Raw genomic sequence first — 72,089 nt, 5'->3', positions numbered from 1 at the left:
ATCTGATAGTCCTAAGAAATTTTTTTTTTTATTAAGAAATATTCGTTTACAAATTATATTTTCCAATTTTGTATATACATTATAATATCTATAATAATATAAAGAACTACAATTTTATTATTTTTCTAAATATTTTTTCAATTAAAAACATACTAATCTGTGAAAATATTTTTACCATGATTCTTATATCCAATAATATTTACATTAACTGTATTTAACAGTTAATAAGAAATTAAGATGAGGAGAATCGCCATATCCCAATATTAAAAACTCCAAAATAATAATAATAATAATAAGAAGAAGAAGAAGAAGAAGAAGAAGAAGAAGAAGAAGAAGAAGAAGAGGAAGAAGAAAAATAAAAATAATAACAATAACAATAACAATAACAATAATAATAATAATAATAATAATAATAATAATAATAATAATAATAATAATAATAATAATAATAATGTCCCCCTAAATCTCGATGAAGTCACTGGCAGCAGGGTGACGGATTGGGTTTAAGGCGATAGACAAGCTGTCTCTTGGGCCTGGCGGATGATCTTACAGGAATTAGTTAGATAGGCACTGAGCATCACGAGGAACTAGCTATCCTTTGATGAATCTAGCCAATGAATCCTATGTGGATTTATTCAGTCTATGGAAAGAGAAAAGGATAAGCATCATATTATTATTATTATTATTATTATTATTATTATTATTATTGTTATTATTATTATTATTATTATTATTATTATCCAAGCTACAAACCCTAGTTAGAAAAGGAAGATGCTATAAGCCCAAGGGCTCCAATAGGGAAAATAGCCCAGTGAGGGAAAGGAAATAAGGGAAATAAATGATGAGAACAAATTAACAATAAATTATTCTAAAGATAGTAACAAGTTGCGACATTAATTATAATTTATTAAGTAATGAAGTTTAATTTAATTAAAACTATTTAGAGAAGATATTTTCATAACAACTGTCATATAATTATGAATGTGATTATTAGATTTTTTAATTTTTCTATTGTAGTTAACATTTAGCTACTCATACCAGCTGGAACAGTGCTAACTCTGGAGTTTTTATCCGCTCGTCGAATTAGGTGGTAAAGATGGCATACAAAAATTAGGCTAGTTTCCCATTAGCGTCTTCGTTTGTTTCCCGTTTTCTGTATATTCTACCTTTCACTTGTTTCCCGTTTTCTGTGTATTCTACCTTTCACTTGTTTCCCGTTTTCTGTATATTCTTTCTTTCACTTGTTTCCCGTTTTCTGTATATTCTACCTTTCACTAGCTCTCCTCGGCCATAATAAGTATATGCCCTACCTAGTATGCATATTAGGTGTCTAATTAAGTTACTATAGTTTAGCAGTTGAGTAGCTCTTCATATTTGATTCTTCCTTACCAAACTTCACTTATAATTGATATTTTTCTTTGGCCCCTTTTAGTGATTTTCTTCCTTTAACTATGCAATACAATTAGAAAAAATTCGAATATGTATGAGAGAGAGAGAGAGAGAGAGAGAGAGAGAGAGAGAGAGAGAGAGAATAGATATTCATGGGGACCCATTGCCTGAGAGAGAGAGAGAGAGAGAGAGAGAGAGTAGATATTCATAGGACACATTTCCTAAGAGAGAGAGAGAGAGAGAGAGAGAGAGAGAGAGAGAGAGAATAGAAGATATTCATAGGACCCATTTCCTGAGAGAGAGAGAGAGAGAGAGAGAGAGAGAGAGAGAGAGAGAGTAGATCTTTATAGGACCTATTTCCTAAGAGAGAGAGAGAGAGAGAGAGGAGAGAGAGAGAGAGAGAGAGAGAATAGATATTCATAGGCCACATTTCCTGAGAGAGAGAGAGTAGATATTCATAGGACCACATTTCCTATGAGAGAGAGAGAGAGAGAGAGAGGGAGGAGAGAGAGAGAGAGAAGAGTAGATATTCATAGGACCCATATCCTAAGATATATATAACCCAGGAAATAAAAGACCCAAGACCTTGCAAGTAGAAGGACGGGTATAATGGGCTCGCTTCCCATCGGTCCCTTGGAGAGGGCTGGGGGGCTTAAGCTTCAGACAGAACTAGAATATTCATTGGGGTTGGGGCTCACATTTATTATACCAATGGGGTTGTTAAATGGGGTGGTTGGAGTGCTTGTTCACTAAGGGAATTTTGCTGTTCGGATAGGTTTTTTGAAATTGTTATTATTATTATTATTATTATTATTATTATTATTATTATTATTATTATTATTATTATTATTATTATTATTATTATTATTTTTTATTATTATTATTATTATGCTGGTTAAGCTGTATACTGTAGATGGTATCAAGGGAATAGGTATTTCATTGATTATTACAATGCAATACTTGTGTGTATGTGTATGTATGTGTGAGAGAGAGAGAGAGAGAGAGAGAGAGGAGAGAGAGAGATATTCAGATATTCATGGGACATTTCCTATGAGAGAGAGAGAGAGAGAGAGAGAGAGAGAGAGAGAGATATTCAGATATTCATGGGACATTTCCTATGAGAGAGAGAGAGAGAGAGAGAGAGAGAGAGAGAGAGAGAGATATTCAGATATTCATGGGACATTTCCTATGAGAGGAGAGAGAGAGAGAGAGATATTCAGATATTCATGGGACATTTCCTATGAGAGAGAGAGAGATATTCAGATATTCATGGGACATTTCCTATGAGAGAGAGAGAGAGAGAGAGAGAGAGAGAGAGAGAGAGAGAGAGATATTCATGGGACATTTCCTATGAGAGAGAGAGAGAGAGAGAGAGAGAGAGAGAGAGAGATATTCAGATATTCATGGGACATTTCCTATGAGAGAGAGAGAGAGAGAGAGAGAGAGAGAGAGTAGATATTCAGATATTCATGGGACATTTCCTATGAGAGAGAGAGAGAGAGAGAGAGAGAGAGAGAGAGAGAGAGATATTCAGATATTCATGGGACATTTCCTATGAGAGAGAGAGAGAGAGAGAGAGAGAGAGAGAGAGATTCAGATATTCATAGGACATTTCCTAAGAGAGAGAGAGAGAGAGAGAGAGAGAGAGAGATAAAAAAAATGAATCTTCTTCTCTTCTGTTCTACGTGCACGAGACTGAATCTGGCTTCTAATTGTCTTCTCAGGAAAAGTATTCCCCATAATAGCATAGTGAGATTAACTGTATTGTTGCAAGATTTGAGTTTTATCTCGTTTAGGGGATAGTTATTGCTCGTTAAACAATAAATATCTTCAAATTGGTAATTGGCAATTTGCATAGAATTGAAAAAAATATCATTGGTATTTTCTAACATAATGTTCAGTAGGAACAGAAAGAAAATTGATCTATTCTAAATATAAACTATTTTCTCCTGTTCATTCGTTTAAATGTTATTTGCACTAGTAACTATGATTCTAGTTTTTATTTTTTTTTTTCATATATTTTATTCATTGATATATAAATATTTATTATATATTTTATTCACTCGAATATAAATAACTATTATACATTCTATTCACTATAATATAAATAACTAGTATGTATTTTATTCATTATAATATAAATAACTTATATATTTTATTCATTATAATATAAATAACTATTATATATTTTATTCATTATATGAATAAATATTATACATTCTATTCACTATAATATAAATAACTAGTATGTATTTTATTCATTATAATATAAATAACTTATATATTTTATTCATTATAATATAAATAACTATTATATATTTTATTCATTATATGAATAACTATTATACATTCTATTCACTATAATATAAATAACTAGTATGTATTTTATTCATTATAATATAAATAACTTATATATTTTATTCATTATAATATAAATAACTATTATATATTTTATTCATTATATGAATAACTATTATACATTCTATTCACTATAATATAAATAACTAGTATATATTTTTATTCATTATAATATAAATAACTATCATATATTTTATTCATTATAATATAAATAACTATTATATATTTTATTCATTGAAATATAAATAGCTTAGTATATTTTATTCATAGAAATATAATTAACTAATCAAATATTTTATTTATTCAAATATGAATAACTATTATATATTTTATTTATTGAAATATAAATAACTTATTATATTTTATTAATAGAAATATAGACACCTAATCATATATTTTATTCATTGAAATATAGATAACTAATCATATATTTTACTCATTGAATTATAAATAACAGTCATATACATGGCCGATGTGGTAACTTCCCTGACTGGTGAACGCTAGGTTGGGGTTCGAGTCCCGCTCAGACTCGTTAGTTCCTTTGGTCGTTGCAACTTCACCAATCTTGTGAGCTAAGGAAGGGGGTTTTGGGGGAGACTATAGGTCTATCTGCTGAGTCATCAGCAGCCATTGCCTGGCCCTCATTGGTCCTAGCTTGGGTGGAGAGGGGCTTGGGCACTGATCATATGTATGTATGGTCAGTCTCTAGGACATTGTCATGCTTGATAGGGCAATGTCACTGTCCTTTGCCTCTGCCATTCATGAGCGGCCTTTAAACCTTTAAACATATAGATGTTGGCAGCGTACATGTGTACTGGAGGGCCTTCCAGACATTAGCTCTATACCTTAAGCCAAAAATTAATTTATTAAAAAAAAAGAACAATTGAAGAGATATTAATCTTTGTCAATCTCCCATGATAATACTAATATAAATGATAATTTCAATGCATTTTAAAAATAATGATTTTAGTGATTTTGATAATGAAAATAATTCTAATAATTTTGGTGATAATTTATCAATTTCGTGAAATGAAAAAAAAGGCAAATACCCCTCTGACCTTTTCTTCCCCAAGCGAACATCTCTCTCTCTCTCTCTCTCTCTCTCTCTCTCTCTCTCTCTCTCTGCAAGTGTATTTAAAGAAAATGACAATTCAGCAAAAAACGAACAACATAAAATAAAGGAATCTTTCTCATTTACTCAGCCTTCCTGCAGATTGGGAGATCTCCAGACGCTGATCCAAATAAATCTACGGGATATCTCTCCTTCCTTGGGAAAGGTCATTTGGATCTGCACAGAACCAAGTCCTTTTCTTCTTTTAACAGCAAGGGAATTTTCGAAGTTGCGAGAGAGAGAGAGAGAGAGAGAGAGAGAGAGAGAGAGAGAGAGAGAATCAAGCCAAGCCAACTTAATTTTCGAGAGAGAGAGAGAGAGAGAGAGAGAGAGAGAGAGAGAGAGAGAGAGTCCATCAGCAGTGTGTGTGTGTGTACTAGAGCCTCCCTAGCTCTAAACATTATGCTCAGAATTCATAAAACAAAAATCAATTAGGTCTAGGGATGTTTTTCTGTTCATCTGCCAATCTTTAAAAAATATAAATCTTTTGCATTGAATGAAATGATCACCCATGATAAGAGAGAGAGAGAGAGAGAGAGAGAGAGAGAGAGAGAGAGAGAGAGAGAACCCTGACAGTAGCACACTGCCACGTGATGTAACTCTATCAATTTAATTCCTGTTTGTGTAAATTTACCTGAAGATATGTGGTGTTTCATCTAGATAATATTATGGTTGGTACTCTCTCTCTCTCTCTCTCTCTCTCTCTCTCTCTCTCTCTCTCTCTCTCACACACACATATCAAGACGGCCATATGTGAATAGAATGACTTGACTTATTTTATTTCCTTTCCTTCTTTAACATAAAATACCAAACACCAAAACGACATTTTCTCACGTATATAGGCCAAACCTTATAGAAACCCTCTTTCACTCATATAATTTGTCCCATAAAAATTAGGTGCATATATATATATATATATATATAGAGAGAGAGAGAGAGAGAGAGAGAGAGAGAGAGAGAGGGTTGGTTGGTTGGTTAGGATTATACAATATTCCTGGAACAAAATATTGTCACCAATATGTAATTTTATTCATGTATATTGTTGAAGAGAGGAAATGAATAGCTACCGTTCAGTTAAATATTTTTACCTGCATTATATATATATATATATATATATATTACGTGTCTGTGATTTGTGTGTTTGTGTGTATGAATGCGTATGAATGTGTGAATTATTTATGGGGGTGTTCAAGCATTTTTCTGCTTGCATAAAAATCCGAAAAAGTCTGGGGGAAAAAAGTCAGTAAAGTAGTTCGTTGTATTTTCTCCCCCTTATCGTAAGGGGGAGACTTAAAAGCTTGCATTTAATGTATCTTTTGTTTCATTTTTATATAATTGTATTTAAAACGAAAGATATGATTGAATAATGATTTAATGATATTTTTTTTCCCATATTTAAGAATTCCTGCTAAATGTATTGTTCCGCAGTTGGGTGTGTCATTACAGCAATGATGCCAGATATGGGGATTTATCTCTAGATTTGGGAATTTATCCTTTGATCTGGGGATTTTTGATGAATGGTGACGATATTCTGTACATATTTCTTAGAAGAAGAAACAGTGATGAGTAAACCTTTATATTGTTGCAATTAGTTTACTTACAATTACATGAAGTATAGTGAGTAATTTCTATATTAGAAGAAAATATATTTCTGGAAATGGGGATTTTTGGGCGGTTTTGGGGATTTTTTATCACGAGTTTTAGGGATTTTTAGACTAACCCATCTGGCAACACTGCATTACAGTAATGGGTGTTGGTTGAAGAGTGGCTGAACCAAGAACACTTCTCTTTGTTACCGACGTTTTCTGAAATTACACTTTCTACAATTATTTTTTAAAGGTTGGTACCAATAATTCAGATACAAATTATGGTATATTAATGTCCGTTGAGTTATTTTCAATAGAAAATCAACAATTAAGTTGTATGCAATATTGACAGGCCTATTCCGTTTTGGGTATGCAGTCATAGGCCAAGACATTTATAATGTTTGCTACTGAAGTGAACCACAGTGTAGCAAAGGGCGTTATGTATGTAATATAAATTGCAGATAATTTTATTTACTTAGTGATTCTCGCAGATTACGTACAAAACACATATTTGTACCACTTGCCATGGTATTATTGTAGTGTATTACAGGGCAACATAACCTAGGAAAATAAACTACTTTTTCTTATAGAAAAAATTACGCTCTCTTTGAAAATGACACTCGTTCCCGTCGCAAATCAATTGTTTTTGGTGCTTCCTCACCCAAAACCCTGGGTTCCCACTGGGATCCCATAGAATTGCTATTATATGGGGATGGTGGGACAACTCATCAGGGTTGTTTGGTCCCAATACTGTATTCGTAAATTAGATAAAACACAATATAGTGAGTTGGAAAAATTGTGGTATTTGTATTTGGCTAGAATATATATATATAACGGATTTTGAGCGAAGCGAAAAATCTATTTTTGGGTGAGATAGCCATGGCGTCCTGATGGAAGGTTCCTGTTTGGTAGCTTCCTTGGGTATAAGACTACTAAGATATTCCCAGAGAATTTAACCACAGGTTATCACAGAATTCTAACTTCTGGAGCGAGTATCTCAAAGGTTTCCCTTTCAGACATCGTAATACAACAGGGGACACGCATGTCTGAACGTGCCACATAGCTATCTCCACCCCGAACAGAGTTAATGCTTCGGTGTGTAAGGACTGAGAATAGCTGGGAGCCGTTCCACAGCTAATCTCACTCGTGGCTACTACTGATACTCGAGACGTAAACAAACGGACGCCATTGCTCTAATGACGTCACGCGCGTCTTTATCCTTTGTTTAGTAGCTGCCCTACTTAGACGGATTTTCCCTTGTGTTAACTTTATCGCTTTGCATCTTCGCTATGTCGTTACCTTCAGCCTCGCCTTCTTCTGGAAAGTTGAGTACAAGGTTCCAGTATTGTTTAATTAAGCTCTGGCCGTAAAGTAAATATTATTTTGCGAAATAATTGATGTTTTGTGGCAGAGCTGTGCCTCTACCGGACCCGCCATTTTATGGCGTCGTTGTTGTTTTGCATGTCTTATTTAGTTAGCCACAACAACGCTTCCGGCATTATATACTAATCGAATACATTAGTTTATTTAGTCTTCATAGCTAGGAACTTTTATATCGTGTTTAGACGCTTTTTATCGGTCATCGATTGACCTCATACCAGTCGGCTACTATAGCCCCCAGGCCAGGAGCCTACATACAAGTGTTCATGCATGATTTATTAGTGATCCTAGACTAAGTTATGAAGATAGTGGCATTATTATTTTACAATACTTTTGACTAGTGATGCAAATATTTTCGCCTTCAGGGACCATATAGGGGATAGGCTAGTCAGTGATTCTTTCTAGCCTAACCTAACCTTAGGACCCCTATATGCTTCCTTCATCCCCTGCCTTGGCATTCCCTCTATTTAGCCTTGATCCCTTTTCTGAGTAAAGGGATTAATTGTCTAATAGAGTATATATATCGCCTCTCAGTCCTCCCTAAAGGAATGAACCCCCTTTAGGATTGCGTCTGAGAGTGAGGTTAGGCTAGCCTACCTCTATAGCTAGGATAGTCTATGACTTTCCTGCGATAGCGATATGTCTTCTTCCTTGCCTAGTTCAGGACTTCTAGCCCTGCTCTAGGTCGGGTTAGGAAGGTTTCTCTGTTCCATGCTGAAACTGTACTCTTGCACCGTTTTAGCCGATCAGCCTGATCTTAGGTTAGGGAGTGTCCTCCCTTCCCTTAGTGGCCGCTCTGGTACAGAAACCCTTCCTGGGAAGACCTCTCTCTTCTCCCTCCCCACCTATCTCTTGTATAGCCTAGCCTATGCTTAGGTTAGTTTATACTCATCTGTCCCCTGTCCTACAAATCCTCCTTAGGGTGGATGAGTAGGGCTACCCGAGCTTCCCTGTGCTGTCCGCTCTGGTACATATACCTTCATAGTGTCCTATAAGGTTAGTTACTAGTGTAGTTCTGCATAGGGGAGTCTCCCCCCCCCCCTCTTGGGTGTTCCCTAGCCCTCCCTTGGGCTACCTGCTCCCGGTCCCTAGTGACCCCTGCTTATGGATGTTAGAGCCTGTCTCTATCATGGGTACACCCTCTCAGGGAGGGGGAGGGATGTCTGGAACCCTGACGGTACTTCCTGCATTCCTTCCCCCCTCCCCCCTGTCTCTCTATCTATCTGGGTGCCGGTCTCTTGCCGCCTCTACTGTCGGCAATACCTGCCTCCCTCTTGGTGACTTCCCTACCCTTGCCGCCAGCCCCCCGTGTACCAAGGGACTGCCGGCTGCCGCCGGCTACTACCGGCGGCTCTCCTACTCCTATCTAATCGTCCGCTTGCCGGTCGATCACCGGAGTGCCGGCATATACTGCCGGCAACCCGATACTACCTGTACCATCCTTATCCCAGTCACCAACCTGGCAGCCTCCGGCTGCCGGAGCCGCCGCTCCTTGCCGGCGTGCCGCCGCTGTGCCGGCGGCCGCCATCCTGGTATCTAACTGACTTTTGAAAATTGTCTGTTCTAATGCCAGAATCTATGCTGGAGCGAGCTCCGGCATGCCGGCGGCTTGCCGGATGCCCCGGAGGCGTCAAGAATACTTGCACCCCCTCACTGTAGCTATCATAAGACTAAGATAGCCCTACATAGCAAATAGATAAGCTGCTTTGCTTTTAAGATCAGTACCTAGTACTGCTTTATTAGTGATCATGCTGTCTCTTTGCATTCTTCTAATTCCAGCATGCTATGTGCATCTTAGCACGGCTGGTTGCCAGAAGCAGTTACCTTTATGAGGCCTTCTGGCTCTTAACTGGGAACCGAATGAATTCGATCCCAACCTTGTCCTTGGCTTTCCATGGAGTTCCAATATAATGGGAATCCTAGGAAACTATATCCAATGATCTCGGTCATTTGGATTATCCCAGGACCAAGCTTATGGTAACCAGCCGGGCGAGATGCATGGAGCGTGTTCTCCTTTACTGTTTTCATTCTCTATGCATCACACCTTCTTAAGTTAAAATTAATGATTAATATTAACTTAGTTTAAGAGCCATTCCTATGACTCCCCCATACTCATTTTCTCTTTCTTCCACAGGAGGAGCAGATGAAGTGTGACTTCGCCTTCTGCGCTGTGAAACGCCCGCAATTTTACGGGCATACGGCTTGTAGGACTCACGCAGGATGCTATAAGCCCAGGGGCTACAACAGGGAAAATAGCCCGGTGAGGAAAGGAAACAAGGAAAAATCAAATATTTTAAGAACATTAACATTGAAATATACATCTCCTATATAAACTATAAAAACTTTAACAAAACAAGAGGAAGAGAAATAAGATAGAAAAGTGTGTCCGAGTGTACCCTCAGGCAAGAGAGAACTAACCCAAGACAGTGGAAGGCCATGGTACAGAGGACAAGCAGTGTTTCGAGATGTTCTCTTTCACTGACAATTACTGCACTGTGTCTCCGGCAGAGTTTGTGGCTACCAAACTAGCCACTCCGCTTCCAGATCCCCTGTTGTTTCAGTTAACCCTCCACAGGCCTCCCAGCTGGTGGAAGGTCCTTGGAAGGAGGCTTCATCACTTCCTTTCCTTCTCCTCCTCGGCCAAGCCCCGGATGTGAAGCACACGTAAAACCTTCCTAAGGATTGGGCCTTTGAAGCGCATCAAGGCTCCAGGTCAACAGAAGGGCTATCTTGGTTTGGTTCCAGCCTCTGTTTTACCCTGTGCCCAGAACCTCCCCTCCAGGTTTCAGTCCTATACAAGGGATCCCATTGACAAATCTGACCCAGCCTAGCTCCTATTGGTGTGAGTGTGGGTCTGGATGAGACACAAGGTGATATCTTGGACCCCTCTTGACGGTGTGCTGCCCATGGCTGCTAGTCCTAAAATGTCGGTGTCAGAACAATGTGTTTGCCTGCAAAAGGAAAATAACTAATTTGGACGATCCTTCCTATTCCCTTCCAGAGGGGAAAGATATGGTCCTGGACTACTACTGCCATTCCCCCCAGAACTGACATGACCAGGATAGAGTTGACCTGCTCTAGGATGGTGAAAGGAGCTAAGGAGGTGGTCATCTCTTAGGTAGCTGGGACTTCAAACTCATTGGGGGCAAGGAAATCTCTGCTACTTCCACCACCGTTCGTGCGGCAGTAGTAGTACTGAGATTCTTGACAATGATCCCTTCCCCAGACTTCTATAGTCTGTTCTTATGAATGGAATAGTCTTCAGGCATGGTTCCCCAGACATAATTCATACCAGTCATGATTAACTACGTACAGTCCATCATAGAATGATGACAACTCCGTATAGACTTGAAGGACACGTTCTCTTGGATCCGTTCACTCTGTCCTACATGATGTTTGCTCTGCTTCTTCTTTGAAGAGAAGCAACAAATTCAAAGCCTGGTGCTTCTTAGTGGCAACCACTCCTCAGGTGTTCATGCCAGTCTTTTGAGCTCTCTCAATATGTACTAATCTACCTATGGGTCTTGCCAATTGCTCCCTTTTACCCTGCTACAAGAGAATCACTTTAGTATCTTGCCTCGATCTATGGATTAAGACATATCGAATAAGGTTCTTTAGAACTCAGACAGAGGGTGGAATAACTGGGACTACCCTAACATGACAGGTTAGGGGGCTCCCTGCAAACAGTCATAGCAGCAGTATTATAGCTGTTCCTACAATGCCTTCCAGGCAGATGAAGACAACACTTTCAGAGACTTTCTCCATCATTAAGAAGGCTAGTCCCTAATAGCCACCTCCAAGTGATTGCTCCTATTGTTCCTAAAATTTACTAGTTCACAGCCTTAGTTCCCCTACCATTGGGTTAGGTAACAACAGGAATATGGGGGCAATATACCCTATTAGATGAATGATGAAATAGTACTTCTCTCTCCTGAGCGCCTTACATGCAAAGGAAAACGAATGAGATGTTAACCTGAATATCATTCTTTCTAGAGGATGAGATCAACAGAATGATTGTACCTCTTGTCAACCTACCAGGCATACTTGCAGCTCCTTTTGGCTAGTTTTCCAAATGATTTGATAATGCAGTTTGTAGTGATAAATGCCAATAACACTTCCATCTGTCTACATTTACAGAGATCTCATCCACAAACCCTTCTCAAGCAAGTGCACTCTTTGTGAGTAGAAAACATGATTCAGCTGTGCAAGGTTCTTAAAAGCAAGAACACTGATTGAACAAACACGCTTTATTTACAGTCCTTTTTGGGATTTTAGTCTTCCCCTACATCATTGCATGCAGTAGGCATAGATTCTCACCATTACTTGTCCTGTTTGCCATGCAGTATGGTAAGAAACTTCCAGAATTTCCTAGTCTCAGACTGCCAGCAATGTCTGGAGACACCTTCCTACATCTCCATGAATCCTACACACTTACTCCTTTTAGACTCTTTCCCTGTCTCTTTGATTACTCTAAAGGCAGTACAGACATTGATTTTCAGAAAGACCCGTGATAGCTCCTTAGCAGCCACCTTTCCTTTATCAGGAAAGCACCCAATATCCTAGGTGAAGATACCCCCTCAGTCCCCAATCTAAGCATTAAACTTGGATTCAGACCTGGAATCTTCAAGAGAATTGACTACACTACTGAGGAGCCAAGTGGTCTGTCTCTTTATCTACTTAGAGCTGAAGCCTCTTAAAGTTTTACACTAGTCCTCAAGTCTTGATTAGACCCGCTTGAACTTGGGTTACTCCTGACGAAGCGAGTAGGTAATTAAGATAATTTCCTTTGTCACTAGCTATTCTGAAGGGTAGAAAATGATCTCCCTCTTTGTCCGAGCAGTTCGTGGCAAAGACGTAGAGGCCAAGCAGCCATGACTTCAATCCTTTTTCCTCTCCTCCCTAGAAAGGCAACTAGTGGGCCAAGAATGACTAACCTTCCTGTTCTTTGTGGGAGACAGCCCCAACTATTCCTACAGTATTGAAGGAATAAGAGATCCCAAAAAGTTTTTTTGTTGTGGCTTCATGGGAACAGTTAGTCACATGCTCCCACAAGGACACAAGGAAACCACTCCAGAAGCAATCTGATCTATCCTAGCCTTCAGCCAGTGGCACAAGTGCTAAAGGCTCGAGTCTGGAATTGCCAAGCAACCTTCACAGCCTAATATTCATAGGAGTATACCTACAAGTTGTGTAACTTTTACTGAGCTCCATACGGGGCAAGGTACATCCTGTCTAAAATAAGTCACGAATACAGTCTAGAATTAGAGGACAGTGTTGGTCCCTTTTCCTCTTTCTTTTCCTCTCTCAGGGTGCAGCAATGGTTTCGTTATTTGCTACGGGTGATCTTTCAAAACAAGGAGCTGTTTGAAACAACTCGGTTATAGTAGCATCTCCCCCATCCTCTTACGAAAGGGAGATACAGTAGGTAGAATGTAGGATATATTATGCCTTATTGACCACACAATCTGATAGTGTATTATTGTGAGGATGTAGGTTCATCCTCAACTGTGTGTCATCATAGAGAAACCTATCCTAACCCATGAGAATCTATTCTCAAGTGTTGAGAGGTGGTAGGAATTGACACTGCACCTTTATCAGATACGATTGTATTGACATCCCGGTAGTTTAAACCAGCCATTATGGCTACAGCAGTTTCCTCCATCATAAGGATGGTTCAACTATCAACTAACGAGGTTTTGTATTTGTGTTGGAACAAATAACAAATTTTAAAAGTAATTTTTATTTTTCAAAACTATACAGACTTGAGTACTTTAAGTTTCACTTTCCGCTTCGCCTACATCGCAAGTCCTAGTGAAAGTCTGAGTGGCTAATATATGTGTACTGGCTGAGGGCCGAGGCTTCCCTGCCACCTGCCAGTAACTACCGACATCTCATTATAAAGTTAACGGCTGAAGTCCTAGCCAAGCTGAAAGCATACTCTTATCAAAGGACTTGGGTTTGTATAATAGGAGAAATACAAATTACTTAAAGAATTTGTGATATTTTGGTGGTTTATAAACTCCAGAGAAGGTTAGGCTGTAGAGAAGCTCTAATGCTTCAAAACTCCTAAGTAAAATGGAGCCAGTGTTAGTTGTCAGCAGAAGTTGATGACCGGGTGGAAAGGTAGAGAAAGACAGGTCAAGGTTCCCATGGTAGATTGGCTCCTCCACTGGCTCAGACTTCATGCAGGAATGTTAAGGCTGCTCCTACCATTTCACCCTGTTATGGTCAGACCAGATAGGCAAGGGTAAGAGAGAAGTCAGGGGCTGTTAGGACTGGCAGTCCTTTGCTTATACTGTACTGCCAAGAGGAGGGGATGCCCGATGAAGCAATGGACAATGTAGGAGCAGCACAGCATGGACAATTGGGTAAAGAGTTGCAAGATGGGTATATTGTGTCATTCATTGGCTGCTCCTTCCCTCACTCAGATACTAAAACCACTTGTCACCCGAATTCAGCCTAAAACTTCACCCTCCATTTTGTTGTAAAGATAATGTTGAACTAGGGAGTGCTGAAAATCACATGGGATGGATCTCCTGGCTTTTCCAGATACTTGTTCTTAGTTTAAAGGTTTAGAGGTCACTCATGAATAGCATAGGCAAGGGACAGTGACATTTCCCTAACGAGCAGGACATTGTCCCAAAGACTGACCATTTATACACATGATCAGTACCTAAATCCCCTCTCCATCCAAGCTAGGACCAGGGGGCTACCTAATAATGGCTGCTGATGACTCAGTAGTTAGACCTATAGGCTCCCCCAAACCCCCCTCCCTTTAGTTCACAAGGATTGTGAGTTTGCAGACACTAAAGAAAGTAATGAGTTTGAGCAGGTCTCGAACTTCAGTCTGGCAATAACCAGGCAGGCATGTTTCCAACAGGCCACCACAACCCCAAGTTCAGAAGTCACCTGGGGGTAGAGACCAGTCATGGACCTGGTCCCCTTGAAAAAATCCATACTGCAAACTCCATTCCTGATGGAGACAGCAACGACCATAAGTTCGGCATACTGTCCCTCGATTTTAAAATGCGTACTTAAAATCCTGGCACATCGGTGCATCAGAAATTTAGTCTCAAGCCCCAGCAGAGGATGAAGAGATTTGGGTAAGTTGATAGATATGGCATAATTGAAGATCTTTCATTTGGAGGATTGCACCGGCAGATTCACAAAAGTAGTGCAAACTTGACTCGTCAATCAATTTTTTAAAAGCGAGACAGTGGCAAAAGCTGCTTGGACAGCTCTCATCCCTAGAGAAGCTAGTGTCTCATGCATTACGATCAGCAGTCCTTCCAATGGTGCAAGAAAGCACACTGCTTGGCAGGAACCGTCTCCCTTCAACAGCGAGTTCCAGTCAACCAAGAAGTAAGGGAGGATCTGTTATAATGACTAATGTGTAAAGTCTCCATAAAGAAACTCCCTTGGAGTAGCCTACTCCAGAGATACTTTGGCTCATGAACACACAGGAGGAGGGATGGGGGCAGAGATCTGCAAAACAATACCGCCTAAGGGTGTTGGTCTGATAAGGAGGCACTTCCACATGATCATCTTAGAAATGAAAGCAGATCTGTAACTAGAATAATTTCAACAGCAGCTGATAGGTCACTTAGTGGCACTGATGAGTGACAATGCCACCATAGGTGCTACATCAACAAGCAAAGAGGTATAGCTTCACAGTATCTGTGCGAGTTGGCTAGGCAGTTGCACTACTGGGGCACTGGAAAAAAAGTGGAACTGTAACAAGATTCCTGACTAGAGGAATGTAATCACCGACAAGCTCTGTTGCCAGTCTTGAGTATAGAGGTGGAATGGTAATTTCATTGTCTAATAGCATAGAAACTACTTACTTTGTGGGGCTCCTCCTAAATAGAGCTGTTTACCGCAAAGATCAACAACATACTTCCAGTCTACTACTGCTAGCCAATCCTGGAGTCAACAGACTCTAGAAGATGCCTTCCAACATCACTGGGAGGGACTCCATGTTTGAAGGTCATTCATGAATAGCAGAGGCAAAGAACAGTACAATACCTTAGAAACTGACCATGTATAAGTTTTATCAACACCAAAGCCCCCTTCCATCAAGCTAGAACTAGGGAGGGAAGCAATAGCTATTGGTGACACAACAGGTAGACATGTAAGCTCATCCAAATGGCAATTCTTAGCTCATAAGGATGATAAGGTTGCAGAAGCTACTAGAAACTATCGAGCTTGATTGACTATGAAACTCCCGCCCAACAGATTTCCAGGCAGGGATGTTTCCCGTAGGCTATCATAATGCTTATGCTTTTTCACCTTTTTTGTCTTATTTGAAGGGTAATCTTAGGCTGACCCTTGGGACTCTCAAATGACCAGTCATAAGGGTACATAGACCTGATGATGCTCCTGAATTCAAATTCTATGAAACTCCCCACATAACCCAATCTGTTTTGCCAACCTCATCTCAGAGACTCCATAGTTCACTGATGTCCTTATCTCTTTATGGTTATAGACTACCTAGTATCTCTTAGCGAAAGGCTTTTTACGAGCCATTGTGAAGTTATCTAGATACCTCCAAAAGTTGTTTATTATTAAAATTATTATTATTATTATTATTAATATTATTTGCTTAGCTACAACCATAGTTGGAGAAGCAGGGGTTCCAACAGGGAAAATAGCCCTATGAGGAAAGGAAACAAGGAAAAATAGAATATTGGAAGAACAGTAACATTAAATGAATATATCCTATATAAACTACAAAAACTTTCAACAAGAGGAAGAGCAATAGAAGTGTGCCTGAGTGTACCCTCAAGCAAGAGAACTCTACCCCAAGACAGTGAAAGACATGGTATAGAGGCTATGGCATTACTGTAGACTAGAGAACAATGGTTTGATTTTGGAGTGTCCTTCTCCTAGAAGAGCTGCTTACCATAGCTAAAGTCTCTCTTCTACCCTACCAAGAGGAAAGTGGCCACTGAACAATTACAGTGCAGTAGTTAACCCCTTAGGTGAAGAAGAAGGGTTTGGTAATCTGTGTTGTCAGGTGAACGAGGACAGAGAAGAACATGTAAAGAATAGCCCAGACTATTCAGTGTTTGTTTAGGCAAAGGGAAAATGAACTGTAACCAGAGAGGATACAATGTAGTAGTCTGGTTAGGTAAAGGACCCCATAACTCTAGTGGTAGTTTTTCAACAGGTGGCTGGTGCCCTGGCCAACCTACTGGTCATTATATCAAGCAAAACGTACTATCTTTTGTGATTATTGCTGTAGAAGGGATAACTCTCCGGTTTGAGGCCCTCTGTAAGTTGAATGCAAATTTTTCGTCTACTTTTCTCCGGGAGAAACACTTCTCGGTGGTGAACTTTATCACTTAGCCATAAGTCACGTCTTTAAACTAAAGGGCTCAGACCTTTCCCCATCTTGGGCATTGTCTATACTCATGAAGAGTATAGACAAGGAAGAGTCTTTGTACACAAATAGAACTCTGACAACCTGCATAGGATGTAACCAGTCCTTAAGTTCCTTAAAAGGGCCCGTTACGAACCGTTGTGACAGGCATCGAATGAGGACTTCTCTTTGAAGATGATTTTTCTTATTGCATTAGTCTCAGTAAAGAAATTATTCGAATTTCATGGTATTTCTTAGGTTGTTTGAGTCTTTCTCCATCTCCCATAGGAATAATACCAACAGTCTGGGTTATACTGTATGCCTTTTTGTCTTGCGAGGTGCTTAGATGCTGAAGACTCAAAATCGTTTTATCAGTGTTGGCAGAACTATAAAGATTTAAAGGAACACCATTTCCTTCTGGTTTTGTGAAACCATCAAGAGCGCATATTCAAAGTAGATGACCTAGAAGATTCAGTTCAGGTACAGTTTCATGAAGTCAGAGGAATTGGTTTGACATTAGGTAGCCTTTAAGAAGAACTTGTCGGTGGCACAAGTAATAAAGGATGGAGTCTGGAAGTGTCAGACAACCTTTAAAGCCTATTATCTGTGGAGTACACTCTCTTAATCTTTAAACACATTTTTACTATGAACTGTGGTAGCTGCTCAGCAGGATGTGTAGTGTACTGAGCTCCTTATTGGACAAGAAACATCTTGTGTAATTTAATAGTCGAGTCATTAGACTGGGATAAGAAGTTTAGTATCTGGCCTTTTTTCCTCTATTCCTTCCCCTCACTTGGGTTGCAGTGGCCGTGCATGTTAACTGAGGCGGATGTTTGATGCATGCAAGCTTTCACACCGAACTCTGTTTTATATATAATTCTATTGAAGTACCACCTCCATATTTTGTGGTAGGTTGTTTGTATGCTGAATCCATTACTGTATATAGGCCCTACGAGGGTAGAGGTTCTTCCGTGGCCATCTGTCCATAGACTGTATTCTAATTGAACCTTTGAGAATCTATTCCTCAAAAGTTATAAGGTAGTACGAGTCCTAACTTCACACCTCTTATGGTCCATCTTGAAGTATCAAAATTTTCAAATGGCCATTAAGGTTAGAGGGGGTTTTTCCTTTTTAATGGTAAGTCTCCTATTAAATGAATAGGGTTTGTATTTATGTAGGAACATATCACAGATTTTAATAGGTCATTTTTATTTTTCTTAACCAGGCAAACCATAGTCTTTCAAGTTTCACTTAATGCCTCACCCACCCTGCATGACCTAGTTGAAGGTCAAAGTGGCTTCCTGGTGTGCTGGCATCAGTAACTACTGACATTTTATAAACTTTAAAAAGAACTCCACCCAAACTGAATCATACTCCTACTTGAGAACTTAGGTTTGTTTTGTTTGGAAAAACACAAATTACTTTAAAATTGTGTGATATTGCCACTGAAAGTATAATTCTTTGTCAACAGATTAAAGGATTGTCTTGTTCCCATATGCATTATGATTTTTAGACATTGTTATTAATTCAGATTCCAGGTAATGTTTCTTCTTTGGCTTTCATGTAATAACATGTTCAAATTATAATGAAACTTAAAGGATTCATACAAGATTAGATTTTTACTGCAATGAGGAAGGACTGGCTACTCTGTTAATTATATTGGAGCTGGTTAAAACTCTGAGACAAGGCTTTGGTTAGGGTGCATCCATTTGACCAGGTGGTGGCCAAAGGGCAAGCATAGTTACCAGACAGTGAGCACCTGTAATGTAAGAATTAAAAAACTAAAACCAAGGGCATTAATTTATCAACAAATGTTTTACAAGGTCTAGCTTAGCCTTGTGGTCCCCTTACTCATTAACAAGGCAAATTTGAAAGCCAATGGCTACACAGTGCTAAACTCTGTCATACTTTGCCTAAAGGAGTTATTTGATAGTTTCCATTGAGCATACAAGTATTGCATTAGTCCCTTTGGTGCTCCTCACACTAGATACTTCAGGTACTGTATTACTGAAGTGCCTTTGCAACCTTCCCTTTGCCACTAGCTGCACTTCCTGTATGTCCCTCTACCTTACTTCTGTTATCACTTCCTTTCTGACATCTTGTGCCATCTGCCCTCTTCTAATTTCTTACTATAAGGCTTTGCTAGTAGGTTCACCTTAACATTTAATGGCAGTTATTGCTGGGCTATATGACCTAAATTCATAAATCCAATCCATGGTATGCAGAAAGGTGTAAAAGGAAATTTTGGAATGGCGATCTCCATTATAGTTGCTACACTTTGCCAAAACAATTAAGTGTATAAAAGGGCAAAGGGAAAAGACAGTTACCTAGAACTAGAAGAGAAGTTGTGAAGGTTTTAATGCACTGCAATATTGCCAAGAATGAAACTTTACCCAAATTTTATATTTTTAGAAATATGACCGTTTATAACCGTAGGGAGATATATAATTGACAGCATTAAAATGCTCTCTTCCAGATGTTATTTGGTAAACATGATACTTTTAGAATATAGCTCACAGGAAAAAGTATTGGCAAGATGGTGCCTGAATACCTAGAATAGGGTTTCTCACACCTATTGCTGGTGCTCAGTTTTGTAGTAGTATTGGTGCTAGTTCCCCAAGCACTGGACCCTTTATGAGCCAGATCTCCACTCATTGAACCTCCAAGTTAAGAGATGAATTCAGAATGGGAAGTGAGAGAAGTTTGTGGGTTAAGTTGTAGTCTCCCATACCTTGACAATCATGTACTGTATACTTTTTAATAAAGGAAAATCTGTTGTTGCATAAAGTTTTCCTGGACAACACCTTTTTCCACTTGATATTTTAACTGTCTTTGAAAATTTAAGTTTTGATTTTTATATAACTGTAATATCTGTTTATTTAGCTGCTCTAGGTAATTCATTATTCATATTAGTTTCATATCTGGGCAATATCACATACTTTGTTAAATGCTTTTCATTACTGATGGGTTTAATAAAAGTTTATTCCACAATCTACCTAATATCATTACTTAAATCTCTGAAAGATATACTTCCAATTCTATTAGAGGAATACAGTAGAAGACACTACTGATCATACGATGATATTTTTATTAATTCTTAGGGTTGTATGAGTATTGTATGTGGCAAGGCATCCTGTGTGGTGTAAGGGGGAATGTTTTATTCAGGTAGTTATTGTTTGAGTACAGAATCACTTGAAAAAAAATTGATGGATAAGGGGAGTTCTGTTAGTCGGTGGATTACCAGAGGCTGGTCATTCGGTTATTGTTGTAAAGTATTTCCTTGTTAAGATTTAGGAGGTAATAATTTTCCAGTTTACCGGTATGTTTTCAGTTGTAATATTTGCTATTATAAATGTTGTGGACGTGTTAGGTTGTCTTTGTTTTTACTCTTATATAATTTCTTTATTTCTACTCTTATATATTTAATACATTAGAATATTTTATATTCTTTATAGTTTATAATGCAAAATATTTTACAAAAAGGGTAATGTTGATACTGTATTAAAGTATTTGAATAAGACTGAAATATCTATAAAATTAACATTTTTCATTTATTTTCCAGAGTACCCCTCCTCAAAGGAGAAGAAAAATATAACCTCATGCGAAAAACTGGAAGTTAAACTGCTACCAAATATAACGAGACATTCCTAATGACTTCAAGATGAAGATCGGCAGCGAAAAATTAGGTTTCTTCTGGAATGTTCCCGAGGAAGACTAAATGATCTACTCTCTGAATTCAAAAGGAACATCGACGAATTGTCACAACTGAAGCTGCGTGTCATCAAACATTACTGGAGTATTTAAATACCCTTAAGAGAAATCTCATTACAGCTCTACATATATTTTGAAGTCCTCAATTGACCAGAGTTATTGTGATTTTAGAAGGCTTTGTTATACTGTAATTTATATCAGGTTCAATGGCAATCAATAATTGAAGATGAAAATATAAAGATTGTTACAGTAAATGAGTAATATAGATTTTAACAACAATATTACCAGATTATTTCATGTTTATCAAAGTGGTTTTTTTCTGAAAGCCATGAATTTATTTGTTTAATCTATCAAGTTTTACTCAGTTTAATTGCAAGTATTTTATTTGATTTTGATCTTTACAAATTCAGTACAGTACATATAAAGCAAATTTTATTTAGTTTTTAATTCTGTGCATCTATGCTATTTTTTCTATTAGATTCTAAACACTCAAAATTTAACCTGATAATTAGGCTCAAATTAATCTTATTTTTAAATTTAGATTTCCTAATTGATATTTGATTTTAGACAAGCAAGAAATATTTTTCAGTTGCCTGTAAACTAGTTCGCAAATACGAATACGCAGAATGATAATGAATTCCTATTATCTCTTAGCCAGAATTATTATAGGTTATGTTAAATGGATTGCTTTTATTTATATTTTTGTAACCTTTGTTTGAAAAATGAGGACATTGAACATGAACAACCAATTAAGATCAACATATGTAAATGAGGAAGGACTTTTTTTTTAGAAGTTTGCTGCTCATGTTTGCAGTTTTCATTAACTATCTGTTAAATCAAATGTCAAAAGCTCTTAACATACTCCTAGAGCATATAATTTGTAGAATTATCTATATTACTGTAAACAAGTTATCAAAATGTGTGACGGAAGGGAAATCAATATTAATCACCTTTTTTACCAATTAATTCAAATTCATTCTACAATCTGTATATCAAAGTACATTAATTGCATGTGAATATAACCTACAACTAATTATTTTAAGTGAATATCATTTAATTTTTTTCTGTACATCATTCCATCCTTTTTGGAGACTGTTATTTAGATGTTAGCAAATGTTAGTGAGTTTCAAGAAAGTTTCTATTCAACATGACATTCAGTCTAGCACCACCACCCTTCTCGTGCATGGCATAACCTTACTCTTACATATATTAACTCTTGACTTCCTTCTCTCACACACTTCTCCAAGCTGTCACTAATAAATACAGTTTCTCCTGCGAGTCTGCAGCTAATGTAGCATCTTTCGCAAACAACAGTTGCTTCATCTCCCACTCACGATCACTCTTTGTGCTTGGACAATTTGGTATAGGATAATTTCTCCTGTAAGTCTGCACCCAATGGAATATATGCAAACTGATTAACCTCCCACTTATGATTGCTTATGGAGCTAGGACAATTTGGAACTAGGACAATTTGGTACTATGCATATCATTTTATCTATAGAAGTTGAAGTGAAGATTAAAAGAAGAGTTAATAATCTTTATTAAAAGGAATTTGTTTCTATCAAAGTTTTTTTAATAAAATCAAACATTTTTAAAAACTAATATCTATTACATATTTTTAGATTAATTACCATTTTTAAATATTTAACTTAGCCGGTGAATATATAATAGCTGCAACTCTGTTGCTCGACAGACAAAAAACAGTAAAAACTCGCCAGCGATCGCTATACAGGTTGCGGGTGTGCCCACCAGCGCCAACTGTCGGCCAGATACCACTCTCGATGTAAACAAAGACTCAATTTCTTCTCTGTCGACGTGTCGACAAGACGTACTTTACTCGCTGTTGAAACCTGGAGTTTTTCCCATCATATTTGGTGAAGTACTTTAATTTGGTTTGAGCTTTCGCAGTACAGGTGTTTTTCTTCAAATAAATCCTTGAACTCTTTTTTGGATCGGATTAATTGTTGATGACTTAGATCGTTTTTTGGAATTTTCCCTTGACCAATTCAAAATGGCTGACCTTTCACAAGTTCCCAAGTTCAGAAAATGTAATGCTAGGGACTGTCATAGGCGTCTTCCAAAGGCTTCTTTCGACCCTCACACTGTTTGTTCCAATTGTCGGGGTAAAACCTGTCAATTGGAAGATCGGTGTGAGGAATGCATGGGCCTTTCGGAATTCGATTTTATCGAATTTGAGAAGTATACACGCAGACTAGAGAGAGATAGGGTAAGGAGAAGCTCTTCTAGGTCGGTAGATTTTTCCTCTCCACATGCCCCTGAACCTAATCCTTCCCCTGTAGTGGTTGTTCCTAACCCCCCTCCTAGCACTCAGGAACCATCGATGGCAGACATGATGCGTGCTATCCATGCCTTGGGGGAGAGAGTTGAGGCCCTTGCAAGTGACCGCAATCAACTCATGGCGGACGTAAAGGAACTAAAGTGCCAAAGTGCCGCGGCGGAAAGTGTTAAAGTGCCTAGTGTTTCTCAAAGTGTTGTGAACAGTGTTGCGCTTGAGGGTTCGTCTGTTCGTGCCTGTCGTCCTCCTAGTCCGGGACCTCTTGCAAGCTCCCAAGCCCAGGGGAGAAGCAATGTCGTACGACTCATGGGTTCGAGAGGCCTTGATCAGCGAACAGACGTTCCCTCTATGGTATCAGGCGTATCTCCCCAAGATCGCCCCTATCAACGTAAGACGAGAGAGCCCATTTTTACCTCGTCGTCCGAAGGTGTTTCTCGTAAGAAACCTTGGACCAAGGTCTCACGACCTTTGAAGCGTAAGTCGGTCCCTTCAGGACAAGTCCAACGTCCCGGTTGTAGCCACTGGGTCAGTTCGGACTCGTTGCCGTCATCTGATGACTGCTCGCCGCCTAAGAGAGGCAAAGCGGTGCCGCCTCAGTCGCTCACCCCGTCTGTTTCCGCACCTGCTGCCGTAGACCCTAAATGGGTGTTGCTGCAGGACTTGCAGTCCAAGCTTGCGTCCTTGATGGAGGACTTTAAGGCGGAGAAGGTTGCTGCTGAACCTTCTGGCCAACAACCATCCAAGCGGTCTGTTGTGCGTCCTGTTGACGCTGAGGTAGCTTTCTGGCGTCTACCAGTTGGGATTGTACCTCCACCGATGCGACCCAGTGTGGGTTGCCAGCCGCACGTTGACGTTAGGCGACGCACGGAGGTGGTTGTTGACGTTCAGGACGTTCATCAACCATCAGAGCTGACTTGTTTTGACGCGGTGCGTCAACCTCCGCAACCCGGTGTGGTGTTGACTGCACAACCCAGACGGTCTAAACAGTCTCGGGTGCACGCTGTGCGTCCTCGTGCACCCATGGTTGTTGACAGTTCCCAGACTGTGCAGCAGTTCCATGACGCTGCGTCCGGCTCCGTCACGCATGCACCAGTGCGACCGGACTCGGCGAGCCAAACGTTGCCCACTCCTTTGCTGTTTCCTCATCAGTTATCGGATGAGGAACTATCAGATGAGGACGTTGCTGAACCACAAGAGGATCAACCTTCAGAACTTGACGAGCCTAAGGCAACTCAACCATCATTGGACTTTAGAAAAGTCATGGCTGTATTTAAGGAGTTGTTCCCTGACCACTTTGTTTCTGTGGCTCCTCGTTCGCTGCCGTCAGAGTTTGTATTAGGCGTGCCTGCTACCGCACCTGCCTTTACTAAACTCGTTCTCTCTCGCTCATCCAAGAGAGCTTTACGGCTGTTGGGAGATTGGTTAGAGACCAAGAAGAGTTTAGGAAAGACAGCTTTTGCCTTTCCCCCATCTAAACTCTCGTCTAGATCGAGCGTCTGGTATGCCACGGGAGAAGTTCTCGGCTTGGGAGTTCCTGCCTCTGCCCAGGGCGACTTCTCAAGTCTTGTAGACTCTCCCCGCCGCCTTGCCATGAGACGCTCGAAGATTTGTTGGTCACCATCGGACCTGGACCACCTTCTTAAAGGTATATTTAGGGCTTTCGAAGTCTTTAACTTCCTAGACTGGTGCTTAGGAGCCCTGAGCAGGAAAATCTCTTCTGCAGATAAGGATGTTTTCTTGCTCATTATGTTCTGCATGGACAAGGCCGTCCGTGATGGGTCCAACGAGCTGGCCGCCTCATTCACGTCCGGAGTCCTGAAGAAGCGAGAGTCTCTATGTTCTTTCCTGTCTGCTGGAGTGACGCCATGCCAAAGATCTGAGCTACTCTTTGCTCCCCTTTCCAAGTGCCTGTTTCCTGAAGTCTTGGTAAAGGAAATTGCCTTGTCTTTAGTTCAGAAGGACACCCACGATCTAGTTGCGTCCTCGGCTCGCAAAGCTCCCCCTTTGCCTACATTGTCTGCTAGACCGAGGATAGACACTCCAGCGTCTCGCTTTATTCCGCCCTTTCGTGGCAGAGCCTCCGGCAGGGGAGGTGCTCGTGCCGAAGGGAAGCGAGGGACGAGGAAAGGATCCAAGTCCTCTAAGGGCAGAGTCTGACTGCCCGCAACTTCAGACAGCAGTAGGAGCCAGACTCAAGAACTTCTGGCAAGCCTGGGAGAAGAGAGGCGCAGATCAACAATCTGTGAGGTTACTCAGAGAGGGGTACAAAATCCCTTTTGTACGCAAACCCCCTCTAGCGACGTCCCCCATCGATCTCTCTCCCAGGTACAGAGAGGAAGAAAAGAGACAAGCCCTGAAACTGGAAGTGTGTCATTTGCTAGAGAAGGGAGCGGTGGTCAAAGTCTCGGACCTTCAATCACCGGGGTTTTACAACCGTCTCTTCCTAGTATCAAAGAAGACAGGAGGTTGGAGACCGGTGCTAGACGTCAGTGCTCTGAATGTCTTTGTCACAAAGACGAAGTTCTCCATGGAGACCACAAAGTCAGTCTTAGCAGCGGTCAGAAAGGAAGACTGGATGGTCTCACTAGACCTAAGGGACGCCTACTTCCACATCCCCATTCACTCAGACTCCCAACCTTTTCTGAGATTCGTCTTCGAAGATGTGGTTTACCAGTTTCGGGCCCTGTGCTTTGGCCTAAGCACAGCTCCTCTCGTATTTACGAGGCTGATGAGGAATGTGGCCAAATTCCTCCACTTATCGGACATCCGAGCCTCTCTTTATTTGGACGACTGGCTTCTCAGAGCCTCTTCCAGTCGTCGCTGTCTGAAGGATCTCAAGTGGACTCTAGATCTGACCAAGGAATTGGGACTCCTAGTCAATTTGGAAAAGTCGCAGCTGGTCCCATCCCAAACTATTCTGTATTTAGGGATGGAGATTCACAGTCAAGCTTTTCGGGCTTTTCCGTCGGCCCCCAGAATAGATCAAGCCCTGCTCTCCATCCAGAAGATGCTGAAGAAAGAACGCTGCTCAGTCAGGCTGTGGATGAGTCTGGTAGGGACGCTGTCATCCCTGGAGCAATTTGTATCACTAGGAAGACTACACCTCCGTCCTCTTCAATTCCATCTGGCTTTTCACTGTAAAAAGGACAAGACGCTAGAGGCGGTCTCGATCCCGATTTCCGGAAAGATAAAGTCTTGTCTGACTTGGTGGAAGGACAATATCAACCTAAGAGAGGGTCTTCCCCTGGCTGTTCAGATACCCAACCACGTTCTCTTCTCGGACGCATCGGACTTGGGCTGGGGCGCGACGCTGGACGGTCGGGAATGCTCAGGTCTGTGGAACTCGAGTCAGAGGAGCATGCATATCAACTGCAAGGAGCTGTTGGCAGTTCATCTGGCCTTGAAAAGCTTCGAGTATCTCCTTCGAGGCAAAGTGGTGGAAGAAAACTCGGACAACACCACGGCCTTGGCGTACATCTCCAAACAAGGAGGTACACACTCACTGACGTTGTACGAGATCGCAAGGGACCTGCTCATCTGGTCAAAAGGTCGAGGCATCTCCCTAGTAACGAGGTTCATCCAGGGCGATTTGAACGTCCTAGGAGATTGTCTCAGTCGGAAAGGGCAAGTAATTCCAACCGAATGGACCCTCCACAAGGATGTGTGCAAGAGACTTTTGGGCCACTTGGGGTCAACCAACCATAGATCTCTTTGCAACCTCGCTGACCAAGAGGCTTCCAATCTATTGCTCTCCAGTCCCGGACCCAGCAGCAATACATATAGATGCCTTCCTCCTAGATTGGTCACATCTGGATCTCTATGCATTCCCACCATTCAAGATTGTCAACAAGGTACTGCAGAAGTTCGCTTCTCACGAAGGGACAAGGTTGACGTTAGTTGCTCCCCTCTGGCCCGCGAGAGAATGGTTCACCGAGGTACTTCGATGGTTAGTAGACGTTCCCAGAAGTCTTCCTCTAAGAGTAGACCTTCTACGTCAGCCACACGTAAAGAAGGTACACCAAAGCCTCCACGCTCTTCGTCTGACTGCCTTCAGACTATCGAAAAACTCTCGAGAGCTAGAGGCTTTTCGAAGGAGGCAGCCAGTGCGATTGCTAGAGCAAGGAGAGCGTCTACCATTAGAGTCTACCAATCGAAGTGGGAAGTCTTCCGAGACTGGTGCAAGTCAGTTTCTGTATCCTCGACCAGTACCTCTGTAGCCCAAATAGCTGATTTTCTCTTATACCTGAGAAAAGGACGATCCCTTTCAGCTCCCACTATCAAGGGCTACAGAAGCATGTTGGCATCGGTCTTCCGGCATAGAGGCTTAGATCTTTCCAACAATAAAGATCTGCAAGACCTCCTTAAGTCTTTTGAGACCACTAAGGAGCGTCGTTTGGCTACTCCTTGGGGGGAATTTAGACGTGGTACTAAGATTCCTCATGTCAGACAGGTTTGAGCCTTTACAATCAGCCTCCCTGAAAGATCTCACTCTTAAGACTCTTTTCCTGGTATGCTTAGCCTCGGCTAAAAGAGTCAGTGAGATTCATGCCTTCAGCAAGAACATCGGATTTTCGTCGGAAAAAGCTACTTGTTCGCTGCAACTTGGTTTTCTAGCCAAAAATGAGCTACCTTCTCGGCCTTGGCCTAAATCTTTCGATATTTCCAGCTTATCGGAGATCGTAGGCAATGAACTAGAAAGAGTCTTATGCCCTGTTAGAGCTCTTAAGTTCTATTTAGATCGTACTAAACCTTTACGAGGCCAATCTGAAGCTTTATGGTGTTCAGTTAAGAAACCATCCTTGCCTATGTCAAAGAATGCTTTGTCATACTTTATCAGATTGTTAATACGAGAAGCTCATTCACATCTGAGTGAGGAAGACCGATCTTTGCTTAAGGTTAAGACGCACGAAGTTAGAGCTGTAGCAACTTCCGTGGCCTTTAAGCAAAATAGATCTCTGCAAAGTATAATGGACGCAACCTATTGGAGAAGCAAGTCAGTGTTCGCGTCATTTTACTTGAAAGATGTCCAGTCTCTTTACGAGAACTGCTACACACTGGGACCATTCGTAGCAGCGAGTGCAGTAGTGGGTGAGGGCTCAACCACTACAATTCCCTAATTCCATATCCTTTTAATCTGTCTCTTGAAATGTTTTTAATGTTGTTTTTATGGGTTGTCCGGAAGGCTAAGAAGCCTTTCGCATCCTGGTTGATTTGGCGGGTGGTCAAAGTCATTTCTTGAGAGCGCCCAGATTAGGGGTTTGATGAGGTCCTGTTGTATGGGTTGCAGCCCTTGATACTTCAGCTCCTAGGGGTCTGTCAGCATCCTAAGAGGATCGCGAGGCTCCGTAAGGAAGACGTACTTACAAGGCAGAGTAATCGTCTAAGTCGACTTCCTTACCAGGTACCTATTTATTTTGTTTTTGTTATATTGATAACTTCCAAAATGAAATAAAAACTCTTAGCTTGTACGATGTAAACATATTTAACTGGTCTCTACCCACCTCCTTGGGTGTGAATCAGCTATTATATATTCACCGGCTGTTAAATATTTGAAAATATTTTAATTATAAAATAAATTTTTGAATATACTTACCCAGTGAATATATAAATTAAACGACCCTCCCTTCCTCCCCAATAGAGACGCAGTGGGATGAGAAGAAATTGAGTCTTTGTTTACATCGAGAGTGGTATCTGGCCGACAGTTGGCGCCGGTGGGCACACCCGCAACCTGTATAGCGATCGCTGGCGAGTTTTTACTGTTTTTTGTCTGTCGAGCAACAGAGTTGCAGCTATTATATATTCACCGGGTAAGTATATTCAAAAATTTATTTTATAATTAAAATATCATATTTTTGGATAATATTCTGTAAAAAAAAATATGTTTGATGTTATGACCGAATGCTTTTAAGAAATCTATTCACTTTGCTAGATCCTGATTCTGTACCAGACATCAGATGCATTTTGCAATCTCGGTACTTCTTTGGAGGACTTCCTCTCTGTTTTAACTTTGATAATTCATTTTTGCTAATTGATCTTCGCTTTCAAGGGCTTCAACGAGTGTCCAAATGTTTGGACGAATGGTGGAGATTATTTTGATCTATATACTGTACTATGAAAATCTTCCAAATTATGAAAAGTGCAAATGTTCTCATCTGATTGTGACTAATATTGAACAAGGTTTGCCCTATCCGCCCGAGTAATATTGAACGTTTTGCCCTATCCGCCTGAGTATTATTGAACGTTTTGCCCTATCCGCCTGAGTATTATTGAATGTTTAGCCCTATCCGCCTGAGTAATATTGAACGTTTTGCCCTGTCTGCCTGAGTAATATTGAACGTTTTGCCCTATCCGTGTGAGTAATATTGAACGTTTTGCCCTATCCGCCTGAGTAATATTGAACGTTTTGCCCTATCCGCCTGAGTAATATTGAACGTTTTACTCTATCCGTCAGTGTGCACTTATTAAATTTTCTTAGTTCTTCAGTTATAATTGAATGAGAAGGTGTCGACCTGTGCTTGCCTTTTCCGCAATATTTACAATACAGTAGTAACCTTTGCACTCACTTTTGCTGCATTCATGCTATGATCATGATTCCCAATATACGTGAGCACATAACTCATATGAATGAAGCCATAGTTTGTACGAGTGGTTTTCACAATGCCAATATATTTTTGAGCCATCAGCACACTGTTAATGTTTGTGGTAAACTATGGAATAACCAAACTAATCATTTACTAAAAATGGTAGGTGTTTCAGGTATAGTTTATTTTTCAAGTACCGAATTGTCCTAGTACCAAATTGTCCGGACACCCACTCTCATCTATCAGTTTAATCCTAGACAAGCACTCGAGCATTCATCTCTTACAGCTCCATCAATAAACAAATTAAACAACCATGGCGACATCACACATTCCTGTCTCAGCCCCAATGTCACTGGAAACCCCTTTTCACTTCATTCCCTTTCCTAACACATGCTTTGCTGCTTATGTATAAACTCTTCACTGCTTGCAACAACCTCCCACTAATTCCATATAACTTTATCACATTTTACATCGCTTCCCTGTCAACTATACCATAAGCTTTCTGTAGATACCTCATCTTTTTTCTAAATGTTTCTCGCATATCTGCCTAACTATAAAAATCTGATCCATACATCTCCTACCTCTTCTAAAACCACCTTGCACTTCAAAGATTGCATCCTCTTTTTTATCCTTATACTATTAATACACCACCATATACTTTTCCAACTACACTCTACAAACTAATACCCCTAGAATTACAATATTTATGCACATCTTCCTTACCTTTGTATAGTGGAACAATACACAAATATCTTCCTTACCTATGTATATTGGAACAATACACAAATATCTTCCTTACCTATGTATATTGGAACAATACACAAATATCTTCCTTACCTATGTATAGTGGAACAATACACAAATATCTTCCTTACCTATGTATAGTGGAACAATACATGAATATCTTCCTTACCTATGTATAGTGGAACAATACACGAATATCTTCCTTACCTATGTATAGTGAAACAACACATGCTCAAACCCATTCTATTGCTGCCATTGACAACATAAAGCGCAAATTAAACAGTCTCGCCAACCATTTCAGTACTGTCAAATGCCCTACTCTATAACATAGCCCTCACACCATCCATACCAGGTTCTTGTCCTGGTCTTGTTTCACGTAGTGTTTTCTTCAATTCCTCACTTGTAATAATATCCCATCACTGGTAATTCAATACCAGCAACAACAATTATATTTGCCTCCCTGTTAACCTCAACATTCAGCACATGAATTATTCAGCCCACCTTTTCCTTGCCTCATCTCTTTTCAAGAACTTTCCACTTTTATCTTTTAACTGTCTCGTCATGCCTCGATTCACCCTTGCTTGCTTTCTTCGCTTCTTTCCAAAACTACTTATTGTTTTCATACGAACAACACAACTGACCACACCTCCAGTTAGCAGTATTTTTTTATTCCCTCTGTTACCTTACATTTTACTTAATTTTTTCTATATATTTCATATTTCTCTATGCTATTCTTCTATGTCCACTTTTTCTCTTCCACTTTCATCTTCACTTCTTCATTCCATCATACACTACCCTTCCTCATGCTTCCTCCAACAATCCTCGTACCCCACATATCTCTTGCAAGCCCAACAATTCTAACTTCCACTGTTCCTCGTAGATCACCAGTTTCACTTTCACGCTTCCGTATGACGCACTCAATTTTTCTTGATATTCACTTTTTACTGTTTTTTTTCTTTTTTTTCCCCCACTTATACTACCTCCCTTTTACATCCCATCATTCTATTTCCCCACTTTTTTTATACTGATTTTCCTTTAACCAAAAAAATTATCAGTCATACCGTTAGCCATACCCCTAAACATATGCATATGTTTCAATCTTCCAAACATCCTTCTTGTTATCAAAACAATCCATCAATGTCCTTTCTGCCATTCTTCCATTTGCCACTCTACCCATGTATATTTATTTATCTTTCTCCTTGAAAAACCTACTACAGTACTTGTCACCAGCTTTTGTTTCACACGCATGTCTAGCAGTCTCTCACCACCAAGTTTCACTTTGTATGCAATACTTCCCAGTGACACCTACCTTTCCAGTACCCACTCTGGCATGTAGGTCATCCAGCACAACTGCATAATTTTTTACTCTTGGTCCTTTTACACACCTAGTTAACTCGTTCAAGAATTCATTCCGTTCATCTTCACTTTTCTCACAATTTGGCTCATACACATTAACAAAATCCCAACATTCCCTACCCAACCCAACCCTTACCACATTAACCTAGATGACACATTCCATTCCACTACTCTACCTGTCATCCAATCACTTAGCAATAAGTACACACCCTCTCCTTCTCTTTTCAATCCCAGATAATACCTGTCATTTCAACAAACATCACTTTACCCTACCCTTTTATGTTTCTCACACAAGGCCAATATATCCTTCCTTCTATACCAAAACATACTTACAATCTCACATCTTTTTGTACTACATCCACGTGTTCTCAGAGACCCAAAACTAAAATGAGGAGAGCAGTCACCCCTCCCCCCCAACTCCTCTGATATCTCACAGGAAGTACTATAAAAGAGAGGGGGCTTTTCAATCCCCACGTCCTATCCCTTTTAGTCATTGACACTATTCTAATTGTTGCTATGCCCCCCCCTCCGGCCATAAGGTATTAGCACATTTGCTTAAGATAGCATCTGTTGGACGAATGAAGTCTTGCTCTTTAATTAGCCACACTTTGCCAGTGCTTTTCAGTCACTTTTTTTCTTGGTGGGCAATCAGCTTGCTAGAGAAGTAATGAATTACTAATTGATGAATTTTGCTCATTTTTCAAAAACTTATTTCCTTGCATCTTGCAATAATGACAGCTATTCTGCGTAACTCAAATTTTCTATAAAGTGCTAGTGCCAGAATTTTTTTTTTTTCTCTCTCTCTCTCTCTCTCTCTCTCTCTCTCTCTCTCTCTCTCTCTCTCTCTCTCTCTCTCTCTCTCTCTCTCTCTCTGTTGAGGTTATATCCACAATATAAAAATATACTTGTTTCAAAGTAAAATTATATACCTGCTTCAATGTAAAGTTAGATTTTAAAACTTTTTGTCCCAAAGTGTTTTAGTTTAATCTCAAAACTTCATAACATATGTTGTAGTAATTTTCATTAAATTAAGAATTTTTCCAGAATATAAATATTCTATTTATTCACGTCACACATTTCCAAATACTTGTTTGCAGTAGATCCTATTTTTGTCTTCATTCAAATTAATGGGAATTTGTTTTGAAAACGTTAGTGATAAAATTGCTGTTAAAGGGATAAAATCTTGTCAACTGGTTTTAAGCTTTGCATAATTTTTTATACAAAAGATGTTGATTTTAAGCTCTGCATAATTTTTATACAAAAGATGTTATTAATCTCTGCATTCACTTTATACAAAGATACTGGTTTTAAGCTCTGCATTTTTTATACAAAAATTACTGGTTTTAAACTGCATATTCTTTATACAAAAGACAACTGGTTTTAAGCTTTGCATAATTTTTATACAGAAAGCGCAGTTAACTGCCTCCGTACTCTAGCTTAGAATGAAGTCGTAGTAGTTCCGAGCATGTTGCAAATTGAATTTATATTAAAAGATTTTATGTTAGGAATAATTCATTTATAGTTATGGTAGTCTTAAGAAAAGGACACCATCTGTGAACTAGTTTTAAATCGACATTCACGAAATACTTTTAAAGTAATTTTCCTAAGAGTGGGTTATTGTAAAATTTCAAGATTATTTTTGAAAGACTTGATGGATAGCTAGTTGTTCCTAATGAAAGGATTAAGGTTGATATTTTGGTAAAGAGAAAGCTGAGACACAGCTGGGCTTTGATATGTAGCTTAAACTTAGAGATATAGGGTTTTCACCTAAATCACTAATTTAGAGGCAAAATAATAATTGGGTCTGGTCAGTTATTTTAGGATATGGGAGCCTTTTATTACTTATGGGAACTTCAGAGTAGAAAAGGAAAATTGGGGCTCATAAAAACAATTTGGTGAATGCCTGAGGTTAGTTTTAACGCAACATTTTGAAGGGATATCTAAAGGTTAGTATTGTACATATTTCCAATTTTAGTTGGTAATGTGGTTGAAAATTTCAATTTTAATAGAAATGTAGATTGTATCAAAAGGTGGGTTTATAGATATAATTGCTTTGCAACTTACAATAGATTTTAACTTCTTAATAATAGGACGTGCATTTTTAAAATTTTTAGCAGATCTCAAATGCTTAAAACCAGTTGCTCTTTATATACAATAAAATACTGTTTTGCATGTACAATTGTTTTAGACAAATATCAATCATTAAAAATTAATAAGGCAGGAGTTGCTTATATAAATGTACATTTGTTATACTGATTATTTCAAAAGTTTTGTAAATGATAGGTGTTAATGTCAATTGCATAAGATAAATTTGTATGCTCAAAAATACTTGAAGATACAAGAGCAAGCGTCCTGAATGATAATTCATGGCAAAAAAGTGATATATTAATGAATAATTAAAGGTAGATGACCCAATATTTGGATGTCATTGGCATTGTGGACTACTGTAGTCATATTCTATGTTTTTTTATAGGTAAAAAGCTGGAAAGAGTTTATTCATGATATTGAGTACAAGACATTATGAATAACTAATTGAAGTCAATTATTTCATTCATAATGGAAATGATACGTCTGAAGTTGAGCAATCCTGGAGTTTAGCGAGGTGAGGTTTTTTCCTAATATCTCCCTTAAGAAATGTTAAAGCCTAAGAGTATTCATTTTTCAAAACTTGGATAAATATGTAAGACTAGTCATACAAGAGAAATTGATTCTCGGAGTGGGGACACCTTAATGAAGTGAAAGGGTCGGTTTGCTGTTCGTAATCCAACAAAAATCTCCACCCACCAATCTGCCATTGCTATGAGCAATCAGACAAAAATATCCTGCCACCTATCTGCACTGACCACCTTGGTGATGAAATCTGGCCAAACCACAAACATAAATTGACATGTCTTAGGTATTTGTCCTACAGCAGACTAGAAACAGCTGCTGTTGATTCAATGGAAAAGCTGTATTCAAAAAACTATAAGATAGCCTAATTTCATTTGCACAGGCTCCCATTGATAGTAATAATAATACTAAAGTAAAATGTTGAAACTTTGTCCCCTTATAGGCTTAATGAGTCATTTATAGCCATAGTTTACTGATAAGGGATTTAATGAGTCATTTATAGCCATAGTTTACTGATAAGGGATTTAATGAGTCATTTATAGCCATAGTTTACTGATAAGGGATTTAATGAGTCATTTATAGCCATAGTTTACTGATAAGGGATTTAATGAGTCATTTATAGCCATAGTTTACCGAGTAGAAGATTTCAGAGGAGCTCAATCATGTCTGACTGGTCTTACCCGTCTATCTCTGTGTTGAAAAGGGGAAAATTCTTAGGCTTTACCATTATTTGTGAGGATTATCAAGAAATAATGCCTCCTTGCTCTAAACCCTTTGATTGCTCACATTCTCATTTCTGATTGAGTGAAGAAGATTCTAATTAGCTATTCAAATATCTAATTAGTATAGTGAATGTGAACTCCTTCCAGCTTCCTATCTCTATTGAATTCAGAATTTGACTAAAGTAGTCAGTAATGTCCGTATTACTGACGCCAAAACATTGGGCCATCTATGTTTACTTGGTCTTTTTTTTTTCCCCACAAATTATCATCCAGGACCTTAGCTGCTGTATCTAAAGTATTTTTATCTAACCAATTATTCTTATGCAATAGACGTGTTCAGGAAGCAGCTATTATTTACAACAATATATTTCAAATCGAAGTTAATTGATATATTATTTTGTGGGATTTTATGCTGTTTGATGTGGCACAACTCTATATTTTACGATACCATTTAAAGATATATTTTAGGATACCATGTAAAGATATATTTTAGGATACCATGTAAAGATATTATATTTTAGGATACCATGTAAAGAGATTAAACTGTTTAAGATATATTTACCATACTCAAACATTGTAACATCTAAAGAATTCCGAAATAAAATGCATATAAGAAATATTACAGTTTTTAATTTAGTTTCCCCTGGTAAACGAAAAGAAAACTTATAAAAAAAATAGAAAATTTATTTAAAAAAAATGAAAATGCAACAACTATAAGTGTTCTCCCTATATTAAACCTCGTATGACAGAGTGTTCTCCCTAAACGCCCCCCTACCTCTTCTAACACCAGCTAATGCCTTATTCCCCATGAAAGGTGGGCCAAAAAGTTCATGAAGTAGTTCTTTCTCCTAACTAGTCACTTGTTCTTTAAGACTGTTAAGCCCTGTCCACACGATTGTGTATACCCGACGGGCAAACTATGATACCAGGTCACAACAGTGAAAATGAGGGTTGATGACGTCAGAAGCGAGAAAACTAAAGACAGGGATCTGGCAACATTATGATGCCAGATACCTGTCAGTGGTTTTCCAGCTTCTGACGTCATCAACCCTCATTTTCAGTGTTGTGGCCTGGTATTGCTTGCCCGTCGGGTATACAAGATCGTGTGGACAGGGCTTTTACTGACCCCCACATACATAGTTCGTTCAAACCCCCACGTGGGAGATGAGAGCAGCTGTACCAATGTCTTATGCTATATTAAACAAGTTATGTTGGCTGAACTCTCTGGCATTTCATATTGGACAAAGTCCATTTCTTAATCCAGCTGTTTATCAAATAAGGTTTTTTCCTTACGTCATTTTAATAATGGCCTTATTTGCATTGATATTCCTCAAATTCCTCTGAATTCTATTAATTCTTTCAGCTATTAGATTTCTATGTAATTAAAACTTCCATTTAACACAATATGGATGAAGAAAAACTTGAACATTCGTTAAAGACTTTTATTGTAGAAGATATGTCAAATGTAATACAGGTTTCATCATTAGCAGTTTTGTTATATTAAAATAAAAACACTGTGAAGTCAATGACAAAGTATCAAATTTATGAATCCTCATTTTCTGAAAGCTTTAAACGCCCTAGATTCAAAGAAAACTTAACGTTTGTCACGCATTAAGCTCATGATTCGACGAAGAACGGCTTTTAGGTGAGTCACCCTTCATCTAATACGGTCCACAGAATGACTAACGTCCCGTTTTCTTTGGTTTCTGTTCACTGTCCATTTTCTTTATTGGACAACGATGACTTTAAAGCTCAGCATTTGAGGTTACACATTTCATGACTGTGTACGTAAGCAGTGCTTCATCTAATAGAAATATAAAATTATTAATAAAAAAAAAAGAAGGAAAAGGAAAGCCCACCAAGGCCATCCCCTGTCCCACCTAGTAACCAGAGACTTAATGCAAAATTTTCTTTTGGGGAAGCAATGTTACTAGGCCCTTGAATGCTTTCCTTTTCCTTCTTTTTTCTTTTTTTTTTATTAATAATTTTACAAACGCTGATATCAGGATTGTCATTTAAAGACTTCAGGAATAGTTTGGAGCTCTACTGAAGTTAAATAGGCAAAAGACAGATTAAAGTTACGTTAATTCTTCAATGAAACATGAAATTATACACTTAGACAAAAAAAAAAAAAAAAAAAAAAAAAAAAAAAAAAAAAATAGTCAATATTTCTAGAATGAAAAACAAAGCAAACAAAAACCTAAAAGAAATAATAGAGTCATTTTCAGGCCTTTGTGCAATTTCAGAACGATCCATTACTACAGACACCTGAAGCTCACTCAAAAGCAGACAAGATTCACAAATGCCAAAGTTGCCTCCCTGTCTCGCCCCTTTTAATGCACATGATTGAGTCAGGTAAAAGAGAAGAAGACGTGCAAGACTACTGCCCTGACCATCCTTGCTACTCCTCCCAGCAGACAGTCAGATCGGACCGAAGTACGCATTCACCTTACACATGGACACCTGAATCACTTTAGCTGTGTAATAACGTTCTCAAATGCAAACCCAAAACTGGAAAGCGAGTTTAACCCGAAACACTTAGCTAACTATAAGAAAAACAACCTTATGAAAATGTCCTTTTTTATACAAGTAGAAAAACGAGTTATGAAACACATGATTCAGATTGAATATTTACGTAGCCTACATTTGGAGGTATATTACGTTCTACTTCAAAAGTTCACACAATTATCAAAACATAGGCCTGTGGCCAATACTCCAAAATATACAGTACCCCTAGAAATAGGATTTTGTCATATATACCTATAAAATTAAATAAAATTAACCACACTAGATACTATCCTCACATTTAATATACTATCTTCAGCTTATACTCCCTTACTACAGTATACTATCTCAACAAATAGGCCCTTAACATACTATCATCACGTTAGAATTATTTATAACACTCTCCTTACCTTGCAATTTCTTACTTAACTATACCATTCTCTTCTCATAATACCTTATTATACTATCATAAACATATATACCCTGAATATGGTATCTTAGTCAGTAATCAGAGATAATACTTTATTATTTATTACGTATTTTACGCAGGTCCTGTGTAAATTAATATATCACCAAAAATTACGTTAAAAAAATAGTTATGATCAAGCTACTTTTAGTAATTAAATAATTTGATACTTTCTGGATTTTTGTCCTTAGCAGACTTTAAGATTAACACAACCAAGTTATCAGAACTGGGCGTCGCAAATACGTAAGAGAATTGCTACATATTGCGCAGCCAACAAATCGTGTCGACACGAGAATAGTTACAGATGGCTTCAAACTGTTGGAACCTAGATATATGTCTACTTTAAGCTCTAGAGCCTTTAAATATGCGGCCCCGAGACTATATAATAAGCTCCCACGAAACATTCGAGTGATTGAAGACATTAAGGCTTTCAAGAGGAAACTGAAGACTTTCTTATTAAAAAAAAATCATACAACAGTGACGATTTAACAGTAAATGAACAATACGTGATCTGAAACGATAGATACTCTGAACGAACAAGGTAAAACGACAGGGGAGGTCCTGCAGAGAGTTGGATTCCCCTGCTGTATGGGGCCGGAAAAGCAGCCATAAAAGTAAATAAGTAAAGATTTAAGTTTGAAATGACTTTTGAAATTACCAGAATGAGCTCATACACAAGAGAGACATACGGAATCACGTTCGAAGAGTACGATATTCTTTACTGAAAACTAGAACAAAATGATCAGATATTGAATAACCAATATGATTTTAGTATTGATCGGAATACGAACGTCTCTGAGCTTCTAAAAACATTTCAATGTAAGGTGCTAGAACAAAACTACTAACGAAGGAAACTATATCTTTAAATTATCAAATAATCTATAAAATAGATCAGTTCTCCATGAGGACATTTAATAATGATGAATTTATTACGCATTTTACTTCAGAATAAAAAATAACTAGAATCGTTTTCGTAATAAACAAAGGACCAGGAATTTTAAACTTCTATACAAGTTAACTATTGTTAGAAAAATTAAAACTTATAGTATAACGTCAAACTCAAAATATCTCTGAACAAAATAATAAACTTTTACCATTTATTTGTGAGTGACTTTATGAAGTCTGAAATTTTCTTCCTGGGTAGTCCAGCAAATCACATTAATGATACCACAAAACTTTATAATCGAGAAGATAATTTGCCGTATTAAAGAAATTTTTATATGTTCATAAAAAACAAACTTTCAAGTTAAAATTCTAAGTTATCTCAAGTAGTTTAATATTCAGGGATATACCAAAACCTCAAGTAATTTTTTTTCTCTAATACATTTTTATGACCACAATACGGGGTACTTAAAATATTTAAAATACCCATTTTTTTTAAAAGCTCTGGTTACTGAAGGTGGTAATTCTAAACTCTTGGAAAATACTTTTTTGAAGAAACTAGAATTTGAAGCTTGACAATTGACTGACTGATAGAGTGTATTGCTTGAAATTTCTTCAGAAACTTTGCTACATAAATTACAATGCAAAACCATGAAAAAAAATTTAAATCCTAATACGTACTCCTCCACAAAAAAAGCTGTAACTAAATTCCTTTCAGTCTGATTCCTTTAAAGGAACATTGCTAAGAAAACTGACTTCCCTTGTCCTCCCCATAAGAATCTCACATCAATCATTCAATACAAGCACTGCAATAACTCATTCCTTACAGTGGAATTCTCAACACTTTCATAGCACTAAGTCCTTACATTCAGTAATTGTAAATTTTCTTCACATTTGAATCAGACACCGATTTCAAGGTTCAAAATTTACTGGATTTTAATGCATGAGAATAAAAGGGGCTTGGAAATAGTTAATCGTGTTACCAATGAGGAAAAAATTTGTGTTCAGCGGTTTTTAAAATGCAGAATTAATTAAATTTAGGAATATAGACCAGCGCTTGGGCCTCTGAGGCAATTCAGCAAGGAAAGGAGGTAATGTTGAAGGTTATGAAGCTAGTGCAGCTACAGTAAGGCTTGAGGGAACAATGCAAAGACACAAAAGTGTAAAAGCCCTGTCCACACGGTCGAGCATGCTCGGCGGGCAAACAGTTAAAGAGGTATACCCTTCCTTTCTGTAAAATCTAATTACTCTAAGATAGAGCAAGAGATCAACCATGAATCATATTGGATAGTGTGGCCGGCTCAAAAAGGGGCAAAGCTAAACTTCTGATTCTTAAGAGGTAAAGACTTCTCTGATCTAGTTACTAGTAACAATAGTAGGAGATCCAGGAGAACCTCCACAGAATATTGTAGCCGGCTTGCACAAGGCAAAGCTGATCAATCAGATCCCAAAGGGTAATCTTCGCCAGGAGTGAAGTAATAAGAACAAGTGTTACATAAAAAATAAGAGGACAATTTAGTATAACAATGAATACTAAATAAATGAGACACACTTGCTTTAGGGTGAAGAACTCCAGGGTAGGCTTCAAGTGAATGGGGTCGTTTCTTCTCCCATGATCTTTCTAGCCAAGAGAGTAGGAGTAAAGTATCCTGTGGCTGGAACACTGGCCTACTTCCTGTGAGACTGCCAGGTAGGTTACCATAGTCCTATTGCCTCGGCACCCATTGAAAGAATGTCCTCAGAGATGAATGTGCCTTTACAAGGTACTAATCCAATGGTGTGTATTTGTATCCAACAGTTGAGCAATGTAATAAAGCGTGGTCTTGTGGAACGTTGAGGTTGCGGCAAACACACATGTATCACATGCTCACAGGTGTGGTTCCTAACAACACTCCCCCTGAGGGTATGTAGGTTCTTATACCGTTTCCTTTTCACCAAAGAAAACTGATCTTTTGAATGTCTTGCATCAGGGCATGCATATAACATACTTAAGAGGGGTCCCTAATGATGCTTCCCAAGGTTATATAGATTCTAATTCCGTTTCCTTTTCACCAAAGGAAACGGATCTCCTAAATGTTTTGCATCGGGTGGGGGTATTGCATGCTCAAGGGGGGACCCTAGTGACGCTTCCCCTGTGGGTATATAGATTATTTGGTTTCTTTCTCACCAAAGGAAAGAGATCTTCTGAATATCTTGCATCAGGGCGTGCGTATCACATGCTCGATGGGAAGGGGATCCTTAGCGATGCTTCCTCAAGAGATATAGATTCTTATTTAATTTCTCTTCACAGAGGGAGACGGGGCTCTCGGATGCATTGCCTCAGGGCAAAATCGTTCACCAACAACATAGCTCAAAAGCTATGTAACCAAACAGTATGCTAACATTAAGGTTGTGGTAGATCCATCTAAATCATATGCTCAAGGGTGGGGGGGGGTGACCCTAGCAACACTTCTCCTGAGGATGCAAAGGAGAGAAAGGGAGTCCACAACTACCCTCTTCTGGAGCGGACACAGCCCTGAACCCATCCAGGAATGGAAGCAACCTATTCCAGCTATTATTTTATCAGAAACTTGCACTGCTTTATTGAACAAATCATTTAGCTGTGTGTGTGGGTCAAAACTCTTTGCTATACTGTTGTGAAGAGTTTGTCAGAGGGTCACTTATCCTAAGACGGGATCATTCTCGAGTCAGAGGTAGGGGCAGGCAGTAATATTGGATTCTTGGTATTGTAGGGGTGTGGGGGGGGGGGGATCCCTGGTGACTCCCATCCCTAATCTAATAGATATCAAGTGGGTTCTGTTCACAGGGAATCTGTATTCCAGACAGAGAACTTATTTCTGGCCACTGGAGAAGGTTCTTAGTCTCCGCGGGCAGAGGTGTCAGTGAATCTGTTATTCCTGAGACAAGGTCATAAAGGTGTCGATGGAGTTTTATAAGCATATTCGGACTAGAAAGGAGAACGAGATCATAAACATCCCGGAACTATGGGAGGTAAATCTTGCCAGAGTTCTGGCATGACCTCTCCTGATCTGGTTCTCATATGAAAGATGAAAAAGATTGTCACGGGAAATATAACCTTCCTGTCATTAGGATCCCGGGACAGGCAAGGTACTGACTGTGACTTGAACATCTTGTTGGCAAGAGGTCAGAGTGAAGGTAATTGCTTCCTAACTAGAGATCTCCTTATCCGGTATTTCGAGGATAACCTTAAGAGGATGAAGGGAGTTCCTTCTTCCTGACTCAAAAGTAGGGGAGGGAAGATACTCTCATGAGACCATTTCATCCGCTAGTGGCTCTGATAACAAGGGCATCGATAGTTCCTTTAGCTAAGAAAACTTAACTTTCAAGCCTATTGCAAGATCTTTAAATACATCTAAACTACCAAGAAAGTTATAGGAACTGATTTGAAGATGAGAAATACCCTTATTAGAAAAGGGGGTGTGGTCTTGGATTCCCCTTCATACTAGAGTTAATCTAGTATGGGTTCTATAAGACCATGATAACCCCATTGCTGATGGATTCTTCTCTGGGAAGATGTTAAGTTAGGTTTCTTACACAACTTTTCAAGTCAATTCATTTGACTGGTTTGAGAACAAACCTTCGCTCGTTCCAACAGTCTCTGCTGACTTATCATGAGACTAGGCCCTCAAGAGTTTCCTTAATCAAAGGAAGGAGAGGTATCCAACTGATTCCCTCGTATCTCCTGATCTTAATTTAGAGATGAGGGAGGAGGACATCAGTCGCTATCATACTGTAGTACTGGTTGAGATTATGATAATGAGCAGTTTAGCATAATAAATGATTCATAGTAGGGATATTATTCAAGGTCCAGCTACGTTAAAAGGAACGCGGATCATAAGTTATATTCCCTCCCTGAATAGTCCTCCTAGGTAACTGCACACGAATCTACTCGGTGGTGTCTCGACTCTTCTTGGGAACATCTAAAATATACCTCTCTGTGGACCTCCTTGCCAGGCTTCCTAAATGAGGTATATGTAATTACAGCCATTAGATCATTATTTCTCTAGAGAGTCTTATAGTCTCCTTAGGCCAGGAAGGAAGTGCCACACCTATGAACAGAGAAAACAGGAGGGCAACTTTCAACTTTTCCATGGGTAAAATATCTGGGTGCTATGTCCCCCACCCCACTGTCATGGAAAGTCCAGTTCTCCTGATGAGGAGGGTGGTTCTGTGTAAATCCTATGACACTAAACAGCACTCGTACCATGGATACTAAGGCAAACCTTATTTCTCAAGACATGTGATATCTTCCCCAAGAAAAAGGTACCAACAACAACCCTGTTTTGAAAGAGAATACCTCTTGCGAGAAACAGATAAAATCTGTCGGCTCGTAGATCGACTTCTGGCCATCACTGGGTGAGGCTGTCTCCCTACCAAGTAGAGCAGGTAGGTCCCCCTTTTTGTAGGGTAGCCTACCAGTCTAAACTTGAGTTCAGACAGGGAAATGTGTTACAATTTGTAGTTTCATCTCAAAAGGGAGACTCTTAACGATCTTCTTTGAAGTTAATGGGCAAGGAAAGTGGGTGGTACTTCAACTCAAGTAGCCCATACTTTCATAGTAAATAAAATAACAGCTTTGCCAAAGAATCACTGAACTACGAGGGAGGAAAAAGGCAGGGAGGAGGAAGGAAGGTCCTAAGAAGCTTTCCCTCATTTCTTGTCTGGTTGGGGGACCTGGGGGACTTTGGCCAAGTTCTACTCCTGCCTGCTACTGTTATAGAATACTCTTGAGGAAGAGAATATCAAATACCAAGGCTAACAGTGATGGGTGTCTGCTTCGATATCTATTCACTGGAGGGTTATCTAGGTGAACCAAAATAAGGAATCAAACGTAGGGAAAAGAGTAGGAACCCTATTTTGGACATGACAATCTCATATCCAGGGGTAGGACCTAACCGGTATAGTTTCCTCCTCGATACAAAAATCTCTTCTTTCCTGTGGCAAGCCTAGGCACGCACTTACACTAGATAGGGCTATTGGGTCTTTGTTCCTGTCCCCAGGGGGAGAGCCTCTCAATCCCCTAGCTCGGGTGGTTTGAGTTCTTGGGTACCTGCAAATCTTAAAGAGGCCTCTCTGTAGGCACTGCAAAGCAAGTCTACCCTTCGTTGTTACTTCTCTTCCTGAAGTTGCTTGGTTTTGTCTAGTGATTCTAGCTATCACTGACTCCACTTCTAACCGGGTAATCAGATATGGGGAGTTCAGCAAGTCTGAATTCCACAGATTCAGTGCCTCAACCAAGGATAGTTGCTCCACACATCTGGTTAATTGTGTCAAATCTTTTCAGGACATAGTTTCCCCATAAGGGAATTGTCTGAAGTAGCAGGAATTCTAGAGCTGTAGACCCTACTTGTGCCTAATTTTTAAATTTTTGTAAGGTGAGCTGATCTCTAAGATCTTCCTCCATTGCATAGTGGGATATTGCTTTAGAACAATGGTCGAGACAAGCACAGGCATGTATTGCAGATATGGCTGCTGTCTTCATATCCCTCATTTCTGGGCTTGAAAAGACAGAAGAGAAAACTGTCACATCCTCTGTTTTGGAGGATGGTACTAAATTAGATAAGATCTCCAGTAACTGCAAAGGGCTCTGGAAAGCCCTAAGGGGGTAAAAATATCCTTTAGCTCAGGCAGGTTCAGAGGCGGTAACTCTGGGGACTTGTTGGCTTTAAGAGAATCTTCTGGGTATGAAACCTGACTGTTAAGTCAGTTTAGCAAATCTTCCCTCTTCTGTCAATTCTGAAAGCTCTGGGCCATAATTGGGTTTAGTATTCTGTGCTTGAGACTGCATCCTGACTTCCTGATCATTTTCCGTGACAAAATTCTCCAAGGTAAACTTTGTCCTGTTTTTTAAGGGAAGGATGATGTCATTAATCCTTTTATCAGGGTTGACAACAGGACCCTGATTGCCTCGAACATCCTCCCTTTCTTCATTCATAGGAACATTACGGTAATATAAAGGGGTGGAGGCAGGTATGTTGAATACCCTTTCTTGTTCATCCTGTCTCACTTCAGGAATGTACTTCTTCCCTGCCTGGTGCCTTATAAGTAAGGGGCTTACTACCTAAATGGCCTGTGATTCGTCTTCAGCGCGTGCCTCTTCTGGTCCTTTTTGTCAGGTTGACTTTCAAGTCAGACTGTACCATAGCAAGCGTTGGGTAACAATCTCCTTCCCTGCGTTCACCTTCTATACATGAAAGGGGGATTCCTGAAAAATTTATAATTCTATTCTCTATCAAGTCTGTTTGTGGGGCCATAATTTTAACCACCATCAGAGCTTTCCAGGGAGGGGGCCTCGACCTTACTGCTTTGTGGAGGAACATGCTCACTCCTGACGCTAGCATATGACCTGTCTTTACAGGGAATATCCTGGAAAGAATAGTGGGCTTGCCTTTCATGTGATGAAAATTATTCACTAGAGGCAAGGTTCACTCGTGTGATGATGTCATCACATGTTAAGATAGCAGCGCGTACAGTGTAATCTGGCTGGATGAATCTCCTGCTTCTTATCGGTGATGCTTCTCTTTGACTCTCCTTCTCTAGGTAGGGAAGGAGAGGGTGGGCTGAAGGGAACGAGTAATTCCGGGAAGCCTTGGGGCATGACTGCAAGTAAAGTGGTCCGACCACCCCATTTACAAGCTTCTATGGATGGCTTAAAACTTTGTGGAGAAGATCTTAGCTTAAGAGCCCATTGTCATATGGCATACTAGTTGATGAGAATGCATTGGGAAATGAGGGCTCTTCTCATCCCACAATGATGCCTTTTGACTTAGGGTAAAAGCTTTCTCAACCCTAGGTTCCCTCCAGTGGGAATTTCTAACCAAACATTTCTCTTCATTGATCATTCTGTAAGCTTAGTTAGAACCTGGTTCCTCAAGGTCTCGTTGTGCATATTCCATTCTCACTTGATGAGGGTTATTTTGAAGCCAACACTTCAGTTAGTTCTCGACATTTAATACTGCACATGGTTCTTATTGCCTAGGAAGAGATTTCTCTCTAACTCTCATTGGGAGGAGATTCAGCAATAATGAAAAAATCTCTTTCAGATTCCTATGGCGAGAGGCATGGCTCTCTCAATGGGATGGAGACCAATCCTCACAATTATTATATGGAGACTCTCTAGAACCTCTCTTGTCAAGATGAGAAGAGCAAGTAGACAGCGTGTCCATGTACATCCGGCCAAAAAGACACAACACACGTAGCTATCCTGTTTGGGCAAGGATGTAAAAACTAGCCTCCTGGCTAGTAGAGTGGCAACGTGTTTGCCAAGCAATCGCATGATGGCAGATCGATCCCAGGCGGGGACCGTGAGTTTAAGCTGTTTACTGGGGAGGCCACTACCGTGGTTGGGCACCACAGTGGGGTGTTGGGCTTGCCCGGCTGACGTTCTCGTGAGAATCTATTCTGATAAACTGGAACTGAAACCAGACACCTTAAACCTTTACAGGACAAAAGCACTATTCCGTGACTCAATTAATGAGTAGACACTCAAATGACCGTGAATTATGAAAAAACACAAGTCAGAAAAGCTACACACCAAAAGGGTGGGCAAGATGAATCCGAAAGACTCGATTGTAGAGAATAAGTGAGAAAATAACCTCTTCACTTCGTAACGCCAGAAAACCTCAATTCAATCAATCAATCAATAAATCAATCAATCACTTTATGACCGGTAGTGTACTGTGTTGGGGAGATATGCTGGGCTACCTCCTGCTTGCTCCCTGCCTGCAGTGTGTTTACCCAGCACAAAGCATGACGGAAACAATCGAAATTTTGGTTGAGCTGGTTGTGGAAAATATGATCAGTAGTAACCCCATTAAAGGACTCAGAAATTTGTAACTACGTAAAAATAAACGTCTCTTAAAACGTTGTGAATTTTCTTCAAAGAAGGATAGCCTACTGTTTAAAGACAGGACTATTTCTGTACATAAGTATTGCATAAAACAAAAGCAGCTACCTAGACATTAATGCATCTTTAGAATACAGCTATGAGGATACGCTAACGAAATAATTTTATGGAAATTGAAATTTCATACCTTAACCACTGTAAGGTAATAAACATATCTTTGTCATAAATCCAGAAAATTTTGTGCTTAAAGCAAACAATCCTGACAAGATTCTTTGTCAACGATATATATGCCTATTCTTCACACCCAATCAGTTTTCCCACCCTTTAAACAATACAAACACATGCATACACACACCTGGACAGCTTTCCAGTCAACGATAACTTATTCAAGAACTTATTACACAATTCATCTAAAAATGATCAAAGTGTTATTTATCCCTACTTTATGTCAAGGGCACAAACGAGACGAGACAAGAGACAAAATGGAATTTATGAACCGAGCTGTGCACCTTTTCAGAGAGCCCAGGTATCTCGCCATAATAGAAAGCTCTGAAATGCAAGACTTGAAAATGACCCTCTTACCTAATTCTTTGAAACACTTACGTTAAGTACACTTATCATTAACATTTAATACAGTACTTTAATTATACTAAAACTCGAAGTTTTAATGAAAAGTTTAAACATAACAGTTACCATCAATTACACATTAACTTCAAAAAGAGCATAAACATGCCTGAGGAACATTGAATGACAATCCTTTTACATTAGACAGAATTTCCACTACTTACATTACACAGATCATAACAGATTTGATGTTTACATCATTGACACAAGTGCATACTACTTAGCAAGAAATTAAAATGATAGTATCAAAACCTGTACATTTGACATAATAACCTTCTACAATGCAAGCTTTTTAAAGATTCTGAAATATTTCAATTAAATATGATAATTGATACTAAACTTTAAAATTCGATAAACTAGGGCCTATTACAAACTTAAAGAATTTGAGGCTTTTGAGCAAGTTATTAATGACATAACATGGCCACAATTTTTCATGACTTTAGCTGTCGGGATAAAACATTCACTGACAAGACAGCTGGATCAATAAATAGACTAAGGTCCAACATGTTTACCAGTACAGGATGTCAGGCTATGACAAGTTTAATATATTCAAGCTAAAACATTGGTATACAGCTCTCAAGACACCAGTAAAAGAATGAACAAGCTCTGTACATGGGGGAATAAAGCAACAGTCTAAAAAAACAAGTGATTACTCTAGTTAAGATCAGAATCTACCTCATGGACATTTTAGCCCTTTTTCTGGCGAGGAACAAATTGGCAAATGCTGGTGGTCAAAGAGGAGGGGGGCAACGGGAGACTCATCTGCCATACGAGGCGAGTCTGATTTTTTTTTTTTAAACATTTCCAAATTTTGGGATAAAGGAAGGATCAAGGATGGGGAGTGAGAGATCTGAAATTGCAGGGGAGAATCAGGTTAAAATAAATAAATTAAAAGAGAACTTCATAGCTCAACGATATTTGAAAATGCGCATAAAATCTCCTTTTACTTTATACAATGAGCATATTATTCTTCAAGATATATTCATGTAGCACAGAGAGAGAGAGAGAGAGAGAGAGAGAGAGAGAGAGAGAGAGAGAGAGAGAGAGAGAGAGAGAGAGAGAGAGAGAGAGAGAGAGAGAGATAATTACTAAATTACTTAAAAAGTACCTGGAAGTTAAAGGATCTTCCATATTATGGAGTGGCTATTATCGTGCCTCTAGTTTATATCCTATCTATTTTACTCATAACCACAAATCCTATGTTATCTACGCAAATTCATGATTACAAACTTTGCTCAAACTTTAATTAAACAAAAAACACTATACACAAAGGTTTCATTGACCCAAGAAATGAAAATTTTCATCTAACTATGCAATTTATTGTAGAAGTTTATCAGTAATCAGCTGCTTGCTGATGTTGCCTAATTTACGAAAAATCCTCCCTAATATTAGTCAACAGTCACACCATTCAGATTCTATCGTTTCATGCCATAGGCCTACAGTTAGCAATTCATAAATAAACAAAGTTTTAGAAGTTGACATTACGAACACTATAAAAATCGTTGTACCGCTAAATCCATACTATCATCCTGAACTCTAACCCAAGACAGTGGAAGACCAAGGTACAGAGGCTATGGCATTATACAAGACATTTGCCAACATTCTTTTACAATGCCAATCATCCATAGTTCATAATATATTTAGGATCAGATTGAATCTAGTAACCTTGGCTATAAAACTTAGTGCTGGCTACGCCATGTCCAACTGCAACTGGGGGATAACCTTGGAAGTTACATTGCAGTAAGAGACAAGAGATTGAACAGAAAAATGGAAGAAAGGAAGCGGAAGAAAGGAAGCAGAAGAAAGGAAGCGGAAGGGAGGTAAAGCAGAAGGATATAAAGCAAGTACATGATTGGCTAGAAAGTACATGCAGATGCAAGTAAGGTCAAGGAACGTGAAAGTGCTGGTAGGATTAGAAAAACGTGCAAGTGCAGGTAGGATCAGAAGGAAAAGTCAAGAGGAGGTAAAGTCAGAAGGGACGGGCAAGTGCAGGTAGGATCAGAAGTAAAGGTCAAGAGGAGGTAAAGTCAGAAGGGACGGGCAAGTACAGGTAGGATCAGAAGGAAAGGTCAAGAGGAGGTAAAGTCAGAAAGAATGGTCAAGAGGAGGTAAAGTCAGAAGGAATAGTCAAGAGGAGGTAAAGTCAGAAGGAATGGGCAAGTGCAGGTAGGGTCAGAAGAAACGGTCAAGAGGAGGTAAAGTCAGAAGGAACGGTCAAGAGGAGGTAAAGTCAGAAGGAATGGGCAAGTTAAAGTAGGGTCAGAAGGAACAGTCAAGAGGAGGTAAAGTCAGAAGGAACGGTCAAGAGGAGGTAAAGTCAGAAGGAACAGGCAAGTTAAGGTAGGGTCAGAAGGAATGGTCAAGAGGAGGTAAAGTCAGAAGGAACGGGCAAGTGCAGGTAGGGTCAGAAGGAATGGTCAAGAGGAGGTAAAGTCAGAAGGAATGGTCAAGAGGAGGTGAAGTCAGAAGGAACGGGCAAGTGCAGGTAGGGTCAGAAGGAATGGTCAAGAGGAGGTAAAGTCAGAAGGAGCGGTCAAGAGGAGGTAAAGTCAGAAGGAGCGGTCAAGAGGAGGTAAAGTCAGAAGGAGCGGGCAAGAGGAGGTAAAGTCAGAAGGAATGGGCAAGTTAAAAGTAGGGTCAGAAGGAACGGTCAAGAGGAGGTAAAGTCAGAAGGAATGGGCAAGTGCAGGTAGGGTCAGAAGGAACGGGAAAGTTAAGGTAGGGTCAGAAGGAACGGTCAAGAGGAGGTAAAGTCAGAAGGAATGGGCAAGTTAAAGTAGGGTCAGAAGGAACGGTCAAGAGGAGGTAAAGTCAGAAGGAACAGTCAAGAGGAGGTAAAGTTAGAAGGAACAGTCAAGAGGACGTAAAGTCAGAAGGAACAATCAAGAGGAGGTAAAGTCAGAAGGAATGGGCAAGTGCAGGTAGGGTCAGAAGGAACGGGAAAGTTAAGGTAGGGTCAGAAGGAACGGTCAAGAGGAGGTAAAGTCAGAAGGAACAGTCAAGAGGAGGTAAAGTCAGAAGGAACGTGAAAGTGCTGGCAGGATCAGAAGGTATATGCAAGTGCAATGCAGGTCAGAAGGAACGTTGCAAAGACAATTAAAGAATCCTATGACCTATATTCTCCTCAACATATGATTTATGATCATCTTGTTTAATGGACATTCAATTACCTATATTTCATCACTTTCTTTGCAATTTATCCTATTAAGTTTCATTAGACAGCCTTTCTATTACTTCACTCACGTTAATTTCTCAATTTCTAGCAAAACGAACGTGGAGAGAGAGAGAGAGAGAGAGAGAGAGAGAGAGAGAGAGAGAGAGAGAGAGAGAGAGAGACGCTAACTATTGCCAAGCAATACAAAAGGTCAAATATCGGATGGACATTGGGACGAAATTTGACTAATATTTAAATTATTCGCAAAATGGCATTAGGACAAAATCTGCCTAATATTTAATTATTATTTACACATGGTATTAGCACGAAATTTGACTAATAATTAAGATTTTTTCACACATGGTATTGGGACGTAATTTAATTAAAATTAAAGAATTATTCACACATGGTACTGGCACCGAATTTGACTAATATTTCAGAATTATTCACACATGGTATTAGAACGAAATTTGACCGATATTTAAGATCTTTTCACACATGGTATTGGGGCGTAAATTTGACTAATACTTAAGAATTGTTCACACATTGTATTAGGACGAAATTTGACTAATACTTAATAAGTATTTACGCATGGTATTGGAACGAAATGTGACTGATATTTAAGATCTTTTCACACATGGTATTGGGGCGTTAATTTGACTTATATTTAAGACTTATTCACGCAATTATTGAGATGATATTTGACAATATTTAAGAAATATTCACACAAAGAATAAGAAACACATGATACCATACTATTTTTATCTTTAAAATATAAATCAAAAGAAGGATTCAAGTTTGTTTTCATCTCTGGAAAGCAGAATTGTAAAAGGGGAATACATTATTTCTGATAAAAGGAAAGCAAAAGTTAATTATTGTTCACGGTTTCCCTTGATAATGTATAAGAAATTCACGGGATATTATGCTTTTAATATTTTCTTATTCAATACACTAAAGGGAATGAAGCAATTGTCACGCCAGTTTTATGATCGTTTGGCAGATAGCTTAGGAAGAAAAACTTAAGGTGCTACATTTGAGGAACATACCTTGAATTCTCTTTTAAATATCTCCTCAAAAGATAAAAACAAAATTATTATAAATATGTATAAATCTTAAATCCACCAATTACAATGATTGTTAATTAGATCTTAATTTACAGAGCAATGGTAGACTCTGGAGCCTAAAATTTGATAAGAAATCTAGAACTCTTGAAAACTAGAGTGAAAAACAAACAATGAATTACTTGAATAGGAAAAAGGAAATAATGAATTTCTTGAAGAAAAACAAGGAAACAATGACAAAATAATCAATCCAATGTGGAGCTCAAAACAGCTCCCTGGGTCAAGGTGTATAGCAGATAACTCCATTAAAAAAAAAGGTCCTGTAGAGAGTGGGGGGTTCCCCTGCTATATGGGACCGGAAAAGCAGCCATCAAAGTAAAGTAAGTAAATAATTCCATAGGTAATATAGTGCCTAAGAAAAATCAACTAGAAGTGTTCTGAATATAACTGAAAACGAAAGTGTCGAGAATTACAGTACATCCACGACCAAAAAGGATCAGGAATAACTGAATGGACAAAGATATAAGGCCCAAGTACCTCCATGGACAAAATGGTGTCCTGAATAGACAAGTGAGTGCTACAAAAAATAAATCTGCAAACGAGCGCATACTTAAAACTGCTAAATCAAACAAGTGCCCTGGATAGCTTATTGAATCAAGAAACACCTTGAATAACTCCATAGAGCTGCATAGACTTAAAAAAAAAAAACATGTAAAGCCTGAATTCCTTCACATTGCATGACTAAGGAGTACCTCAAATAATTCTACAAATCATGCAGTGCTACGAAAGAAGTTTTAAGCAAATCGGAACTAAGGAGAATAATCACCAAAACTGGGTAAATCAAGGCATTACCAAATAGCCAGTCTTTGCCCAAAGAAAATTAATAAAACAAGGGGAACTCTGCAATATATTTTCAAACAGAAAGTGCCTAGAAAAGCCTGGATACTAAAGAAAGCCATTTATACCCAGAAGTGACCGAAAAATAGATCTTTAAAACAGAATTATCTAAAAAAAGTAAACAATAATTGCTCACAAATCCTTCTATAGAGCAAGGCATACCCAAAGAAACCCAACACACCAAAGAACAAACACATAAGATATCTAAATTTCTTTTGTGGAGATATACTTTAAACCAGATCGTATCACCTCTCACAATAAAAATATTTAAATCTCTTGAAACTAAACTGGTCCTTTCAAAACTGCCAGCTAGAGAGGCCTAAAAATATCCTTAAGTTAAGTATAATCTTGAAACTTAGAAAAACCTAAGTATGAAGGAAACTATTTTGAATTGATGTGGGAAGATCATAAGCCTTTACATAATTTTCTTAAAAACATTTACATCTAATAATAAGTGCCAAAGAAGAAAAGCATTGCCATACTGATGTCCTTAGGGTGAACATACTTGGAAATCAATACGTGAAATTATTACTATCAATAAGAGAGAGTTATTTATTGCCATTGAATTTATCAAACGATTAATTCTCCAGATATCTATGCATAAACTAAATTCAAAATCAATTGCAGTGCTTTCATCCGTGTACCAATTGAAACAAAACTATTAACTATTCCTTTAAGAGGAGACCAAGAGAGAGCCTTCAGAAAAACTGATATCAAAAGGAAACCAGGCTGTGAAATCAATCCATCTACGAATGAGATAAATATTTTCCACATGAAAGACTAAATATCATGTTCGAGGACTTGATTTGGAATAAATGTTCAAGTTAGATATCCTCTGAATTTTGTATAAAGTTTTATCTCCTTAAAAAACATTATCACTTCCAACACATCAAACCATCAACAATTAACCAATGATAAAATATCAGTCTTCAGAAAGATCTATGAAAAGAGACTTCACACTTTTCTTAATATATCAGACCATAGATTCTTCGAAAGAATAACTTTCTGGACAGAACCTTCATATATAATCACTTACTAACAAGTAACAATGCAAACTTGATTGCTTTACAAAGTTTATCACTGCACATTCAAACCAGACAATTAATATAAGGTAAGAATAATGATCTAACCAATGTATATCCTGTGCAATTCTCCAGATTATTCAACATCATGAGCAGGTTTCACATTAAACAGAGTATGAAAAGTGGGACAAAATTACTGCTGATGAAACTTGGTTATTCAAAAAAGAGCAGCATCTAAGCAGAACTCCGAAAAACCCACAACAATTGTCATAGCTTATATGTCATCAAGGTGCATATGTGTTCTAATTAAAGGTAAAGCTTAATAACTAACAAATATTTACAGAATAGGAAAGCCGAATAGACAGTAAGGATGGAAAGAAACCTCATAATACCATAAGGTAAGAAAAAAAAGGTAAAAAATCCAGAATTATTAAGAATCTTTCCAATCTATCGGCCTTACTCTAGGAAAGCCGATTAGAAAGTAAGGATAGAAAGTAAGGATAGAAAGAAACCTTATAATACCATAAGGTAAAAAACAAGGTAAAAAATCCTGAATTGTTAAGTATCTTTCTAATCTACCAGCCTTAGTCTAGGAAAGCCGAATAGGAAAGCCGATTAGAAAGTAAGGATAGAAAGAAACCTTATAATACCATAAGGTAAGAAAAAAAGGTTTAAAAATGCAGAATTATTAAGAATCTTTCCAATCTACCAGCCTTAGTCCAATATCCTCAAGTGCCACCAAGAGCACAGAATAAAAAATACAATGAAGAACAGACATCACTGTATAGAAAAGATTTTCACCCAATTGGACCTCACATGATTGGGAAATTAGTCATCTGTAGAAGTTTAGGTTATGAAATTAATTATATTAAAGTAAAGTTAAGATCAAATATCTGGACTTGTGATTAGACATCGTTTTAGAAACAAACATTCTACCATATCAGATTGAAGATCATCTATATTTTCGTTAAAAAGAAGAGAAAATTTACCTAAATATACCACAATGTTTGTTTATGAAAAACTACCTATTTATTACTAGTACCAAACGTTTTAGCTGTTATGTATTCTCATTTACAATAGAACTATGATCAAGTGTTTTTGTCACTTCCAGTGCTATATAGAAATTATGGCAAACCAATTGTACAAGCATTGAGGTCAAATAATTTTGATTTAAGTGGCAAACAACTGAAAATTATAGACCTTTTTCTATAGTCTTGATAAAACAAGTTATTATCAACATTCTTATACCCCATATAAATACAGAAAAAATAATATAAGAAAAATTTTCAACTGATGACAATGAATTGGGGAGAGAGAGGTCTAATATTGAGGCTTCTAGCAAATTTAGCATGACACAAAATAGCAAATGACTGAGATAGTTATCAAAATTGTTGCTTCTAGTAAATTTAGCATGACACAAAATAGCAAATGACTGAGATAGTTATCAAAATTGTTGCTTCTAATAAATTTAGCATGACAAAAAATATCAAATGCCTGAAATAGTTATAAAAATTGTTGCTTCTAGTAAATTTAGCATGACACAAAATAGCAAATGCCTGAGATAGTTATCAAAACTGTTGCTTCTAGTAAATTTAGCTTGACAGAAAATAGCAAATGCCTGAGATAGTTATCAAAACTGTTGCCTCTAGTAAATTTAGCTTGACAGAAAATAGCAAATGCCTGAGATAGTTATCAAAACTGTTGCTTCTAGTAAATTTAGCATGACACAAAATAGCAAATACATGAGATAGTTATCAAAGTTGTTGCTTCTAGTAAATTTAGCATGACACAAAATAGCAAATGCCTGAGACAGTTATCAAAACTGTTGCTTCTAGTAAATTTAGCATGACACAAAATAGCAAATGCCTGAGACAGTTATCAAAACTGTTGCTTCTAGTAAATTTAGCATGACACAAAATAGCAAATACCTAAGATAGTTATCAAAGTTGTTGCCTCTAGTAAATTTAGCATGACACAAAATAGCAAATGCCTGAGACAGTTATCAAAACTGTTGCTTCTAGTAAATTTAGCATGACACATAATAGCAAATACCTAAGATAGTTATCAAAGTTGTTGCTTCTAGTAAATTCAGCATGACACAAAATAGCAAATGCCTCAGATAGTTATCAGAATTGTTTCTACTAGTAAATTCAGCATGACACAAAATAGCAAAGGCCTGAGATAGTTATCAAAATTGTTGCTTCTAGTAGATTCAGAATGACACAAAATAGCAAATGCCTGTGATAGTTATCAAAATTGTTGCTTCTAGTAAATTTAGCATGACACAGAATGGCAAATTGAGATAGTTGTCAAAATTGTTGAAGTGGTGATTCAGTGATGCTCTACGATGCTAAGAAAATATAACTTAATTTTACACTTATCAAATAAAAATTGACAGTATTGTTCATGATAGTTAAGACTTAATCCGTATAATGTAAAACAAAAATTATATAGCACAGAGAAACAGATTTTAGGATTTATAGAAAAATATTAATTTTGCAGTTGAATTCTAACAGCTAACTTTCACAGATTAATCAGGAAATATTGGGGTACTTAGTGCCTCCCTGTAAACATATTTACACAAGAATTTTTAAAATCATTAATTCTCCCCACACCTAGAACCATGAGGAGTATTTTTTTCTTTACTTGAAGTCACAGATCATAAACTCCACTTGCACAGTAGACTTTAGTTTTCTTGTGATTAATGGACATCACATTATATCTGCCTTCAGTCGCTTGTTAGTCTCAGGTAATTGACCAACTGTATCCTGAAAAGAAATATGAATCACTCTTACAATTTAGGACAAAGAAAACGCTTTGATACGCTAACCAAAACGTATAAAATACCATATAAAAACTGTTACTAGATGAGATTATAAAAAAAAAAAAAAAAATCGCTTTATTGCTATTCTTCCCCCCCGAAAAAAAGAAAGAAAAAAAAAAACACGTGCGATCAACATATTCCGTTTCTAATAATTGTTTGATCCCGTAATCTAAATGAGTAATTTATTATTATTATTATTATTATTATTATTATTATTATTATTATTATTAACCAAGCTACAACCCTAGTTGGAAAAGCAAAATGCTATGAGCCCAAGGGCTCCAATAGAGAAAAATAGCCCAGTAAGGAAAGGAAATGAGGAAATGAATAAATGATGAGGACAAATTAACAATAAATCATTCTAAAAACAGTAACGTCAAAACAGATATGTCATATATAAACAATAAAAAGACTCATGTCAGCCTGTTCAACATAAAAACATTTGCTGCAACTTTGAACTTTTGAAGTTCTACTGATTCAACTACCCGATTAGGAAGATCATTCCACAACTTGGTCACAGCTGGAATAAAACTTCTAGAATACTGTGTAGTATTGAGCCTCATGATGGAGAAGGCCTGGCTAATAGAATTGACTGCCTGCCCAGTATTACGAACAGGATAGAATTATCCAGGGAGATCTGAATGTAAAGAATGGTCAGAGTTATGAAAAATCTTATGCATCATGCATAATGAACTAATTGAACGACGGTGCCAAAGATTAATATCTAGATCAGGAATAAGAAATTTCATAGACCGTAAGTTTCTGTCCAACAAATTAAGATGAGAATCTGCAGCTGAAGACCAGACAGGAGAACAATACTCAAAACAAGGTAGAATGAAAGAATTAAAACACTTCTTCAGAACAGATTGATCACCGAAAATCTTGTAAGTTTCTCAATAAGCCAATTTTTTGTGCAATGGAAGAAGACAAAGACCTAATGTGTTTCTCAAAAGTAAATTTGTTGTCGAGAATCACGCCTAAAATTTTGAAAGAGTCATACAAATTTAAAGAAACATTATCAATACTGAGATCAGGATGTTGAGGAGCCACCGTCCTTGACCTACTTGCAATCATATTTTGAGTTTTGTTAGGATTCAACTTCATGCCCAATAATTTGCACCATGCACTAATTTTATCTAGATCTTTATTACTGGATTTAGCAACCCCAGATCTACATTTAGTAGATGGGATTGATGCAAAGAGAGTAGCATCATCTGCATATGCAATAAGCTTGTTTTCTAGGCTAAACCATATGTCATGTGTATATAGTATGAAAAGTAATGGGCCAAGAACACTACCCTGTGGAACACCAGATATCACATTCCTATACTCACTATGGTGCCCATCAACAACAACTCTTTGAGATCTATTACTTAAAAAATCAATAATAATTCTAAGAAACGACCCACCCACTCCCAACTGTTTGAGTTTGAAAACAAGGGCCTCATAATTAACACGGTCAAAGGAGCACTACAATCAAGACCAATCATACGAACTTCAAGGATTTATGTACAGCATTGGAGATTGTAGGAAGGGAATCACATGCTCTATGCCTTTACGAAAACCGAATTGCAAACTAGGGAATAGATGATTACCTTTAGCAAACCCATTAAGACGTTTTGCCAGAAGACGTTCAAAAACTTTAAATAATATGGGAGTTATGGAAATTGAGTGGTAATCAGTTGGACTTGAGCTACCACAAACACATTTACATAGAGGAGTAACATTACCAATTCTCCAACTATTGCTAAAAGCTCCTCTTCTTGCTAACTTGCCTAAAATAACAGATAACTTTGGAGCTAAGAAACCTGCAGTCTTTATAAAAAACAAGGGAAAAATACCATTGATGTCTACACCTCAATAAGCATCAAGGTTCCATCAACAGAGCTTTAATCTCACGAGATCGAAAAGCTAAACTAGTTAGTTTAGCCTCAGGAAAACAGGAATGAGGAAGTTCAAGTTTTTCATTACTCAGTTTACTATCAAAAACATCAGCCAAAGGTTGCCTTTTCCTTTGGACAGTGAGTGACTGAGCCATCTGGTTTAAATAAAGGAGGAACTGTTGCATCTACACCAAAGAGTACAGATTTAAGGGTAGACCACCATTTATGTTCCTCAGTTGTACCAGAAAGGGTTTCTTTCATGGTTAAATTGTATTCCTTTTCAGTTGAGGCATAAACTCTCTGAGCAAAAGCTCTAAGCTGAGTATAGTTATTCCACGTCAAATCTGATCTGTTACCCTTCCAAAGAAGATAGGCCTCCTGCTTATCCAAATAAACACGTCTACAATCATTGAACCACGGTTTGTCCTTCACTCGGTACCTTAGCACACGAGAAGGGATACGCCTATCAATTATGTTGACTAGATTCTCATTCAAAGGGACAACAGGATCAACACTACTATATAATTGTGACCAATTACAGCACAAAAGATCATGCAAAATCCCATTCCAGTTTGCTCAGGACTTCATATAAATTTTACAAGAGTATGATATATCAGGGACAGGCTGCTCAGCCTTCACTACTAATGAAATCAAGGCATGATCAGATGTCCCGACTGGAGAACCAACCTTACTAGTTATAATGCCAGGGGAGTCAGTGTATACGAGGTCCAAGCAATTACCGGACCTGTGAGTAGCTTCATTTATGATTTGCTCACAGCCTGATTCAGAGACAAAGTCTAAAGCTCTTAAGCTATGGCGATCGGTAGGAGAGATAGAACTTAACCACTCCCTATGGTGAGCATTAAAATCACCAACAAAGACAAAAGAAGACTTTCTATCATATTCTTGTATCTTTGCCACAAGGGTAAGAAGACAATCGAAGATAGAATCATCCATGTCTGGATGCCGGTAGATCGAACACAAATAAAAGTTGTTATGCCTGCCACAAACTTTTATTACCTGAATCTCATGACATCCACATTCATAGCAGGATTTATGAGAAGCTGGGTACTCGGTCCTAATTTACACCGCCATTCCCCTGGCCCTAGGGATGGCATCATGTTTCAACATTATTGGCTTCTTAAAACCAGTTATAAGGAGCTCAGATGAGTGCCTCATATTAGAAACCAAAGTTTTTGAGCACAAAAGAATATCATACTGTCTGGACGCAACTGGAAGGTCTTGAATATTTGCATGAAGACAACGAATATTGCAATACAGAAGACGGCATTGACGAAATCTAGGACGCACTGGTCCCGGATTTTGCTTAAAGTCTCCGGACAGCATTAGAATTAATAGTAATAAAAAAAGAGACATCATACTTAAAAAGTAAATTATAAATAAAGTAATTGATCAAACCCATAGACTATAGTAAAAAATCGGAAAAACTGGTCAAAATGGAGGAGCTGATACACCATGCAAGGCTAAATACCCTTCAGGATAGCCACTTCAACTGAAGGGAGGACAGTAAGGATGGTTTTGAGAAGAAAAAGAATCAGATAGCGAAAAGACAACCTCTTGATATCACCAGGCATCCATGGCCCTTCTATTAAGCCTGCCCAACACACAATTTAAAAAAAAAAAAACAAGAGGAAGAGAAAAAAAAAAGAAAATAGAATAGTGTGCCCAAGTGTACCCTCAAGCAAGAGAACTTTAACCCAAGACAGTGGAAGACCATGGTAGAGAGGCTATGGCACTACCTAAGACTAGAGATCTATGGTTTAGTTTTGGAGTGTCCTCCTAGCAGAGTTGCTTACCATAGCTAGAGAGTCTCTTCTACCCTTACCAAGAGGAAAGTACACTGAACAATTGCAGTACAGTAATTAACCCCTTGGGTGAAGAAGAATTTAGTAATCTCATTGATGTCAGGTGTATGAGGAAAGACGAGAATCTGTAAAGAATAGGCCAGACTATTCTGTGTATGTGTGGGCAAAGAAAAAATAAGCAGTAACCAGAGAGAAGGATCCAATGCATTACTGTCTGGCCAGTCAAAGGATCCCATAACTCTCTGGTGGTAGTATCTCAACGGGTGGCTGGTACCCAGGCCAACCTACTACCTAAAATTTTATATTTCATATAAGCAAAACAGATTTGATTCCAGATTTTTAAACACATGCCATCGAGACTATTTTAGAAAAAAATAGCAACCCAACTCAGTTAAGTTTTTATTTGATATATCTTTCTTCCTTTATACAGACAGTGCATAATTATAAAGCTGATAGACCTCTTGTGATGATTGAGAATTAATTATACCTTCTAATCAGAAAAGAAGCTGTGAAAAATTTCTCAGTCAAAAGTTATCCTACTGCCATATTTGCAACACTTTGCATGGTACCTTCAATGTTACTCTTAATACGATACCATTTATATGAATACGGTGTGAAGCAGATCTACATTCTATTCTGACGAATGAAAACCATGTATGACGAGGCATTAAACACAGTGAATTCCCCTTATAATTTATACGTTAAAGATTAAATTTATATATATATATATATATATATATATATATATATATATATATATATATATATATATATATATATATATATATATATATATATATATATATATATATATATATATATATATACATTTAAAACCCTAACTGGGGACTACATATTAAATCTGCATAAAGCCTTAGACTAAGACAAAAGAAATAGATACTTATGAAAATTACTCTATCGCTTGTTTCACTTGAAAATAAATTTTACACCATTTCTATCTAAACCTGTTATTTATACAACTTGCTAACATTTGGTGCTGGGTAAAAAAATAACGTTTATGTAAGTCACTTAAAAATAATTTTTGGTAAATTGATTGGCTTGTGTTAATGTCCATTAAACCCGAAAGTCTACGTATATTCACAGAAATAGTTATGCTTCAGTGCTGAAAGCAAAATAATGTGAATTGAAAATCCCTGTTATAGTAATCAAGAAGCTGAACTCGCCTAAAACATTAAACGAGGCTCCCCCCGGCAGATCGGTTTAGGAATAACTTTTCGGGGGCATGGTAAGTGAAATATTAAACTAACAAATAACCTATATTACTCTTTCTTTTTGATAAAATGTTACGAATTTCAAGGCAATATTACAACTATCAATTATCCGATGAATCGATAAGTATCATACTGGTTTAGGAAATATGAAATTTTGTGGTCAGAAGGCTGTGTTTAAAATCTATGACCTATGAAAGTATACTATCTAACTTACATTAGCTACTGCTTCACTGATAAGACTTTTGGAGAAGTTACATTTTGAGAAATATCTATATGTCTACAATGACCCGATACTATAAAGACATAACTAATAATGGATGATAATGACAAAATCTATCGCCATCTCACCAAAAAATAATTTGAGAACAATCTCACTTTCAAGAGAATTTCTGCGATACTACACCACTTTTTCAGATAGTATATTCTCAATACTATATTGTACATTGTACATCATCTACCTATAAATATTTAATACATTCTCTGTAACCTAAATGAGGTGTAAATCTCTTAAAAAAAATAGGAAAATTTTAACTTATCTTTAAACTGGTGTCGGTTAAATATTTTAGCCTCCATCCTTGTTATCAGCTTGGATTTAGATATGCATAATCTTATCTTGTGGCATCAGGGTTTCTTTAGTTTCCATCTCCTTCCCATATTATCATGCGAATCGGGTTGACCACTGGAAAGTATTTGTTTACTGGTTTCGGTTTTGCATTAAAATTTGCAGGTAAATAACACATCTGAAAGAAAAGCAAAATAAATTTACTACAAATGTTCTTCACATTCAGGTCAAACCCTGATAATTAAATTTATACAAAAAGATTCACATTTTGTGATTATTCATTAGAATAACTGGCATATTCAACTTCATATTTAGAGATCAATATAAGAGACACTATTGAACCTTAAACTTGACCATGCTTTCATGTTCTTAACAAAAAACATCTGGAGGAAGAATAGTGCTAATAACCAGAGTTCATGAAAAAAGAATAAGTCAAATCTCAGCTTGGATAATCATCCGAAATTATAATCACATATCATAGTATATGTGATTGGTGGTCTCTTTGGAGGTAAAATGTGCTCTCACATCAACCCTATTCTTTAAATAAAGATTTTATGAGTACTATTCTTAATTAAGTTACCAGCATCGTCATTACATTGGCAATATTGCATTTTAAGTATCAAGAGACGAACAAGAAGGAAATCTAACAATTATATAGGTAAATATAGAATTAAGTTTCATTAGATATTTCTGGTATGATAGATGGAGGACATTAAAACCATTTCAAATACCTTAACTATCTGAAAAGGTTGCCATGAACTCATTGTTTTAGTACTTTGATTCAAAGCCAGTTAGTTTTAAGTATCTTAAGTATAGTAGCAAGCTAATTATGAATAAATTAGTCTTCTCAGCTACTCTCAGACCTCTTCTATCCATTGATACTGATGTGTTGTCAACTAATGGTTTCATGACAGCCCAAAATGTGAGTTAGTAGACAAGGGGTTTAAATTTTTTTAAATGTCTACTTGGACAGTTTTTTCATTGATGTCTTCCAACAGAAATACGAAGTGAGCACTGCTTCAGTACGAATAATTGTTAGTGGACATATGGGACGTTGTTAAGATCAGGGAGACCATTCAGCCCCCGAAAGGAAAGTAGATGAAATCCCCTCAGATACACAAATATATAAAAGTTGATAGATGTTGGACAGAAGGTTGCAAGAAATGCAGTTGTAAGAAAGGAAAGATAGAAGGGTAAAAATCGGACATCGGTAGGGGCCACAGAGAAACTTTGAAAACCCTTAATTCATACCTTTACTGTAAAACATTAGGTGCCCCGACAGCAGCGTCCCTCGAAGGACAGACCGAATAAAGAGCAAACATTGCAGTAGAAAAAGAGAGAGAGAGAGAGAAAAAAAAGGGGGGGGGGGGGACAACGCAACAGTGATGTGGAATTCTGTTTCATAATCCGTCCATTTTATGTATGAAAAGGAAGACATTTAAATAAAGTGTTGTTAATTCCATCTTGCTAACTATCCCAACATTAATGATACTACATTCTTTTTTTCTCAGGGTATCAGGCGTGAAGTTGGCAGAGATTGTGATCCCTTTTATTATTATTATCATTATTATTATTATTATTATTATTATTATTATTATTATTATTATCCAAGCTACAACCCTAGTTGGAAAAGCAAGATGCTATAAGCCCAAGGGCTCCAACAGGGAAAAATAGCCCAGTGAGGAAAGGAAATAAGGAAATAAATAAATTATGAGAATGAATTAACAATATTATCATTCTAAAAACAGTAACAGCGTCAAAAGAGATATGTCCTATATAAACTATTAACAACGTCAAAAACAGATATGTCATATATAAACAATAAAAAGACTCATGTCAGCCTGGTCAACATTACAACCTTTGCTCCAACTTTGAACTTTTGAAGTTCTACTGATTCAACATCCCGATTAGGAAGAGCATTCCACAACTTGGTAACAGTTGGAATAAAAATTTTTAGAATACTGTGTAGTAATGAGCCTCATGATGGAGAAGGCCTGGCTATTAGAATTAACTGCCTACCTAGTATTATGAACAGGATAGAATTGTCCAGGGAGATCTGAATGTAAAGGATGGGCAGAGTTATGAAAAATCTTATGCAACATGCATAATGAACTAATTGAATGACGGTGCCAAAGATTAATATCTAGATCAAGAATAAGAAATTTAATAGACCGTAAGTTTCTGTCCAACAAATTAAGATGAGAATCTGCAGCTGAACACCAGACAGGAGAACAATACTCAAAACAAGGTAGAATGAAAGAATTAAAACAATTCTTCAGAATAGATTGATCACCGAAAATCTTGTAAGACTTTCTCAATAAGCCATTTTTTTTCTGTAATTGAAGAAGACACAGACCTAATGTGTTTCTCAAAAGTAAATTTGCTGTCGAGAATCACACCTAAAATTTTAAGTGTCATACAAATTTAAAGAAACATTATCAATACTGAGATCCGGATGTTGAGGAGCCACCGTCTTTGACCTACTTACAATCATACTTTGAGTTTTGTTAGGATTCAACTTCATACCCCATAATTTGCACCATGCACTAATTTTAGCTAAATCTCTATTAAGGGATTCACCAACCCCAGATCTACATTCAGGGGATGGAATTGATGCAAAGAGAGTAGCATCATCTGCATATGCAACAAGCTTGTTTTCTAGGCCAAACCACATGTCATGTGTATATAGCATGAAAAGTAATGGGCCAAGAACACTAACCTGTGGAACACCGGATATCACATTCCTATACTCACTATGGTGCCCATCAACAACAACTCTTTGAGATCTATTACTTAAAAAATCAATAATAATGCTAAGAAACGACCCACCCACTTCCAACTGTTTCAGTTTGAAAACAAGGGCCTCATGATTAACACGGTCAAAGGCAGCACTAAAATCAAGGCCAATCATACGAACTTAATGCCCACAATCAAGGGATTTCTGTACAGCATTGGAGATTGTAAGAAGGGCATCACATGCTGTAAGGCCTTTACGAAAACTAAATTGCAAACTAGGGAGTAGGTGATTACCTTCAGCAAACCTATTAAGACGTTTTGCCAGAAGACGTTCAAAAACTTTAGATAATATGGGAGTTATGGAAATTGGGCGGTTATCGGTTGGATTTCAGCTACCACAAACACATTTACATAGAGGGGTAACATTACCAATTTTCCAACAGGTGCTAAAAGCTCCTCTTCTTGCTAACTTGCACAAAATAACAGATAACCTTGGAGCTAAGAAATCTGCTGTCTTTATAAAAAACAGGAAAAATACCATTTGGGTCTACACCTCCATAAGCATCAAGGTCCATCAACAGAGCTTTAATTTCACGAGATCAAAAAGCTAAACTAGTTAGTTTAGCCTCAGGAAAACAGGAATGAGGAAGTTTGAGTTTTTTTATTACTCGGTTTACTGTCAAAAACATCAGACAAAAGGGTTGCCTTTTCCTTTGGACAGGGAGTAACTGAGCCATCTGGTTTAAGTAAAGGAGGAACTGTTGCATCTACACCAAAGAGTGCAGATTTAAGGGTAGACCATTCATGTTCCTAAGTTGTACCAGAAAGGGTTTCTTTTATGGTTAAATTGTATTCCTTTTCAGTTGAGGCATAAACTCTTTGAACAAAAGTTCGAAGCCGAGTATAGTTGTTCCAGGTCAGATCTGATCTGTTACCCTTCCAAAGGTGATAGGCCTCCTGCTTCTCCAAATAAGCATGTCTACAATCATCATTGAACCACGGTTTGTCCTTCACTTGGTACCTTAGCACACGAGAAGGGATACGCCTATCAATTATGTTGACTAGATTCTCATTCAAAGGGACAACAGGATCTACACTACTATATAATTGTGACCAATTCAGGCACAAAAGATCATGCAAAATCCCATTCCAGTCTCCTTGGGATTTCATATAAATTTTTACAAGAGTATGATATATCAGGGACATGCTGCTCAGTCTTCACTACTAATGAAATCAAGGCATGATCAGATGTCCCGACTGGAGAACCAACCTTACTAGTTAAAATGCCAGGGGAGACAAGTATAGCATTCAAAGGGTAAAACAGATAGTTGTAATTTTAAATCATTTAAGAGTTTCATATACTTAGACCAGATTTTTTGAACTACAAAGCTTTGAAACACTTTGTTTATTATACAGGCTTTAATATTAGAAAGCTTTTCAAATGCTAACTATCAATGGCTGGTTGGCTTATTGGTGTGATAATTGAATATCTAAAAATAAATATTTTCCTTTTAACTCCTACCGAAAGCATAAAGAATATTCAATCATAAATTGATCAGAAAGTATAGCAAAATTTCCTTTACATACCATACTTTGAGGTAAGTATCTCGTATGTTAATTCCATGTTTCCTTGCCTACAAACATTCAACTGTTTAAATACTATTATATAGCAGCAATCACTTGAAAAAATGCTGAATTCATATATTAATGAACCCTTCTTTACAAAAATAGAACTACGACACTATTGTATACGCATACCTCAAATGTTCTGACTCTTGATATCTGGTGTGCAGGAAGACAAGATTCGTCCTTATCTCCCGAAATTGATCAGTTAAGCGGTTAAGTTTTCAGTAGGACTCTTCTTCTGCTACCAGCGCCAAACAGGAGGGTGTTTCAAGGTCGAGGCTCTTACCCATGGACAATCCAAGAACATATCCGTTGTCTTCTAACGGGAATGACGGGTATCGCAAGTATTTTTGGGCAATGGTACCTCTTCTCCAGGAAAAAAGCCTCTGACTTTAGTGCTACTAGTGCAGAAGCCCGATTATTGATATCACCTTAAGTACTCAAGTTGTAAGACTCCGGGCCAGCAAAGGCTACCCTCGCTGGTTGTGAGCATGAACTTCTTACATGTGGTTCATATCTGAAGAAAACCTTGTTTTGGCTTGTTCTGAATTTTGTTTCTATTTGCCAGGAAGGCCCTAGCTTTCATGTAAGATGAATACACATGACGAAAGATGTCTTTCTACTGATGTCTGAGACTGTGGGAGCATCCCCGCCTTGGTCTATGCTCATGGCAATACTAGGTGGTGTCAGATCTCCAATTCGCATCATGTGCGAATCTTCTCGTTTGCCACAATAAGACTGAGGAACCTCCCTCCAGAAGACTGAGAAATTTTTCTCGAGAAGCCGGAGGACTTTACCAATCCATGTAGCCTAACCATAAGGAAGGTTCACATCATTGTGAAAAGCTGCCAGCCTTTTCACATCTGAGCCAAAGAAGGTATGGGCATGCTCGCTTAACTCTGTCTCAGAGCCTTGAGCGTCCAGCAAAAAGCAACTCTCCTACGACAGCGGCTGGGGCTGCTTCGCTAGAGGAAGCTTGTCCTATCCTCCGAAGGGGAAAGGAAAGTAACCTTCCTATCCTGCAAGGGAGAGGAAGGACGGGCAGCAGCTGAACGCTTGCGTGCAAGCAATGAAGCAGGTTCTACCTTGCACCGCAAGGTAAGAGCCAAAGGTTCAAGTTCCTGAGAGCTTGGCCAGGCATAACCATGAATACTATGCTGCGTCCTATGGACATGACAGCGAGAAGGAGCAATCGCACAACTCCTTCGCCGTCCAGCTCACTCTGATGAACTGGAGCGGGGCATGGACGACTCCAATACCCTTCTATGGAATCCCCAGGGGAAGGCTACTCAAGGGAAGGCCTCGGGCTAAAAGGGCGATCAACACCTGTTGCCGTTACCGGCAGCTCCCGTTACAAGTGAAAAGATTGCTGAATAGTGGCTGATGGAGGGTAACTCTCCCATGGAAGGGAAAGTTGGCTAACACCGGTAGGTGGACCTCCGGACAGCTCACTCAGCTTTCCTCGGGATGAGCAAACAGTCCTTGGGATCCCTCGACAAGTAACTCCAACGAGTACTTGTCAGCAACTGCTCATGCCTGACCGCTGAAGCAGAATGGATGTTGGGGCAAGCATGTGCTCAGGTCGAAATGGTTGGGCACGCAAGAGATTCTTTCAGTCCACGGCCTATGGAGTCTTGAGGAGGAAGATGGAAATCAACCCCTGGTGAGGCTGTATGCTCCCGCTGCATACTCAACCGCCAGACCTTGAGAAGCCTTTTGTTACACGGAGAACCCCTGAGCCCCAAGGTATCAGCGGAAAGCAGCTCCCCTACCACAGCGGCTAGTGCTGTTTCACTAGGGGAAGCTTGTCCTATCCTCTGAAGAGGAAAGGCAAGTAGCCTTCCTAGCCTGCAAGGGAGAGGAAGGATGGGCACCTAGTGAACGTTTGCGTGCAACCAGTGAAGCAGGTTCTACCTCGCAAGAGGTAGAAGCCAAAGGTGCAAATTCCTGAGAGCTTGGCCTCGCATAACAATTAGTGCTATGATGTGTCCTATGGACATGACAGCGAGAAGGCGCAATCACCCAACTCCTTCGTCATCCATCTCACTCTGATGAACTTGAATGGGGCATGCACGAGTCCAATACCCTTTTATGGAATCCCCAGGGGAAGGCTACTCAGGTGAAGGCCACGGGCTAGCAGGGAGAGGCTACTCGGGAAGGCAGCAGGCTAGAAGGGCAAGGCTACTCGGGAAGGCAGCCGGCTAGAAGGGCCATCAACACCTGTTGTTGTTGCTGGCAGCTCTCCTTGCAAGTGAAAAGATGGATGAACAGTGGCTGTTGGAGGGTAACTCTCCCATGAAAGGGGAAGTTAGCCAACACCTGGAGGTGGAACTCCAGGACAGCTCACTTTGCTTTCCCCCGGCTGAACGAACCTAGGCAGATGATCCACATCAAAAACTGTCCTTGGGACATAGCCAAAGCTAGTACCATGATTCACACTGTAGAGATCCCCCAACAAGTAACTCCAAGGAGTACTTGTTAGCAACTACTCATGCCTGGACGCTGAAGCAGAATGGATTCTGGGCAAGCATGTGAGGAGGTCGAGATGGTCGGGCACGCAAGAGATTCTTTCGGATGGAAATCAACCTCTGGTGAGGCTGTATGCTTCCACTGCATACCCAACCACCAGACCTTGAGAAACCTTTTGTTACACGGAGAACCACTGAGCCCAAAGGTATCAGTGGAAAGCAACTCCCCTACGACAGCGGCTGGTGCTGCGTCGCTAGGGGAAGCAACAGGGGCCCCTGGAGCACAGGGTTGTCCCAGAGTCAGATGGGTGCCATTTACACTCGGCTGGCTGCCGGGGAAGATGACCGAGCTGAGTCAGAATGGCGAGGTTGATCCGACGATGTCCGATTTTGAGGTTTCTTCCCTTTGAAGGATGAACCCAAAGGGAAGAATCCCTCCTTCTTCTGTTACCTGCTAAACCTCATCCTTTGGGAGGGGCGTGACTCTCGACCCTCAGTGTAAGGAAACTCCTGCATGCAAGAGTGAACCCTTCACTCAGGGCAGAGACCGTTAGGATCGGTCTCCACAGCTGTACATGAAAGCCCCGCAACAGCGCCCTTCATTGCAGGGGCAAACCTACGTGGTTGCAATCCCCACGGACACACACACCTGAGAAGAAAAAGTAAAGAAAGATTTTAGTAAAGTAGCATGCAATCTTGCTGTATCTTTCTTGTCAGTGAAGGAGTGGCTAACACTATCTCTCCCATGGGGAAAGAAATCATAGGAGTGACTTACATGAAAGTCCTACTCATCAGTCTTTGAAGTACAGTAGTGTGTACGAAGTTAGCTGACTATGAGCCTAGACTGAGGGCACTTGGAGGTACAAACATTCGTGCAGGAGTAGTTTTTTTCTGTTCAGTAAGGACAATTATCTAGGCTGAATGCATGTGGAATTTACCCCTTTTTGCACTTCTTATCACCTATCCTCTGTCGTCTGGGAAGGAGAGTGCTTTAAGTGAGAGCACCTGTCATCTTCATCATCATCATCACTAGCTTTGCGATCATCGAACATGCACACAATCACTATCACACATTTGGTATGTAAGGAAATATTTCCCCTAGTTAAGAGCTCGCTATAGGAGGTACGTGAAGTTCCATGGGATTCAGTGAAGCTCTGTCAACGTGAGCACTAGTCTTAAGCACTCTAATGTATTTTGCTAGTGTAAGAACACTCTGTTATATATGCTATAGGCTTATAATTCTCAAGTGCGCTAGTGTGAGAGTGGACTGTTGAGTGCACCAATCAGGAGCGCACCGAGCCCAGAGACGGTCTGGCGAGGCATATTTTCTGATCTAGTCGGAGAAGGTTGTGTGCTTAAAGGAGTGCACTCATTGGTAAACAATGATTCCAATTTGGAGCCACATACTCAATTATAGCCATATTGCTTGCACTTTCTCTTCCAGGAAGAAGAACTTGTTCTTCCCAATACAGTCTTCTTTTTTAGCTCGTAGGTGATTAGACAATTAGAAAAAACTGACAAGGCTGAAATATTAGCTGGCCACTTCACTTGAGTTCAGACCTAATGACAATATCATAAGATGTTGAAGTTTATTCCATAGAACCTTGTCATTAATGGTTACAAGAGTCCAAGAGCTAATGAAAGAAAATTCTAAAAGCCAACTACTTGCTATTCCCGACAACTTGTTATAAGTTTTTAACTGCAGAGTTCCAGCTGCAACTGAATCAATTCTCATATCAAAGGATTAAGGTTTGTATTTGTGGAAGAACAAAGGAATTTTAGATAGGATAACCCCACCCACAGAACTTGTCCTAGAATTCAAGGTCATTTTCTTTACTTACCAATGAGTTTCAACTACCTGGAATAGCCCTTCAAATTCCATAAATTTCACATACAAACCTATACTGATAATATTGTGCCATACAACAAAATTAAATTGTTCCTTACCCAAGTCAATGAGGTCGAAGATGGAGGTCTGTCTGTGGCTACATGGATTATTAATTGGAGTCCATTTTGTGCTGTTAGTTGAAGATATAATATAGCTGCTTCCAGTAAAGAGTTCCAAAGCTGTTTGTGCCTCTTGTTCTGTTGAGTTAATATATTTGTGTAACCAACTATAAGTCAAACAAAAAAACATTTGGTATAGAAATAAAAAATATTGAAGTAATTTGTATTTTTCCCTAACTATACAAACCTGAGCCCTTTACATAAGAGAATGATAAGCTGGAATTTGCAATTAAAAATCATGAGGTATCAACAACAGGCCTGTAGCGAGGAAGCACAGCTGCCACATCCCCCCCCCCACCTGGCTCACTGACGAATCACTTAGATTGCAGCTAACTAGGACATTCTTGGGTGTTGGTGATGGCCGGAAAGTTTGAGTAAAGGCCTGAGGTTTTTATAGCTAGGGAACAATACAAACTACCTCCAAATTTTTCGTTTGTTCCCACATTATACAATTCTCATCCTTTACATAGGAGACTTATCCTTAGGCAGGAAGAAGTCCCCATTCCAACTGGCTGGAAACTTATTCTAGTATACTCAAAACTCAGGCATTGGAATGCTGAAAGAGATAAGGATGCTAATACCATTTGCAACAGTGGTTTAGCAATACCAGTGGGTAGACGGTCCCGGCAACAAGAGTTGTTCTGAGCTGAATATCTATGTCATAAAATCTTATATATAATAGATTTGCCAGAATCCAATTGTATGGGTAGGACTCCCTTCCTTGAGGCTTGTCAGGTTAAAGGGACTCCCTCTCGCTCAAACGGCCTCCAGAGTTAAGAAGGGGGAAGTATCGGGTCAAAGTCAGTGGTCAAAGCTAAGCGACCTTACAAAATTGCATCGAGCAATGCATAATGTTGATTAATCCTAAGCTTCCTATTCATGTTAGTCTAAGGCTTTTCTTTTATTCATCTTTGTCAAAAACTTAAATATGATATTGCAAGATAAGCTAAGGGTAGGATAAGCTAAGGGTAGGATAAGCTAAGGGTAGGATAAGCTAAGGGTAGGATAAGCTAAGGGTAGGTTAGGTAAGGTAAGGGTAGGTTAGGTAAGGTAAGGGTAGGTTAGGCGAGGTAAGGGTAGGTTAAGTGAGGTAAGGGAAGGGTAGGGCAAGGTAAGGTAAGGTAAGGTAGGGAAGGGTAAGGTAGGGTAGGGTAAGATAAGCGTAGGTTAGGTAAGGTTAGGTTAGGTAAGGTAAGGTAAGGTAAAGTAAGGTAAGAGTTGCTAAGGTAAGAGTTACTAAGG

The sequence above is a fragment of the Palaemon carinicauda genome, chromosome 15, assembly GCF_036898095.1.
Source record: "Palaemon carinicauda isolate YSFRI2023 chromosome 15, ASM3689809v2, whole genome shotgun sequence".
In the NCBI taxonomy this organism is placed as follows: Eukaryota; Metazoa; Arthropoda; class Malacostraca; order Decapoda; family Palaemonidae; genus Palaemon; species Palaemon carinicauda.
This window is presented reverse-complemented; position numbering follows the sequence as displayed.